Source organism: Equus quagga, chromosome 2, assembly GCF_021613505.1.
Source record: "Equus quagga isolate Etosha38 chromosome 2, UCLA_HA_Equagga_1.0, whole genome shotgun sequence".
Classification (NCBI taxonomy): Eukaryota; Metazoa; Chordata; class Mammalia; order Perissodactyla; family Equidae; genus Equus; species Equus quagga.
The window spans coordinates 91,068,203-91,140,291 of NC_060268.1; positions in this window are offsets into that span (position 1 = coordinate 91,068,203).

Genomic DNA, 72,089 nt, shown 5'->3' on the forward strand with positions numbered 1-72,089 from the left:
CCAGTTCCCGGGTCCGGCTGAGCTGCACGGGCTGTCGGTTGCAGCCCCCGCCCGCAGATGCTCTGGGCTCCTCTCCCAGACCCCAGAGTCGCGAGCGGCCAGGGAGGGTCCGAGAGCCGGGGTCCTGGGGAACAAGGCGCAGGGTGCTGAGAAGCAGCCCTGCCACCCTCCTTGGCCCCCTTGCCAGCTGGGTGTCCCTTCTGGGCAGGGTGGGGAGGGTGGGGGCGCTGGCTTTGGTGGCCTGGAGTAGGGTAGCCCCTGCTGAGTCACTGCTGGCTGGGCTGGGCTGGGCATTGAACGCCGCAGCTGCCCCGTTCCTGGTCCTGTGGGCAGGGGCGAGTGGGGGTTCCCAGGGCGGGGCCCCTGCGCGCCATGCAGAGAACAAGGTCCAGGGCAGCCAGCTGGATTCAAGGAAGAAAATCAAAGTATTGGGAATCAGCGGGCTTCTGGGGAGAGCACCCAGAAGGCAATCGGAACAGGCTTCAGGCAGCATCACTCACAGGAAGTGAGGGGCCTAGAGGGCTTGCACCCCCACAACCCCTAGGTGCACCCACACCCTCACCCTGCTGCATAGACACAGCCACCCTCCCAGATGAGCTCCCCCACAGTAATGCATATCACACCCGCTGTGCACAGTACCCAGCCATTTACCTCTTTACTGACCAGAGGGCAGCCAGGGACAAGGGCCTTCATTTGGCAGAAGAAGGCGCTGGAATTGACAGGGTGGGGCAGAGACATCTGGGAGCCCGCCTGATTCCCAAGGGGATGTCTGTCCCGTTACCAGCTCTTAAAATGTAAGTTCCTTGAGGACAAGGACCTTCCTTGTTTTATTTACTGGTTTGCCAATCCCTTAAACAGCCGGAGAACAGAATGGATACTCTCTACATGTTTATTCAACAAACCTCCCTGACACGTGGTAAATAAGGGCGCAACCTGTCTCCCCTAGAACTTGAGCACCAAAAACACCAGGATGTTCACTGCATCCTCCCCAGGGCCTACGGCAGGGCCAGCCCGCGAGTAGACACCGCACATTTTGGGGGTGATTTAATGAACTCTTTTGCTGCCTGACATCCCATATATGTCCCCAAGAGAAGTTTGGGACAGAAGTGGGGTGCTTGGAACTGACCACTTCCTCTGTACCCCAGAGTTACACTTGCCCCTGCAGACATGTCTCTGGCAGGGCAAATATCAAGGGACTTCCTGGAGCAGAAAGATGAGCGGCTCCTGATCTTAGCTCCAAAGTCAGGAGATGTCTGGGAACAGCAGCTTCTAGGGCAAAGCTGGACTACCTAGGCCCTCCCCAGGCTCCCCACACGGAGCCGGGGCCTGAGCCAGGCCCAGCAGCCCCGTTACTGCAGAAAGCCTGACCCTTCTCCCCATGTCCTGGGGCCCCACCACATCCTGCCATCCTTCTTAGCCAAGCCAGCCCACTCCTGTTAGCTCCCGGCTCCTGCTGTGCCTTCACCACCTCCCACAGTGCCCTTCTCTCCACCTGCTTCTCACCAAGCAGTCTGCGTCACACCTTCCTCTGCCCTGGCTCAGACTCGTTCAGCGTTGGCTTTCAGATCCACCTCTGCACTAATTCGCTCATTTAGTATCAAAAAACTATTGGGCTGTGTCACCTTGCGCATGCTACTTAACTTCTCTGATCCTCCCCTTCCTCTTCTGCGACACGGGGACCAATGATTCCGAGGATCAAATAAGATGCTATACATAGAAACACCTCGTGGACATTGAGCACTGCACAAATGACAGCCACTGGTTCCGGCTAGCCAGGCAGTGGACGCCAGGACCTTTGTACACTCCATCCGCATGTCACACCTGACCCACCTGCAATTATTGACCACCAGGGGATCTCAGAATGAGGGAGACACCAAGGCAACAGCCCCCATCCACACCATGTGTTACATTCTCTCTTCAGAGGGGCAGCTAAGGCGTGGGCGGTAGTCCCAGGCAGATAGGGTTCAGACAGCAGCACCAGCACCTACCAGCTGGAGCCCTGGGTGTATCTGTTCACCTTGCCTCACCCTCCTCACCCGAAACATGTGCTCTGGGACCTCCTCACAGATATTTCCCTTGTGACGTAGTTTTGGAAATGCAATCAGCAAATGTGCATAAGGCGCCTCGCCCAGGGTTTGGCATATAGTAGCTATCCCTTCCCTTCTTTCTCGCTCTCTATTCTTCCTTAGGGGCCCACCCTTTACCAGATGGTTCAGCCCCATATTACGGCGCTCACAAATTCTTCCCTCCCTGCTTGCTAGAAACCAACCTGGCTTCGAGTTCTTTAAACAGCACACATCTCCAGCAGCCCAGAGGCCTGGAGAGGTGATGCCCCAGAGTCCTCAGGCTTGGAGAAGGAGAGACTGCCAGCGTATCTGGGACTCGAAGCAAGAAATCACCACATCGGCTTCAATTTCCTCTGGTGCTGACAATTACTAGGAACAGTGCACACATGCCATTTAAGTAGGTATCAAGAGCAAGTGGAAAACCAAAAAAGAAAAGAATCCGTCTTCTTTGCTGAGACCCCAGTGTGGGAACTGGGGGAAGCGTTCTGTTGGGGGGAGGGGGCATGAGGAGCCCTGCTTGCTCGCCTTCAGAACTAAGAGACAGCTCCCTCCCACAGGCTTTCTGCCACGTCCTCCGCCCCCTCCCCAGCCCACAGCACCAGCTGCACTGCCTGGGAACCGAGGGAACAAAAGCCCAGCCCAGGGAGTTCCGGAATGGGGGTGGGACAGGGAATGAAGGTGGCAGTGGGGGAAGGTGCAAAGCAGCCCCAGGGAGCCCTGGCCGGAGCCCAGGTCAGACCCCCAGAACTGCGGGGTGAAGGTGCAGGGTGGGGAGGAGTGTCCCAGAAACTTGGACTAGACACACACCTGGAAGACACGATGGGCTCATTCAACTGGTGGAAGCCAGATGACCCTCAAAGTCGGGGACACTTGCTCTTCCCCTTGGATGCCCTCCTCCTAGTGCCAAGTTCCAGAACCATCCTGAAGACTCCAAGAAAGAGAGCCCAGGAGCCCCACCCACTGAATGGATGAAAGGACCGTTTCTCACTGTGCCCTGGAGGCTGTGCTTTGTCCACACACGACAAACTCTACGCTTCCCTCTCCCAGGGCTGGGTGGCCTGCCCACCTGAAGGATCTGACCTCTTTCCTGCAGAGCTAATGGTCCCCCCAGGGCTCAGTGCACCCCTGCCCCTCCCTGTGTTTAGATGGAGCAGGGGCCAGCCAGAGGCTGCACCACAGACTAAAAGTGGAGCTTCACCTGGGGCCACAGCAGGCCGGCACCTCCCATCCTGGGGTTCCAGGGATGAAGACGAGCAGAATGATGACAATGATGACTATGATGACAATTGCAACCACGTATTGACTTCTGTGCATAACATTTCTCTATAGTCCATACATGCATGATTTCGTGGAGTCCTCACAAACGCCCTGCTTATAGACGAGGGTCAATCACCTGCCGAAGGTCCCCCATCTGGTATGCGGTATGAGCCGGTTGTAAACCCAACCACTACACCCAGGCTCCGAGCCACTTCTGACATTCAACTGCCCCCTAGTGAGGCAACGGGAAAGGGGAGAGGGACCACCCTGCCCTTTTGCACCCGAACAGCCCTCTGCCTGGGGTTTTCTCCTTATCAAGGGAAGAGGAGGAGGGAGGGAAGTCCCCAGTTGTGATCACCGGGCTGGGTGGGCTGGTGCAGCTTTGTTGGGAGAATGATGAGTGTCAACCTGCCCTCCGGGTGGGTTTCACCTAACACCCAACTACCCCTTCCCAAGAGAAGAGCCCCATCCCGGCTCTCTCCCAGCGAAGGGCAGAATTCTAGAGGTGGGCCCTTGGCACAGCAGCCACACTGAATGTCCTACCCGAGTGTCTGTAATAAACAAATCAATAATTAAGAGAGGATGCACATTAGCCCTTGAACAGGTTCCAGAGAGAGTTTATTTTTGATCTTACACGAGGTGAACAAGTGTGTGCTCGAAGCCTGGGGGAGGCTGTGGGCAGTGACAGAGAGATGGGACGAGGAAGGTGGGCGGGAGTGGACACCCTGTTGTGGCAGGAACCTCCAGCCCGTGGGGGGATCTGTGGGAGCTGGGCTGCGCAGGTGAGCTTGGGGGAGCCAGGTGGCGGGTGGGCGAGCATTCAGAGTGTGCTAGGCATGCACATATGTATGCAGGCGGGGGAGGAAGATGGGGGCCGAGGGCGTGTGGGTGGTTGTGTGCGTAGGGAAGGCATGCTGGGCCAGGGCAAATGAGGCTGCTTAATAAACGGTGTTGGGGCAATCTTCATTCCCTCCTGCCAGATTGGGTTAGAAGCAGTGCTTTTAGTGTATTAGCTCTGTGATACAAAGACTACGAAAGAGAACATTTTAAATATCAGCCCGGCTTCCAGACTCCCACTTTTCTCTCCCTTCCCTGCCTGTAGCCCAGGCAGCCAGGTTACTTTCCCTTCAACTTCCAAGTCTACTGGGAGTTGCCAGTTCTGGGACTTTAGGAAGAAGAAAGAAGATACTAAACTGCCTTTCTATAAGGTCAGTTCATCACGCACCCCACCTCCCCCTACACACATCCCAAAACTAATGACAATAATAATACAGCAGATTTTATAATTATAGAATGCTGACGTTTGAAAGAACCTTAGGGATTAACCAGACCAGTGTTTCTCACATGTCTCCAACTGGACCCTGGAGCACAGAGGAGAGTGGACACCTCCCTACAGGTGGGGGAGAGGGTGGCGGAGGGGGAGGGGGGACGGGTACAGCCAGCATGAAACCTTCTTTGAAGTCCCCCTTATAATTTTGAAACTTATGCGAGTGTGTCATTCTCCTGCATGCGACGTCCACGTATGTTTTGGTATACAGCAATGTTTTAAAATCTCTCCATGGAGTGAAATGGGTGTTCCTGGAGACGCAGGCCAAGTTCGTTATCCCTGTTCCTTCAAAGACCACTTCGTGCAAACTTACCACTTTAAGAGGCACACGTTCAGACCAAACCCTTCCTCCCTATTCCTGCCATTTTATAGGTAGAAAAATTAGGCCCAAGATAAGTAAGTTATGTCCCCAAGGCCACACAGCTAGGTAGGACCAGGGCCAAAGGCTGCTCTTCCAAGGCACCCATTCTGCCAATCAAAAGAACAAACAACAACAAAGATTCTGGCTAGAGCTCTCAGAACCTCCTGTCCCAAACACAGCTGGCCCCTCCTGGACCACATCCCTCTCTCCCCAAATAGAAAGCTACCTTTTTAGCACAACAGCATTTTATGACAGATTTTTATGACATCATCTTTCTAAGCATCTTCCTCTAAGGAACACAAAACTCTCCGATACAACCTCACCCAGGCCTGACGACATTCCCCCAGAATTCAGCAGAGTACAGCAGCTTTTGGGGTTTATTGGATTCCTATCTATCCTGCTTCCTTTCTAAAATGGGATTTGCCATGAAATATGATGACCTCGCCATTGTACAGAGGAGAGTGACGTGGGAACGTGACTTTCTCAAGGTCACGCGATAGATTTGGGGCAGTGAGGTGGACGGGATCTCAAGCTTATGTCATGCAGGCTAAAGAGGTCAGGATTTAGCCACCTGGCCTCACTGAATGATTTTATCAGCTTCCGCTCCAAGGCAGCTACTTTCACAAGCCTGAGCTACCATAGTGTGGGACTGAGCAGGGGCTGGGGTCGAATGGGCAAAGGCTCTGAGCGACTCCTGCTGAGCTCGGGATCACAGGCTTGAAAAGCTTCTAAAAATACCAAGCACATTTCTTGCAGGGGGGCTGATTCAGCTGACCTTTCCTAAGGATGGCCAATTTGCTGACTCCGTGCTGGGGGCCAGTGGGCAGAAAGACCCCCTGTTTCTCTGCAGCTGACTCTTGGGCGGCCGCAGGGCAGGATGGGAATATCCTCCCACTCCCAGCATCCCTCACATCTGAGGGATCCCATGAGAGTGAAAAAGAAGAAACCCTGGACCATCCCAGAGACCACTACTGCTGAGGCCTGGCTCTGGCCTGAACTGATGCCCTCAGACCCAGGGATTGTCCTCCCTGGCTTCAGGGAGCTGGTGCTCTGCAGACAGCCCTGGAGCCTCACTAGGACAGGATGCTGTCCACCCAAGGATGGAAATGAACGCCGACAGCTCCTGATATATGCCCTTGTTATCCTGTAAGGGAGACAGGGAGGCAATTTAAAAGGCCAGCAGCTTCCCAAGAAGCCCAGCAAGGAGCCCCCTCTACCTGGAGCTGCCCACTGGCTCCCTAATCAAAGCAACCTGCCTCTGAAGGGCCAAGAGCCACCCTGAACAGGGAGAGGAAGGAAAGGAGAGCGTTCTGCCAATGCCCATCAGTGCAGGTGCCAGGGGACTCCTACCCACCTGGTGAGGCCTCTCTCATTGTCCAACTTAGCTGCTTAGAGAGGTTAAACCTGAAGGTGGGCAATGAGGAGACCAGGAGCAAACTTGAGTCTGTCTGACCTCAGAGCCCCGCCTCCTAAGCATCTTGGGAGCAGTGGGCTCTAGTGCAGGGAGAGGGGAGGAGTGAGGGGTGCTGCTGTCAGGATAGGGGAAGGTGGAAGGAGGGTGAGGCTAGGTGGAAGAGGGAGGGGAGACAGGCCAGGAGAAGCCTGGAGGAAGAAAGGTGCAGGCAGAGGAGGAGAGAGAGGGTGGCGAGGGGGCCCAGGAGGCCAGTCTGCCCAGGTGGAAGGTGCCAGGTTGAACTTTCTGCTCGTTGGTTCTGGAGAAATGGATTGTCTGGGACAGACATTGCAAGAAGAGACCAGGCCAGCTCCAGCCCCGGCCCCGCCTCATGTTCCGCTGCTCCCAGACAAGCCTGCGTCCTCCAGGCATGGAGGAAAGGACAAGGCTGCTCCCCATGCAGGAGAGGCTGGTCCAGCTCCTCGTTAAAGAATAAAAAGAAAAAGACAGCAAGGGGTGGAAGTCACAGGGTGGCTGACATTTTGTCCAAAGATGCCTGGATTTATGGCTCCCTCTTGCTTTCAAATCATCCATGGATCCCCACTGCCTGCAGGACTCTGTTCCAGGCTCCACCGCCCAGCATCCAGCACTTTCCAGGATCTGGAATCATCCCTTATCAGCCTTGTGGGCCTGCAGACTGCCCTGGTCCCCTGTGCCCGGGCTTCAGCTCACATCGTGCCTCATCTGTCCCCACCGTGACCCATCTCTGCACTTCTGCTCCCCAGATCCCCACAGCCCCTACCTGTCAAAGTCCTGCCTAGCTTTTAAAGCCCTGGACATTCTACCTCCTTGACAAGCCTCTCCCAGTTCTCCTGCTAACCTCTCTGCCCTGTATATTCAGCAGATGCCGGCTCAGCGTCTGTTACAGCATCGATCAGAGCTGTCCTCGGCTCAGAGACAGCCGTGCGTATTCTGCCCCCCTCCCAGAACTCTAGGCTCCTTGAAGCCAGGGTTGTTGTATTTGCACACAGTCCAGTCCCTGTGTCGATCTAAACACATTGAATTAAACCAGAAAATTAAACCAGAAAATGTTTCCTGTCCTTTCCTCCCCCCACCTTCTGCCCCAGCAAAATCTTTCTTGAGGTCCCAGGGACGAAACTTGCAAAGGGAGCAGTGTGGTCTTGGGACAGAGTTTTACGCTGAAGGCAGGTGGGGCTGAGTCCGCTGTCCAGCTCTGTGTGAAGCTGGAGTTCGTGCTGCCACAGGGAGGGCCACAGTGATGTGGGATCTCAAGGTCACTGGGAAACTGGCCTCATGTTCCCGCAGGGCCTCCAGACAACTTGAAAGGAAGTCAGAATATGTGAGAACTGAACCAGTGACCACAATAATTTCCTTGCTCCAGGGAAAGTCGTGTACTGAGCCCAGTGTCAACTTTGCCCATCCCGGAAGAATGGGGTGTTACAAGAGCAAGATCCAGCACCTAGCGGCCACTTGGCCACCAGTGTTTACAGGGGCTACAGAAAGTGGAGGCCGATGTCCTCCTGCTCCTCCTCCTCCTCTCTCCAGCACTGGACAGCCCAAGGCACCGGTTCCCCATATGGGATGAACAGAGGGGAAAAGCAGGCCCATTTCAAGATTCATTAGACGTTCCGGGGGAAAATGAATGGTTGACCAACAAGAAGCGAGAATGAACCCATATCAAGTGAGATATGTGGCCCCCAGCCCCTGCGCTCTGTGGGGATGACAAACAGGGCTGAAGGCAGGGACGGAGCATCAGTCCTCAACATCTGCCCCACACCATCTTCCAGTGAATCATCGGCTGGGGGCCAACAGCAGGACTGGTCACGTGGCAGGGGAAGAGCAGACGGATGGGGACTGCAGCTAAAGTAACCAACATGTCCCACTTTGTCCAGAACTTTCTAGATTTCAACACTGAAAGTCCTGCATCCTAGGAACCCCTCCATCCAGGGCAAGCCAGGCAGGTCGGTCACCCTAATTCCAGCCAAGCAGATGTTGTTGGACCAGGACCCACAGCCTCTGGCTGTAGGTGCCTCATACCACAGTATGAGACGTGGAGAGTGTGGTTCCTGGGGTGCCCCATGTAAAGGATACCACCACCCAGCAAGCGCCCATGCTGAGGCCCAAAAAGGTCGCCCGACTTGTCCAAGATCACAGAGCTTGGATTTGAACCCTGGCATCTTGCTGGGATGGGGGCAGGAGGGGAGCGGGAGCAGCACAAAGCTTCGGGTCTGAGCTGTCCTGCCTCTGGGACCCATGATCATGAGCTCTGCCACTGGCCCTTGTCCTCACCCAGAGACCCAAGAGAATTCAGCACAATTAGCAGTCCCCGGCTCAGCAAATAGCGGGGCACAATCACAGGGCCAGTGGGAGAGGCAAAGCTGGGAGGCCACTGACCTTTACAGCTGTTTCAGGTTATGGCTAAGTGGCCCCAAGGACGCCCCAGGGTACAAAGGGATGGAGAGGGACTTGCTCTCAGTCTCTGCGACCCAGAAGGAAATGCAGGGGCTTCAACTCAACCCCATCCTGGGCTTTCACCCACCCCTCCTGAGGGGACCCAGGGTACTCACCTCCTCCGGAGGGTGCCCAGGGCACATCTGCTCAATGGGCAATCTCAGCACAAGCAGACTCACTCATCACAGCCTCAGGCTCCCCAGGCCTAGCTCTCTCTGTCACAAAGAGCTTGGGGTCCTTCAGCGGTTTCTCCTGTGAACTGGTTTCCAGCCTCCTTGTCCCACTGTTCCCTCGCTGTCTGTGTCAGCACATTGCGTCTTTTAAAAGACAGCTCTGGGGTCAGCCTGGTGGCGCAGTGGTTAAGTTCACACATTCTGCTTTGGCAACCCAGGGGTTGCTGGTTCGGATCCCGGGTGCGGACATGGCACTGCTTGTCAAGTCACACTGTGGCAGGCGTCCCACATATAAAGTAGAGGAGGATGGGCATAGATGTTAGGTCAGGATCAGTCTTCCTCAGCAAAAAGAGGAGGATTGGCAGCAGATGTTGGCTCAGGGCTAATCTTCCTCAGAAAAAGAATAAATAAAAAGAAAAAAAGACAGCTCTGGCCTTTAGTTGGGAGATGTCAATAAAGACTGGAAAGTGACACAGGAAGAGGGAACAGAGGGAGGGTTTCCAAACGAGCTGGTATTAGATGAATCATGTCTCAAGTTCCCAAGGACTGAACAGAACTCTCCAGAGTGGTTGACAGGAGCTCGGATCTTCACTCTGAACATTCTCCAGCATGAGTTCATTCATACGGCACCCGCACCCCACGGCTGACTCAGTGAGAAGCACTGTATCAATGAGAAGCACTAAAGTCTTCATGTGTTCGACTCTGAGCCCATGCCTCCTGCCACCACGTGGCTTTCTGGGCAGAACTTTGCTTTCATTCCTGTTATACCCTCCTCGTTGATGCATCCTTCCATTGTCGTCTGTCCGGAGCTTCGGAGACCCAGCAAATCACCTACCCTTTCCCCATGTCGTGTCAGCCACAGGTCTGCTTGGGCTACTTTAATAGCCTTCAATAACATGGCACATTCTGCAGAGTTTAGTCTCAGCCAGAGAAGAGTAATTGTGTCTGAGGAGCACATGCCCGCCCCAATCACTCCAATGCTGGTTTACTTCCCTGCCGAGACGACGTCCCCCTTCCCACGTGCACTGGCTGCGCAAGCTGAGCCCAGCAGCCCAGGTCCTGTCCAGCAGAGCTCTCAAGGAAGGTCCCCCTTGCTACTTGCTGATTGGTCAGCCCCAGAAGTCCAGCATTTCCCCAGGCTCTGCGCACTGGAGAGCTGAGACCAGAGGCCCAGCACCCCAGGGTCCAGGCTACGTGTCAGTCCTCTCCCTTGTGAATGTGGAGAGGTTTCTCTCCTTCTTAGAGAGACATCCTGGCCCGTTTCAGTTATGCAATAAATGCTCATCAAATGAAGCATATTCAACAGACGTGTGTGAAGTTCTGAGCGAGGCATTGTCTTCCAGAGGGACTTCAAGGCCATCATTCCCATCATTTATTGATTGGGCAATCCCTAAAAACCCTAGGCAGAGGGCCGACCTGTGTTCTTAAAGATCTCTATGGGGGAAAGGCAGCACAGTCTCTGTGCCTCCTCCCCTCAGTCATGTGCTCCCGTAAGGAGCATGGGCTGTGTGCCAGGCCCTAGGCATGCACTGGGGACATGGAGGGGATTAGAAAATGATGGTCTCCTAAGGAAGGGAGCTGAGAAAACAACTCATTCTTGCCGTGTGTGAAGTGCCCCGACCACGTGAAGTAAAGCTTGCTATGAGTGCCCGGAGGAGAGAGAGCCGCCCCCTGCTTGGAGGAGATCTCTGAGCAAAAATGGAGGCAGGATCCTGCATCCCACACAGGTTCTCTTCAAGGCGTTCCCAGTTCCTAGAGGGGAAACCAGCCTGTAAGGCCACAGGGTTTAGTGAAGGGAAATAATCACATTCTCCTAGCCCCGCCCATGTCCCGAATCAGCCCTCAAGTCACAGGGCCTTGCACCCCACCCAAAAGTGCTACTTGGCAGGCAGAGCCCTTTCCTGTAAAGGAGAGCTGCCTGGTGCTCTGTCAAGGCCCCGGCTGGGCCTCGGCTGGGCCTCGGCTGGCATCTAGCACCACCTACTGGCCACAAGGGGAAAAGCAAACGCTGAGCCACTACCTCTCCTTGGAGGGCTCCTGAAGTCACTCCCGGCCTGGCTGTCACACCCCTCACACCCTGATCGTCCCCTCCACCCCATCCTCCACCCAAGGGCAGAAGGCAGCCCTCAAAGGAGACATGGCCACTCTGAAGGAAACAGGAGGCTGCAGACCAGCTGGTGCTGTCAGACCCAGGGACAGTCCATACCAGAAGCATCCAGCAGATGAGACAGGGCAGAGCGGGAGAGGAGCTGGTAAGGGGGGAGAAAAGGGAGAGAGGCAAGTGAGTGAGGGTTCGAACCAGGCAGCGGAGACATGGAAGGTGCTGGAGGGTTACATGGCATCTCCCTGGAGGAAGAAGATTAAGTTCTGGCGATTCTGAGGTCTCAGGAAGAGGTCACATTCCAGCCACTGCAGGCCAGGTGCCAAAAGGTGCCCTCATGCTCAACAACGTCACTTCTCTTGTACTCAGACGCTCTGGGCAGCTCCTCCCAGCCTCCAGCCTCAGGCGGGCGGCACTTGCCCGTGCTGTTCCTGGGACGGCAGCTGGAGTCGGCGGGCACCCCTCCTGGGGCCCAGCTCTGGCTCTTCTTAGTTGAGAAACAGCAGCGAAGACTGGGAGGAGACAAAGGGAGAAGGAACAGGGGTGAAGGTTTCAACACGATCTGATATTAAGTGAATCACAAAGTTCCCTAGGCAAGATTAAATTGCAATTAAGCATCCTTTGGTTTTGAATCACTGGCTTATGGATTTCCGCTTAGAGGGGAGCTTCCTGGGCACTAGCAGAAGCTGACACCCCTGCTGGTCCACGCACCCCCCTCCTCCTGGGGCTCTGAAGAGGGCCCACACCTGTCCGGCTGCCTGTGGAGGAGCATAGGGGCTGCGGGTAAAAGCTCGGGCTTCGGAGTCAGACAGACTAGCCCTGGACCTTGGGCAAAGTCACTTCACCTCTCTGAGCTTTGGGCTTCTCTAAGAAATAACGATGCCACCTCTGAAGACTATTGGTAAGGCAAGCACTACAAACCACTTGGCACAGTCCCTGGAAGATAAGCTCCATACACATTGGCTAGAAGAAAAGGAAAGAAAGACTTTGGCCACTTTGTCGCTGAGCGCCTTGCAGCCCCCGGCTTGGAGTTCTAGGCATGGCTCGCAGCCTCCCCCAGCCAGCTCACAGCCTCCCGTGGGCGAGGGAGGAGAGGCGGGGGTGAGGCCCGTTCTCACGCAGGCAAGATTGCTCCTGGGGTGGGCGAAGCCTGCACACCTCACCCAGAGGGGAGGGCGCTCAGAGAGGGAGCAGAAAAACCCACAGCCCCTCTGTGCTGCATCCATTATTCAGAACCTCCCACAGCCCGGCGCCGGCTATGGGGGTGTGTGAGAAGCAGCCGCCAGGCCAGTTTTGCCTTCTCTGCCTGAGGTGTGGACAGCAACCCAGTGCAGAGCCCCCAGGGTGGGTCGGAGCCGCCTTCCAGAACCCTGGCTCTCCAAAGGCCTGGTAAGGAGGGTGGCAGGCATTCAGAGATGAGCTGGGGCTTCCCAAGGAGCTGGCTCTAGATGGGGGCTTCCCAAACTGCACTGTGCGTAAAACCACCTGGAGGGCTGCTTAAACACAGATTGCCAGGTCCAGTCCCCAGAGATTCTGATCCAGGACGTCTAGGGTGAGGCCCGAGATTCCGCATTACGATAAGTTCCTGCTGCTGCTGATCTCAGGCTAAGTTTAAATTTAAGTCAATTAAAACACAGTTGCTCAGTCCCACTGGTCACATTTCAGGGGCTCAGTAGCCACCCTATTGAACTGCGCAGATATAGAACATTTCCATCAGAGTAGGAGGTGCCATTGAACAGCGCAGCTCTAGAAAGTCTGTCCTGAATGATGGGAACATCAAAGGAGATAAGGACCAGGAGAAAAAGGAGCGTGTGTCTAAAGCCCGGGGAAGTCAAGGTTTTCTGGGAGCTTGAAGAACCCACGGCGGGAAGACAGGCCCCTCAAAGACTCTCCAGAAGGATCAGGGTGTGATTTGGAATGTCAAGTGGTGGCCCCCGCTGCTTGCTGACTGTGATGGAGAAACACGCTGTGCCAGGGGAACACAGCAGAGGCTGGGGGAGTCGATGGAGGCAGGTATCTGCTAAGATCCAAAGGGAGGATGAGCAGGGAACCAGGCCTCTGGTATTTTTTGGCTCAACTATGATCCGCTCGCCCACGGGCCTGTGGGTATCCATGTCACTCGGGATGTGAGCCAGCAGTTGGGTTTTGTTGTGTGGGGCAGGGCGGCCACGGAGGACAGTGTCTGCGCCAGGCAAGGAGGCTGAATAATGTGATGCCTGCTCGAGGAGAAGCATAATCAGAGCTCTGAACAGATGGCCCAGCGAAAGGGGTTAAGTAAAGAGACGGCTGCGAGGAGCCTTGTCACTCGCATTGGAGCGGAGACCCAGGAGGAACAGACTTTCGGTGGGTCCGAAATAGCAAGTGCCAGGGAGGAGCGAAGCCACCTCCCCTGTCCCCCCTCCCCTTGCAGGGCACCCTCCCTCTGCTGGTCTCTCCCAGGGACAGACAGGGGCTTCTGAAAACAGCTCTCCAAGGGAGGGGAGAGGGGCTCCTGTGGGTTCTGCCACGTGTGTCTTTGTCACAGAAAAACGGCACCGTCTTTGAACACAGAGGAACTGGCTTGGGGGGTGGGAGGCTCCAGCTCGGATCTGACTGCGCCCAGACTTCTAGGGCCTCGGATCTCTCTTCCAAACATTCAGACCCTGACCTTACGGCGGCCCTGCTCTTCCCTCTGCTTCCTTCTGTAGGGGCCCTACCAAGCAGACCACCCCCTGCCAGCAAAGCTGCTTGCCTGGAAGCACGGAGACCTGGAACAAAGCGGGGCGCTGGCTGGGTCATTTCGGAGCACACTCAAGTCCCGCTCATCCGTTTTAACCCCTTCATTTCCTCTCCATTTCCAGACTGTGCTCTCTCTACTGTCCGCCTTCTGTCCCTCTTTCTCCTCTCATGTCCTTCCCTCTCCTTCTTCTTTCTTTCTCTGCATCTCAGATCCCTCCCTGGTCCCTAAGGAAGACAAGTCCATTCTCAGGTTCTAGGTCTACTCTGAGCTTCACAAAGCCACCCCACACCCACCTCTCTGCCTCCAGTCCCAGCAGTTCCAGGACCAGACTCCCCTTTCCGCACGTGGCCCCAGGACAGCCCTGCCTGCCTCTCCCGACAGGCCCTTCTCCCTCCCTGGAGCCTCTGTCACCTACTCCAACTTTCAGCCTCCCTGACCACTCCTCCCTGCCAATCCCTGCAACCAGAGTCAATGACTCACTCCAGGTTTCTCTTTTCAGTTTCTCCAAGCTCTTTATCCCTGACCCCATGCTATGTGCCCTCGGACCTTGCTCCTACCATCATTTGCAAGCAATCATATCTTTCCCATTTCTAAAAGCCACTGTTACATTGGATAACATTTTTGGTCTATAAGGAAGGCAGATTTTATGATGCCTTAAAAATAAAAAATTATATTTAGCGTAAGAAGGATTGCAAAAGGCAAAAAGAAATCACCCACCAACTCAAATCTAGCACTTCCCAAGAACTCTGCCTGGCTGGACATCTTTCTGGAATAAGGTGAAAAAACCATCACTGCCTTGGGGTGCTGAGCAGGGAGGCCATCCTGATAGGGAGAGTAAAACCTGACAAGTGTTTCCAAAGTTTCCTTTGAAGATCTGTTTCTTGGTGCAAACTCTAGACCAGAGTTTCACAACCTCAGCCCTATTGACGTCTGGGGCTGGATCATTCTTTGTTGTGGGGGCTGATTGATCATTGCAGGATCTGCAGCAGCCGTGGGCTCCACCACGAGATACCAGTAGCATCCCTCCCAGTTGTGACAATGGAAAATGTCTCCAGACATTGCCGAGTGTCCCCTGGGGGGCAAAGTCACCCCTTGTTGAGAACCACTGACCTGCCAACAGGCATGTTTTCATGTGACAGAGAAGAGACCAGTGGCTCTGGACAACATTGTGAGGCCCTGGGCAAAGGAATATGACTCTCTCAGACTCAAGTGGGGCCACTTCCCAGCTTGGGACCTAATCCATTGGCCTCTCGGCCTCAAGACCAGTGACGATGGCTCATGTACATTGAGCTTCACCATATTCCGGGTATGTAGCTCGAAGTGCATCCATATGTTATGTATTTTTCACCCATCATGTAATCTCACCACACTGGGGTTGGCCGGTGGGGGGACGGAGACCTGGGGAGGCTGAAAAGTTGATTTAGCCCTTAATCTCACCTCCGTGTTTGGGCATCTGTCCCTCATCCCCTTGGTTGCCTCTTTGTGGAGATGAATGAATGCAGATAAGCGCAAAATTCATGCTACAACTCCAGTGTGTGAGATGTTTGTAAACATTAATTCTAACACTCTACAGGATTTCCAATCTTGAGCCCCCTTCGTCCTGGTTGGCAGAAAGGCAATCGTCATCCTTCTTGAGGCTTTCCTGCCCAACATACTCCCTGGGGTTAGGTCAGAGTTTCTGAGTCTTCAGCTGTGCATAGGCAATGTGAGGGATGCAGTCAGCCAACTGTCCACTCAGATTACCACTGAAACATTCACTGTCACTCTCTGTATGGCCCATTCGGTTCTGAGGGCTCATAATCCTTCTGCACAGTGCTTGAGACAAGGACCCATTTTCAAGGCTGCACATAGTCCCATGTGGCAGGCTATATTTTCCAAAGAAGATCACAACAACATTATCTCCCATCCCACTTGTTCTTTCAATATGACTTTGAAACTCCTCCTACAGAGAGGTGGGGGCCTTGTGGCTAAGGCAGAAGTGACATTATATGACCCTAAAGGAAAGTACAGCTCCACCTGGTTCTCTTGGGATGCCTATTCTTGGAACCTAAGCCACCGAGCTGTGAGGAAGCACAAGCAGCCACATAAAGAAGACACATGTGGGTGTCCCAGCTGACAGTCCCAGCTCAGATCACAGTCAAGAGCTGGGAGTAACCGCTAGACATGTTAGTGAAGGAGCCTTCAGATGGTTCCAGCCCCGGCCGCCATGTCACCCCCAGCCTTGGTCTTCCCAGACATCTTGGAGCAGAGACAAGCCCTCCTGATGGGCTCTTTCTGCCTTCCTGACCCACAAAGTCTGTGAGTATAACCAAATGATTGTTTTACAAAACTTGGAGTGGTTGATTATATATCAGTAGTAGGTGGAACATGCGCCAATTCATCAATATGTAGACACACCTGTCTGGGATCTTGCCCCCTTGCTGGGGGCACTGCCAGGGAACAGGGCATGAGTCCCCACTGATGTAGAACTTGCACATCTCTCCCCCTCTCTCTCCTGCTGGTACCTCTTTCCAGGCTAGGGTGGTGGGTCTAGCCTTCCTTTTTGTTTCTCCAAAACACTTTATACACAAGCATCTCATCCTTCTTCCTTTCATCTCTCCATAACTTCTCTAACTTTGCCTAATGGTTTTGGCTTTTGAAGCCCCAAAACCTATGAGATGCACAGACTTTTCATGTGCCCCACCATCTCTCCTGTAGGAGAAGGAGCACAGAGGCAGGGACCTATTTCAAAGGGAGAAAGGAAAGGGAAAAACACCCCCTGAGAGGGGGAAAAAAGTGCACAGATTATTTTTAACAGCTTTATTGAGATGTAATTCACATAGCCTACAATTCATCTGTTTAAAGTACACAATTCAGTGACTTTTAGTGTAGTTACACAGTTGTGCAATCATCACTACGGTCCATTTTAGAACATTTCATCACTACAAAGAGAAACCCCATCATCCCCCAAACCCCCATGCCTCCCAGTGCCTGGCAACCACTAATCTTCCTGTCTCTATAGATTTGCCTATTCTGGACATTTCATACAAATAGAATCACACAATACGTGGTCCTTTGTGACAGCTCTTTTCACTTAGCATAAGGTTTTCGAGGTTCATCTGTGTTGTAGCAGATGCACAGATTAACATCTCAAGGTGTCGTCAACCAGAGGCATCCTTTCAGCTCCCCTTCCCTCTGCTTCAAATCGTGGGGAATGTGTTTTTTTGTGTGTAAAGAGCAGTTCCTGTCATCACGCACACAGTCATTCCACATACGACTTGTGCGGTGGAATCAGCAACCAAACCCCAAATTTGAGGTCCACACTCCAAAGAGAAATGATAATGGAGCTCCCAACAGCACCTCACTCTGCCCTCTTTCCCCATGTGATTAAGGGCCCCGTGGGAATCTTGAATGAACTACTTACTCTGCTGGACCATCCACCCATATGGACCTGCCCTGCCCAGCTACCATGAGCTCACACAGAAGGCAAGGAGCTGGGGAGAAAAACGAGCAGGGGCCAGCCTTGCCCAAGGTCTCCAAAACACAGGGCTGGGGGCAAGGGCTCCAGTCATTAGGACTGCTGGCATGGACGGCTGTGAGCAGGCAGGGTTTAGGACCCAGCGCCGAATAAGAGCGGCTGTGGGGGTTGCCAGTGGAGCGCTTGTGGCTCACCTAAGAAAAGGATGAAGAATGGGCTGGAGAGGAGCGTGACCATCAATGAACCACAAACCCTTTTAGCATCCATTTGCGATGGCTGCTGAACAAACAATTGCAAACACACCAGTCACTAACTGGGGCTTGGGTCTCCTGGGGCAGCCTTGAACTCCAGCCTGAAGCCCCATCCCCAAACAAAGGAGAGAGGATGCGCCCTTGGCAACCCCATCTTGGTCTCTGTACATGGGTCCAGCCATGGAGCACTGCAGCCTCCATCTCCTTGCCTCTCTCCATTAGGGTTCTGGTCCTTGGCAAGGAGGAGCCCCCAACACCTTTAGCTCGGTGAGCAATGCTCTGTGATGAATAGAGATGAGTCGCTGGGCTCTGCTGTCCAGTAATAACTGTTTTGATGTCAGCTTTCAGAATCAGATCCTGTTTACCTAATCCATCCGCTGCTTATGATTCCCTTGTTAGAGGAGGGCGCAGATCTTATGTGTTAAGATTACGCAACACGTTCCACTCCCCCGAAACAAAGGACAGGAGGTTTGGAGAGCCCTTGATTTGGATAAGTAGGAGCAGGGCTGCCTCTCCAACATTCCCCTCCATCCTCCATCCATTCTGTGGGGCGCTGGACCCAAAGGTTCGGTCAACTAGGCTTGGTCTGAGGGTCAAGAGTGGCGTTTGCAATAAGCAAAGCTCCAAGGATCTCATACAGGGATATGAATTCCTCAGGAGGAGCAAAGGATTAGGGTCATCCACCCACCCCCCACCACCCAAGGCCCCCTTTGATCCATGGACCAGCCAGATCATTCCAGCACCTTCCAGACACAGGGGCTGGGGGTGGGGTCTCTCCACATTGCGGGTAAATAGGAAGGCTGGAGACCGAGGGTGCTGAGGGATAGGGGCAGCCTTGCAGGTCCGCCAGCTGACTGGTCACCAGTTGGAGGGAGCACCCTGCTTTACTGAAATGGAAAACTCCCAGTTGGAGGCCAGAACAGAGTAGATGTTCAATACTGTCTCATTTAGTCTGAATCTGTCAACTCTCCAGCACTTTAAGACCCATTGGCAAAAGACGGCAAAAAAGGATGACAATGGGAGGTGTGGGGGACTTTGAGAAAGAGCTTGAAATCAACTGAGTCGTGCTGGAGAGCACCCTCTCCCCAGACTTGGGTCCCCAGTATCATCAACTGGGCAGGCAGAACTGCCAACAAGGCTACAGAGCTCTGAGCACACACCCCCCACCGCCCTGCTGTCCTCCCCTGCCCCCCTGGTGACGTCCGCCTGTTTATTTGCTGAGTCCTGGTTTAACAATGCGCTGTTTTTACGAGTTGTGCTGTAGTTCTTGGTAAAGCACTTTAATCCACTTTAATGCCCCCACTCTGCTCCTCCGTGACAGCCTGGCGGTTACGCTAATGCATCCCTCTCACCTCAGGGTTACTAATGAGGTCAGAGGGAACGCAATATCCCAACTGAATAATTCACTAATCAGATGCTACAGACTCCAGTGGTAAAATTTATTTCTGACACCTAAACGGCAAATGGGTTTGTGGACACACTCATTCTCTGTGCTGCAGAGCTATTTCTGCTAAATGGAGGGCTGCTGTGTTTGCTTAACAAAAGGGCTCTGGTCTGGCCACAAACACATCTCATCAACCAGCCTTGCATCTCTGCAGGGGGATGAGTAGGGGGGGTGGGGACCACCGAGGGTGGAGCGCTGTTTAAAGGGAAAGGGGGGCTGACACCAGATGGGTGCGGCCTTGCAGGCCCCTTTCCCTCTCCTTTTCCTGGCTGGCAGCAGGTGCCCTCCCACCCATTCTTTTGCTGGGGAACATGAAACACCCCAGGTGCCTACTCCCTGTTATGTCTGTCTGGCTTTAGAGCGGTCATTCTGATCAGTTCTTCTTGCAGGCATCTTGCAAACGGATAGAAAGCTCCCCAGGAAAGTGCACACATTCATTATAATTCTGTACTCAGTTTTGGGGGGTTCCCAGCTCCTCTAAAGGCCTCGGCCTCAGGGTAAGACCCTTCCTTGCATTAGGCTCTGCTAGATTATCACCAGAGTCTTTTCCACACTAAGGGGCCCGAGGCAGAGGTCTCTAAGCTCCCTCCCAACTCTGGGATGCTCTGCACCTCAAGCAGAGCCCCCGAGGTCCAGTTCTTCACACACCAGCCCCACCTAGAGAGAGGGGACCCTCAGGGGGACCCTGACTGAGGGAGAAGTTCGCCCCTCAGCCTCTCACATCCCTTCCCGCAGGGGCTGGAAGGACACACATTCATCTTCAGATTCCACCCACAGAGAGCATCCCCCGTCCTCCAGGGATGTGGAGCTGCAGTCTGAACTCCAGCCAGAGTTTCCCCCAGGAACCAGAGCAGCTGCTCTTGTTCTAGAACATTCCAGGCTTCCTTGGATCATACCAGGTTTCTTTTTACCCCTTCAAGTGACCAGTGCCCGGAATATACAAAGTCAACCAGAGTCCCTGTGTTTTGGGTTCAGGGTCTCAGATAAAAAGGAAGATGGGAGCCCTGCCTTCCAGAATCCAGCCTCTCCGATCACCGGCGCAACAACCGAGGGCTCTGTTAATATGCTTTGAACTTCATTGCCAAAAAAAATAATAATATATGCATATGTGTACAAGAGAGATGAACCTGAATATCCCTCAAAAATACAGGCTATAAATCAAAATTATCTTCAATTCTCAAACAGACCCTACAGATCAGACAACCTCTGTCAAGGAATTAAAACCAGAAGCTTTGGGGCTCCCTTTCCTTTCTCAAACCCCTGTACCACTCACCGGGGTCCAGAGCCGCTTTGGGGGCCTCAGGCTCTGACCAGTGGGCTGGGGGAGGGAGCTGACTTGGGCAGGTGCCTGGAGCTCGGCCACAACCTGTCGCCTGCCCTGGGCAGGAATGGAGTGTTCAGGAAGGTCCTGGAGGAGCCTTGGGTGTCAGCAAGAGCTGGAGGATCCGAGAGAGCACAGCCCTCATCTGTGTGTCTTTATTAATCAGCACCCATGCCACCTGAGGCTGGTCATCAGTCCCTACCCCCGAGGCTGCACCAAGGTGCTGGAGAGGGCGACAGCTCGGCAGCTAATGAGGGGCCCTCCCCACAGCAGAGAGGGGAGAGGGAGGGCGTGCATTGCATCCTCAGGGCTGGCAGCTCAGGCGGCCCTAATTGCCTGTCCCCTAGCGCAGCCCCTCCCTGGCTCCTCTCCTTCACCCTGCCCCTCTCTTGCTCTGCAAGAAGCTAAATGGGCCTCTGCTCCGTGCCCCAGGGGCCCAGGAGGGGCATGGTCCCTGGGCTGAGTCCTGTATGCCCCACAGGTCACAGGTCTCCAGTCTGCTTTCTGTAAACAGAGGCAAACGTGGCCGCTCTCCACCAGCCTGTCTGAGCCGCCTCTGGGCTGCAGACTGAAGCAGCTCCCCCGCTTGACCCTTGTTCTGAGGTGTGACCCCAGCTTTGCACTCTGGTTCTAATTTAGGCAGCCTCCTCCTCCCTGGTTCCTGGGAGCCTCGAGCCTGGCACACGATCTGAGTCCTGCATTGCTGATTCAGGCAGATTAACATGCTCGCTCCCGGTTTGGAGCCTGGCTGTGCCGGCAGACTGTGTCACCAGCAGGTCTAGCTGTCGCCAGCAGGTTCCAGCTCTGGCTCCCTGGTGCTGGGCAGAGTACTTTGCCACTGACTTTTCCAGAATCTATCGCTTCACCCTTCCTCCTCTTGGTGCTCAGCCTTGAGCCATGATGCTCTCGTCACCTTCAAATCCAGGAGACTGTGTTGGCCTGACACCCCACGGCTCCCAGTCCCCGGCCTCTTAGAGAAGCAAAGGGAACTGACATTTGCTGAGTCACTTCCACGTGCCAGGCGCTGTGCTAGGGACTTCATCCTTGAGGCAACCCTGGGAAATACTGTCACCATTTTTCCATGACCCCATGCCTCCATGGTAACCCAACAGGAAGGAGGGGAGAACTGTAGTTCAGACCCTCAACTTGGAGGAAGCACTCACCCTAACCGGAAATGGTTACTCTTACCCAGGATGCCACAAGCTTGGGGTCCCAGAGGAGCAGTGTAGGACACTGGAAAGGGAACACACAGGGTCCCAAGCTTCGTGACTCTGTCACTCACTGCTGCACAGACTTGGATGGGTCATTTTACCTTTAAGCCTTGGGGTCTGCCTTATGGGAAAGGCTAGACTAGATGCCCCTCATAGCCCCCTTAAGTTCTATCATTCTATATTGGGACACAGATCCTTTATACAAGGAGGTGATAATGAACATGATCATGACCAAGATGCTAATGATATTAATAATAATAAGTCAAAAAAGTGGCACTCACATTTATTGAGAGCATGTTATATGCCAGGCATTGTGCTGTGTGTTTTACATGGATTATCTTATTTCACCCTCAATCCTATAAGAACCAGCATTGTTCCTATTTTACATATGAGGAATCTGAGGCTCAGAGATGTTCTGGATCTTACCCAGGATCACACAGCTAGATATTGGTGGAGCCAGGAATCACTCCCAGGCAATCTGACTTCAGAAACTGTGCTCTTAGCCACTATTCTAGACCTTTCTCTACTAAGCTGCATAAAAGACTTTGCCAGTCACTGGTCAGGCTGTCTTGAGCCCCAGCGGCAGAGGGCAGGGCATGCTTTTCCAAGGAGTAGTAGATTGAGAGTTATAAATCTGGATTCCACACCCAATGGCTTTGACTTGCTCTATGGCTCAATTTCCATCTCTAAAAGGGGACAAAAGAGTCTTTCTTAAAAGAGCCTGTCTTAATCCAAAGTAGGAGGGATTTTAAAGAGAAGAAACTTGAAAGGAGATTCTATATGGAAAGATTGCCTATAAATGTAAGGTTGGAATTTGGGGTTCTCTCACAATTCCAGATCCTTAGGATGCCCTCACTCCCACTGATCTAGTTTCTCCCTCCAGGTTGTCCAAATGAGGAGACAAGTACAGGAGGATGTTCTCTCTTCTTCACATTGACTCATTTATGTATTTTTTCCATTCATCTTCATTCCATCCATTCATCCACCCATTCATAAACTCCTTTTATCTTTTAACCAGGTTAATTTACTCAGACATTCACATATCCACCCATCTTTATATCCATTCCCATCCACCTACCCACCAACTTATTTATCTGTTCATCCATTCACTCATTCATCTATCTATCCTCTCATCCATTCATCAAACCACACGCCTATCCATTCATTGACTTAGCCATAAATTCATCCATCCTTGCATCCATCCACCCTCTTATTTGTTCATTCAACCGCACACCCATCCATCCAACCTCCGCCTGCTCATTCATCCATCCATTCATCTACTTACCCATCCATCTAACTACCCACCCACCTATCTATCCACTCAGTTATCTCTCCATTCACCCACTTATCTATCTATCCTCTCATCCATTCATCAAATTATACACCTATTCATTCATCTATTTATTAATTTATTCATAAATCCCATCCATCCTTCTATCCACCAATTCACCCTTCCATGCAAATACTCCCCCATCCACCTGCCTACAAATTTCTCTATCAACCCACTCATCCACCCATCCATCAGTCCATCTACCCTTTCATCAATTCTTCCATTCATTCACTCAACACGTTTAGACTACCTGCTATATTCCAGACCCTAAGAGAAAATGGTGAATAAACCACTGATTCTGCTTTGGAAAGGTCAAATTACAATGGATAAGACAGTGACACAAAAATAGGCAACTGCAGTAGGGAATGGTGTGGGCTGGCTAGTGGGAGGCATGGAGAGATGCAGAATTTAGAAGAAGGTCCTCTGTGGGGATCAGAGATCTGCTCCCAGGAGTTCATATCTGGCGTGGGTTTCAAGAGGTGATTAGGAGTTTGGTAGGTGAACAAGAGAAGTCCATCTTAGCAGAGGCAACTGCATGTGGAAAGGCATGAAAACATGAGAGAAAACAAAGCTCTAGGGCAGAAATTCTCAACTAGGGGTGACTGTGCCCTTGAGGGGACATCTGGCAATATCTGGAGACATTTTTGATTGTCACAACTTGGAGGCCAAGGATGTTGCTAAACATCTGTCAATGCACAGAACAGCCCCATTCCAAAACAAAGATTTACCCAGCCCCAAATGTCAATAGTGCCAAGGTTGAAAAACGGAGGAATCTGCTCGAGAAGGACAGTAGATAGTTCAGGATGGTTGGTGTAAAGAAAAGAGGAAGCAGTGAGAGGAAACCCCAGAGAGGCAGGCAGGAGCTAGATCGAAGGCTGCGAACCACATTTATTGAACACTTACTGTCTTGTCAGGTCAGGCTGCTATAACAAATAACCGTAGACTGGGTGGCTTAAACAACGAACATTTAGGGGCCAGCCCCGTGGCCAAGTGGTTAAGTACACACGCTCCAATTTGGTGGCCCAGGGTTTCACCAGTTCAGATCCTACATGCGGACATGGCACCGCTGGTCAGGCCATGCTGAGGTGGCGTCCCACATGGCACAACCAGAGGTACTTACAACTAGAATCTACAACTATGTACTGGGGGGCTTTGGGGAGAAGAAAAAGAAAAAAAAACAGTGAACATTTATTTCCCATCATTCTGGGGGCTGGGAAGTCCACAATCCAGTGCTTGGTGAGGACCCACTTCCCAGTTCATAGATGGCATTTCCTCACTGTGTCCTTACATAGGAGAAGAGGTGAGGGAGTTCTCGGGGTCTCTTTTATAAGGGCACTAATCCCATTCATGCGGGCTCCATCCTCATAATCTAATCTCCTCCCCAATTCCCTCACCTCCTAATTCCATCACATTGGATCACATTGGGGACGACGATTTCAACACACGAATTCGAGGAGCTCACAAGCATTCAGTCCGTAGCACTCCCTCTGTAGTAAGTTTCCTGCTAGGCACTGGGAACACCGCGATAAAATTGGATCTGGATGCTGCTCTCCAGAGCTTTACGGTCTCACTGGAGAAATGACACGTACACATGAGGGGACGGGAACCTCTAGTACCTGAGCCACCACAATGTGTCACTCTCCATTCCAGGATCTTCGTATATGTTATTTCATGGACTTCTTACAATTCCATGAGGTAGATACTTTTATTTCCATGTTTCAGATGAGAAATCTGAGGCTCTGAGTTTTTAAAAAAAAAAACTAGCTCTACATCACCCAGTGAGTGAGTGGTAATGCACCAAAGTCCACACTGCCCAGCTCCACAACTCGAGGTGGCAAATTACTAGCAGAGACCTTGATGGGGAGTGTAGTCCCCAGAGACTTCATGGAGAGAGCATAACTTTACCAGCATCTTGAATGAAGAGGGGAATCAGAGATGCAGGAAGGACACAGGAGGCAGGAGGGCGGAGTAAGTAAAGGCACAGGTGAGCAAGAATGTGGCGGGATCTGGAAACCCCAGGCAGTTGGGGGATTGGAGAATGGAAGAGAGGAGGGGAAGAGTCCTATTGGGTGCCCATTGCAGCAAGCTGCATGGGGCCCTGCAGGTCTAGGGAAGATGCTCATGGCCGTGGGAGCCCAAAGGACACCAATGGCACAGGCATTAGAAATACCCTGTCAACAACCTCCGAGGAGTGAAGAGAGAGAAAAGGAAAGGTTGAGGGGAGTTTTCTGTTTCAAGTCTGAGTTTTGTCTAAAAATATCTGTTCTTGGTCCTCTGAGTATGGACGCATCCTCTGCCTGCCTCCATCAGTTTCCAGGGGGAAGGGGCAGCCCATGCAGATGACCACAGGAGAGCCTGCTGCTATAGGCGGCCCTGGCCAGTCCTGGAGGGGCAGGACTGCTGTCTTTTGGGGTCTCACATTCACCTCTATTAAGAGAGCTGTGCCCCCTCCTTGAATTCCTTCCCATCCGCCATATACATCCTCACAGACACACACACACATACACACACACACACACACACACACGCCAGATCTGAGGGTTTAACGGACACTGCTCATCAGATGAGGGAGACAGTTTGCTGAAGAAAGTCTTCACTGGCCCCACTGTTCGGGGCTGCATCAGGGTGAGAGGCCTAAAGAGAATCAATTTCATCCAAGAAATCCAAAAGGAGACAGAGAAGGGAAGGGGCCGCCTCAGCAGTAGCCAGAGAGACAAGGCCAGGGAGCCACGGCCCAGGCCAGAGAAAATCTTTGCAAATGTTTGCAAAGAATTTCTGACCATGGCAGAGAGACAAGCCAGGGCAGGGAGAGGCCTGGTCTCTGTGGGAGGAGCCCAGTGCTTCAAGGGCAAACAGCCGCCCTTTGCCTCCTAGGGAAACACGTGAAAGAATAGGAAAATCCTGCCCCAGGAGGGCAGTGCCCGCCATGCCAGGCTGCTCCAGGCTCCTCACATCCTCCATTTCTCCTTCCCCTCTTAGCATCTCAGCTCCCCTCCTGGTAGGAAGGGGATGGGAGAAGGTCAGAGACTCTGCCTCTGGAGTGCGACCTCAGGGTTGGGCACCAACCAGGCAAAGAGGAGGTGTGAGGCTGAAACAGGGCATTATCTGCCACCTGTAGAGTCCCCAAGGAGGAAGCAGCTCCCCCAGACCCTGCTACCTTGCTCTAGACTCATAAAGAATCTTCAATCACTAGTCAACTGGGTTCCTTCTCTCTCTGGGTCTGGAGGTCTCTCCCTTCCATCTGCCCCTGCAGAGTACCTGGGCCAGCCATGCTTGGCTGAGCTGTGAGGTCACAGTCAGTGCTACATCCACAAAGGACCATACTGGGGAATTGTGGGTCAGAGGGCAGGAAACAGGGTGTGTATGTGTGCCCCCAGATTGTCAAGCAGCGGGAGTCAACCCTAGCTGGCTCCTTGGGAGAGAGGAAGGCCCTCCGGCAGTCTTCTCTGGCTCTGGGCAGATGGGTTACACACCAGCGTCTTCATCTGGCTGGGTTTGAATAACAAGAGCCTAAAAGTTTGCAGGAGGAGGCCTGAGGACTTGGGCTCAAGGAGTCCTGGGGAAGCAGCTGTCGCTAGCCAGGGCTGTCTTCTCACTGGGGTGAGGGGCGGAACTGCACACCCTGCCCCACAACTGGAGGCAAGGCCTGTCTAGTCCAGCCTGGGGTGGGCACGCCTCAGGGTCACCTATAGTGTTCACAACAATGGAAACCCTTCCAAAAGCAGTGGCCTGCTCTGGGGTACCACCAAGCTGCCCTTCTTTCTTTCATCAAGGATCTGCCACTCTGCCAAGTACTGTTATGTGCATTACACGCACTGCACCCACTAGAACTGGTTCATTCAAGGCAGCAGTGCCTGACACGTACTCAGCACTCAGTAAATATTTCTTGGGGGAATAAATGTTTGCTTTATTTCATCCTTGCAACAACCCTGAAAGGAAGACAGTTTTGTCACCACAATTTGCCAATAAAGAAGCTAAGGCTTGTAGAAGCTAAGGAACTCACACCAGGCCACTTAACTTGTGAGCAGTGGAGCCAGGACTTGCATCCATATCCGTCTCACTCCAGAACTCTCATTCATCCTCATCCAGACACTATATTATCTTTGCATTATAATCAATGAAGCATCATTTCCATCTTGGGAGTTGTAGCATGTTAAACCAGGTACCGCTCAACTATGAATGGAGTGAATTGTCACGGCAGGAACCAGCCAAAGGAGGGGGCCTTGTGGGGAACTGGAAGAGGGGAGGAAGAATGAGGGGGTGGTCTTCAAGGGCTCAAGGCCTTTTCTGTCCAGGCATGGTAGGCAAATGGTTCCACCATGAGAAAGGCCCTTCACCAGTAGCCACAGAAATGCCTCAGTGAGGACACAAGGACTCGGGACCCCTTAGGGTCAGGAACCTGCTTGCATTGTCCAAGAACTGGATCAGGTAGAGCATATGCCACCAGCGCAGATACAGAGCCACCTTCGAATGATGGAATGATCCCCTGTATCTTGATACTGGCAAGGTGAGGGGCTCACTGATGGGCATTCATGATCTGTGACCCCTGCTCCTCCTCCCCCGGCCCAGACCCTCCATGGAATGGCCACTGCTATCATGGAACACCTGGCGAGTTTAGATGTCATGAGCAGGTTTCCTCAGGGCCTGATGCCCTCGGTGACCTCAAGCTCACCCAAGAGGGGCCTGGTGCTGCCACCACAGACCAGCATCTCTAAGGCCCAGCCACCTAGACCTGTTACATTCTCTTTCCCCCACCCCTCCATCTTCCAGCCCAGGCTCTGTGCACCCCAGGGGACATTTTCTTCTGTCCCAAGGGGCTCATGCCAGCCCCTCCAATATTGTGGCCCAAGTGAAATTCCTGGCCCCTCCCCCAGATCAGAGCTGCTCCAGCCACTGCAGAGTACAGGTCAGGCTCTCTCGACCATGGGGAGATCATTATTTTAGAATGTGCCCGCACCTCTGGGAAGTGTCAGTGCACAGAGCAGAGTGAAAATAACAAACCAACACCACCCAATAACAAACGTGGCACATCACGACAGGGACCTGACAAAGGAAGAAAATAACTTGGAAGGGGGAAAACAAGTTGAAGGCTCTGAGTCTGGGTAGGGCAAGGGAGGTGAGCTTGAAGTCTCCAAAGGGTGAGTTCCCCCAAACTAGGGCACTGTCCCTGCGGCCCTGTGCTCGACTCCCCTCCCGTGTCAGGTGACCTGGGCAAGGGAAAGGTGTGGATGCAGAGGGTGGACACTGGAAGTCCCATCTGGAGGGAAAGTCAGTTACGAGCCACACTAGATTCTCTGAAATGGGGTCACCAACCCCAGGGCAAGACAGAGTAGGGGCCAAGGAGAAAGGCCACAATGGGGCAGAGAGACTAGGGGAGAAACAGTGCAGGAGAAGAGGGTGGACACAAGCTTGGAGAAATGCTCTGCCTGGAGTAGCTTCTCTTGCCCATCTCACACAGGCCGTGAATGGGCTTTGAAAGGTGTGTCTGGTGTTGCCCGACGCATCTCTGCTCCCTGTTCTTATAACAGCACTTACATCCCCTTCGGCGACCAACTCCTCCCTCATGCTCAGCCCACGATTTGGTGGGGGAGGGTGTGCTGACTCCATCCTCCAGCTTCAGAGGTGGGCAAATGGCCCAGGCATGGCCAGGGTATTCCATGCCCCCGGCCACATCAATAGCTCACAGATAGGCTTGAGAGTAAATCCTGTCGAGAAAAAGAAACTTGTAACTGACTGCTAGCCAAAAGCTGGATGTAAGCTTGTTGCTACCAAGGGCCGCCATATGGAGAGAGCCTGCCCGAGAGAGAAGAAGACAAATAGAAAAGAAATGAAAGAGTGAGAGAGAAAGAGAGCTGATGGCATTATTTGAACCTCTGGACCCAGCCGTACCCGACATTTCAGTTATAGAATTTGATACATCATATTTGGGTTTAAGCCACTGCAGGTTTGGTTTCTGTCACTTGCAACCCAAAAGGTCTTGATTCATCCAGATACTGCAGGTGCGTTAAAGAGGCTCATGCCAACCAGCTTCCTTATTAGGGAAGCAGAGAAGCCACTGGCCAGACAGAAGCTTTCCCAGAGCATTGCTGGGGCTGATTCCACAGGGCATCCAGCAAGAAGCCAAAGGGGCCAGCAGACTAGGCCACAAGGGAGGCTTCCCTGCGTCATGATCTTGGCTGACACACTTGATGGAAGCCCAGGCCACACACGAGGGCCACAGTCATGAAGCTCGTGTGCGTCCCCTTCCAACATGAGACTCTCTGAGTATTTGGGGTCCAGCATCACGTGGTAGCAGTGGCCTCTCCCCTTTGGTCCATGAGCCAGGAGCACTAGGTGGTAACACCAAGTGCTGATCCTACCCCACTTTGTGTGACTGTGACTTTTGTGCTTAGCTTGTCACCCCATTAAGTTGTGATCTCTCTGTTGTCTGTTTAATGTAATGGGATTAAGAGAAAGTTTTGTTTTGTTTTTTTGGAGAAAAGGATTCCCCTACCACTTTTTAAATTTAAGAACCAGTGGCCTAAAAGTCACTTTCTGGCCATGATCAGTCTTGTCTGGGACAGGGGGTTGACCTACGCATCTGTTTACTAACATGTCTTAGGCCTGCAAATTGGGTTTCTTGACCTTATGGCCCCAGTGTAGGCAACACAGGCCTAGTGTAGGCCAATTTTTTTATTGTGCTAAAATATACACAACATAAAAGTTACCATTTTAACCAATTTAAAATGTACAATTGAGTGGCATGAAGTATGTTCACCTTGTTGTGTAACCATCACTACCATCCATCTGTAGAACTTTTTCATCTTCCCAAACTGTAACTACACCCATTAAACACTAACTCCCCTTACCCTTCTCCCTCTAGTCCCTGGCAACCACCATTCTACTTTCTCTCCCTATGAATTGACTATTCTAGATACCTCATATGAGTGGAATCATTCAGCATGTGTTCTTTCGTGACTGGTTTATCTCACCAAGCATGTCCCACGGGTTTATCTATGAAACATAGCTTTTGAGAAATTTTGTGGGCATTCCTACTAACTGTGGTGCTCCAGGTCTTTGCTGCGATGGCCAACTCACCTGATTTCACACCTGAGGAAGATGATGTTCAGAGAAGGGGATCTGTTTCTTTAAGTATAGGCCCAGCATTTGTAATTCCAGCCAACTTGAATTAATACTCCTGGAACTGAGCTGCTGGTTCCTCATACATTTGCTAACCCTCCCTCTTAAAATCCTTTCCCAATGAGCAACAAGGAATCAGATGATGGCTCCACCCAGAAAACCCCCCAAAACAGAGGAAGGTAGTTCCAGGACCCAAAGAGTAACTTGGCAATCTGCTGATTTGCTTCTCTTTCCTCCCATTTCCAAGCAGCCTCATGAGTTTGGAGCAGAGTGATTTTAGTAGAAGGCACTGCCAGGGTAGGTTTGTGATAACATGCCTCAGTCTCAGAAAATAAAGCCTTATCTGAGTGAATTCAAGGGAGCTTAAAAAGAATTGAGGTTTGTTCCTGCAACTCCCACCAAAAGAATGGGAACCAGACATACTCGTGGATGCACTCACACAGAAATTCCATCAGAGGGCCCTGGGTCCTGCTTCTGAGGCTCTTCCAGGTCAACCATTCTGATGTATTACGTTTTGTTCTGGTCATTCCTGGGTTCTACATGACTTATCACTGCAACTGGGTTTCCATCGTGTCTCAAGTCCCCTGCACTCTGTAGGTCCTTCACCAGTCCCAACTTGGCCTCCCCTTGGACAGTTTTCTAAGATTTGCCCTCTGACCCCATGCACTGCCCTCATCCACCTTTGGATTCCAGGTGCTTCCAGTCCCAGTCCTGAGAACAAACAGGCCAGGGGAGGGAGATGGACATTACACCAGAGAGCCATTTCTCCCACCTGCCTGATCCCAGCCCATGGGAGGACAACAGCAAAACCTGGCACATTCTACTGAATATTCTCATTCCTTTCCCCTAAAGTCTCCCCGACCCAACTCCCACACAAGCCCAGGGAATCCCCACACCCTGTCTCTCATCCCTACAGGAATACCCCTGAGCTTGCTAGGAAGTCAAGCCCGAACTGACAGAGTGTGCCTATGTGTGTCTATTAGGAAATAAATGCAATACCTGACATTTCCTTTAACTTAGGTGAAGTCACCTGGGCCTCATCTAAGGGGCTAGGTTTGACATCGCTAGACATTCTGTGAGTCCTTCGACACTCCCCAGATTGAATGGACGGGTGAGTTTTGCCCCATTGATGGGAGAAACAAGAGTCTTGTTGGAAGTGCTTTAAGAACCTTGTCTTTTCATTATCCAACAAACAGACATGTCCCACCTAATGGAACACCTGGAAAATGAGAGGTAGAAAGAGATCTGGAAGGACCGAGGACCAAAGGCTGATCTTTTAGATTCTTTTATCTTCATTCCACTTCCATAAAATGAAAGTAATACATTCTATCCAAAGTGTTAAGGAATTAAGTGAAATAGTGGATGTAAAAGTGTTTGACAAATTGCCTGACGTGTAGTGGATTCCAAATGTCAGTTTTTCTTTCTTTCCTTCCTTTCCTTCCTTCCTTCTTCCCCTTTTCCTCAAATAAGCAATAATTTATTGAAGGACTAGACTCCTTCAGCATTTTCCTCCCCGCTTACCTCACAACCACCCCGGTCCCACCCCAGGAAGAAACATCATCTGATTGGTCCAGGCATAGAGCAGCAACTGGGCCATGAGCACTGGGTCACTGTGCACAGTGACCACATTCGGCTCTCTCTTCCCTGCAGTTAATGCAGAGGACCCTCTAGGGACCTGGCTGGCCCTCTCTTCGGTGCCTTCCTCTGTTGAGCTGGCCACAGGTAGTAAACACCTAAGACCTGCGTTCACACTTTAAGTCATTCTTTATCATAGAGTCCAGCATCCGCCCAGCTATTAACAAAGTGCTTCTTTACTCCCATTTGGTTCTCTACTCCCACTCAGTATCTTGAAACTCTGTAAAAAGAGGATTGTCAGGTCAAGACATGAGCATTCCTGGGTCTCTGGCAGATATACCATCAAACTTTAACCTAATTTGTGCCACCTTTTACCAATGGAACAACTTCTGCCTGGCCTGGCAGTGGTCCTTGGATGCTTGGAAGAATTCCTTCAGCCTAGACCTTTGCTCAAGCCCAAGTAGACCTGTTCACCTGCCCCAAACAACCTCACCCGGCTAGGACACCTCCAAGTTCACCAGGATTACTTCCATTCATCCTCTGCAGTAGGAACTGAGAGCCGTGTGCAAGGGGCTGACACCCACCCACAAGGAGACAGCCAGCTTGCAACACACAATCCACAATTCCTTCACCCAGAATACTCGTTAGGAGGAAAAGGCACTTCACAGGCTGGAAGGTGAAAAAAAAGAAAGACTCTTGCTAGAGAGACGAGGGGCCTCAGCCTCCAGCCCCAGACCTGCAGACCAGTTCTCTCAACATCTCTTTTAGGTAGGTCAGATTTTGTGGCTAAAAAAATTGATGCTGTCCACATAAATATAGATCATATTGCTTTGCACATATTTATAAATATAAGTGCTGTAGCACCACCACATTGCCTGCGAAGAAAGCGAGCAGGTTGTGATTAGAGGTGAGCTGGCTGCTGATTGTAGGTTAATTAGCTGTGCTAATAAACTGCCTGTGGCTTTACTTAAGAAAAATAACATATTTCATCTTAGGTAGAACAATTACGGTGCATGTAAAATAGGTATTTTTGCCTAACGAGTATTTGAAATGCTTGCTTTGCAAAAAAAAACACACATAGACATACACACACCACTCTTTTCTTTAAAACAAAGAAAAAAATCTCCCCCTCACCTTCCCCCTGATTGGATTGTGGCGAGGATGAACTTCAAAGTGATTCCAGCGGTTTTCCAGTCCAAAAGCTGACCTGCAGCTGATGACCACTGGCAACAGAGCAAGTCTTCGTGAAATCAGAGTTGGATCCCAGTGGGATGTGGGATGAAGAGCAATCCAAGTTGCTAAACAATAGGGCTCAGAAGAAAAACCTTAATTAGCAGTGAGAGGGGTACTTGCGATGGGCATCGCTAGGACTTGGTCAAGGTGTCAATGAGGAAAGAGAGCAATGAAAGAGCAAGGACAACTAGTAGACTGCAGGGGCAGAGGTGGTCAAGGCAGCCGGATGGGGCTACGACTCCAGGTACAATATCAGGGGACGTTTGGATCCAGGGTCTGCATGAACATCTGATCAATAGATGTTAGAGACTTGGGACTGGAAGAGACCCTAAACCTCATCTGATGCTGGGATGGCAGCGACCTTACTACCATGTGAGTTCTCTTGCTCTCCTCCAGCACCCCTTTGCAGATGTGGCTAATGAGTCGCAGCATCCTTTCCTACTGGTGGCAGGCAGCCACTCAGAGTTGATTGGAACTGGTCATCCCCGATCTTTGCCATCCCTGATCTAACTGTGCCTCTTTGCTTTAAGGCAAGAAAAATGAGATCCAAGACAAATTCATATTGTGTTCAGTGTTTTAAGTGACCTTCACAAAAGTCGCTAAGTCTTTCCACCATAAACCACTTCCAGGAGACGTCCGGACATCTGTAGTTCTTGGCTTCATGGAAGCTATCCTCAAGTCAGTCACAATAAACCTTTCAGAATCCAGAAAAATCATCTGCGGGCAGAGAGGGCGATGTTTGTGCCAAGCATCACCTTTGAAGGAAGATACAAGGATACAGGTTGAAGGTGGAAAAGGATCAGCAGAGCCATGAGGTGGCATGCCGGGAACCAACTTTCTCACGGGCTCTGAGCCAGGAGAGATGGTGGCGTTGACTAGGAGGAACGCTGCTCCAGTCAGGGTGTCTCAGCTGCCAGGGCTACCATAAGAAAGGGCCACAGACTGGGTGGCTGAAACAACAGAAAGTTATTTCTCACAGTTCTGGAGGCTGGCAGTTCCACACTGAGGAGTCGGCGGGTTTGGCTTCTCCTGAGCCCTCTCTCGTTGGCTTGCAGATGGCTGCCTTCTCGCTGCGTCCTCACATAGTCTTTCCTCAGGCTGTGCACATCCCTGGTGTCTATCTCTCTCTTAGAAGGACACCAGTACTATTGCATTAGGATCCCACCCTTACGACCTCATTTAACCTTCATTACCTCTGTAAAGGCCCTATCTCCAAATACCACTGCATTGGGGTTAGGGTTTCAGTGTAGGAATTAGGGGGAGACACAATTCAGTCCATAATACAGAGTCATCAGCTCACAGCCCTTAGAGCTGGAGGCATCTCCGAGGGCACCAGCTCCCAGCCCTGCCCAGCGCAGGACTCCCTCTGCAGGACATGGATGAGCTCTTCCAGCCTCTGCCCCAACAGTGACAGGAACTCGGCAGCCGCATGAACACAGGTGCATGGAGGAGGGGCTAGCAACGCTGCCAAATGGTGGTTATCCATCCACCACTGTGGTAGGCAGAGTCATGGCCCCCCAAAGATAGCCACATCCCAATCCCCAGAACTGGTGGGTACGTTAAGTCACATGGCAAAGGGGAACTAAAATTGCAGACAGAATTAAGGTTGCTAATCAGCTAACTTAAAATAAGGAGGTAATCCTGGATTATCTGAGTGTGCCCAGTGTAATCACAGGGGTCCTTACATGGGGAAGAGGAGAGTCAGAGGGAGATGTGACTACGGCAGATGCTGGCTTTGAAGATGGAGGCAGGGGCCAAGAGCCAAGGAACAAGGGTGGCCTCTAGAAGCTGGAAAAGGCTCCAGAAAGGAACGCAGCCCTGCTCACACCTTGCTTCCAGCCCAGTGAGACCCGTGTTGGACTTCTGACCTTCAGAACTGTAAGATGCTAAGTTTGCAGTGTTGTTTGAAGCCACCGAGTTTATACTAATTTGTTACAGCAGCCGTAGGAAACGAACACAAGAAGCTGATGAAGTTCTTCCAAATGCTGACAGAGGAGAAGGGACAACAGGACTGGAAAGAAGCTCACAGAAGGATCAGAAAACAGAGACGGCCAGGCCCCTACATCTTGGGACAGTAGGCCCACTGCTCTCCATTGATAGAGCATTTCAGACACATACTTGCTTTGCGGGTGGACCCTAGCTCAGTGCTGGAGAGAGTAAAGACTCAACACCATTCCTCATGGCTTCATGGAACCCCCTACTGACCCCCTGGGGGGCCTCGGGCCTCATGGGACAGGACTGGCTTACACAGATGTCGCCACAATGACACCATCAGCTCCTTGGGCCAGAGCTCTCAGCCTTGTCTGAGGGCTGGCTACAGAATGAATTCTGGAGTCAAACCTGGGTTCTTAGCAGCTATTTGAAAGGCAAGGCAACCCAGAATTCTGTTTGTCCATACAGACGTTAGCGTCTATAAAAGTCCTGCCGTAGAGCGTTTTCTTCCTGATACGCTGCAGTTCTTGGTGGCAGTTTAACCCTTTGAATGGTGGCCCCCCCTGTAATGTCATTCATCTTCTCTCTGAGCTGTTCCCTTCACCCCCTAGGGCTTTGGCAGACAAGTCAATGGGGTGTGGAGATCTAGGCCCTGCTTTGGCAGGAAGCTTCCCCGGGGAGGGGAGACAGCCAAGGAGGGAAGGAGGACGAGGCCCCTCGGAAGCCAGAGTTTCTGCCAAGCCAGGGAGCCAAGCTGAAGGCACACTGTCCAATCCTGGAGAGCTGGCAGATAATAAGTGCGACCAGTTTTCCCTTGTCTCCCGGAGCCCGGAACCCAGGGACATGTGCAAGGCACGTCTGGGCTTCGGTGTAAAAATAAACCCGGGGCTGTCAAGCCCCAGCATATTAATGACAATTAATGATTCGCTTTAATCCTCCCCAGCTCTCCGTGGGCATCTGTGACATGCTTTGGGCCGGACACCCCTCCCCACTCCCTCCGCCTCCTGCGGATTCCGTCCATATGCTGAGCTGCTCAGGAATGCAGGTCTGGGAGGCGAACTGAACGGGAAGAGAGGCCCACTACAAAACGCCCACCCAAGGGTGGCTGGAGAGGGGCAGCCCATGAGCGATGGGTGGGGGCTCCCTTCTTCCTGCTCTTCCCTGGGACCTGCAGGGCCTGGGCAGCTGGCATCTCCTTACAAGACCCCCTGGGCTGAGAGCGGGGACCAAGAAAACTAGGCCACCAACATGTGCTCCCGAAGGTGGGATTTTGGTGTTTCAGGTGCTCCTGACCCTCAGCTCAGACCCCACTCACAGAGCAGTGCCATTTCACCCCTGCTGCTCAGGACCCCAGGCCCTGTAGGTGAATGCCAGCTGCCCCCAGCCCCAGAAGGACTCCCTCCTCTTTAACCTCTCTTCCGAGATAGAGTTCCCTTTACACAATCCCACAGCACCCTGCATCCCCCACTGCAGCACTCCCCACAGGAGGCGTCTGGTTACCCTGTGTCCCTGCCTTGACCATAGCATGGGGGCTGGGACAACATCTCCGTGTTCCCCATTCGGTCCCAATTGCTTGGCATAGTGCAGGCGTGTTACAGGTGCAAAATAAACACTGGCTGTCTGCCTGGCCAACTGGCCATGTATGGAAAGTGCTTAGAACCGGACCTCACATGGGCCACGTGCCCTGCGAGTGTCAGCTCTTGTTCTTCACGCCAGCGGTTCCATTTCATCCTCCCACCACCCTATGCCTTAGGTGCTATTATTACTCCCATCATTCAGAGGAAGAAAATAAAGTTCCTTACGTTGAAATAACTGATTCCAAGACCCACAGCTCATAGGTGCTAAAGCCAAGAGGCAAACCGGGTTGTGTCTGCCCCATTCCATCAAGGTCACTCCCACAGGGGCGGGGCCCAGTCTCGCCAATCACAGCAGAGCTGGGGTTCAAGTGAAATGTTTGTGGGTGATGATGGTTCACACATTTGACTCATCGATACTTGAGAAACGGGGGCAGAAGGCCTAGCTAGAGGCATGAGGATGTTTGCAACAACTAGCCCTGAGGTCTGGACCCCTCACTGTGGGTTTAGAGGCAGAGAGAGTGTTGCTGAAGCTGAAGTAAAATTATTTGCATTGCTGATCATCTGGCCGGGATTGCTCTGCCAATCTCGGAGTAGGAGCCTGGGTGGCTCCAGCCCAACCCACACGTTTATAACCCACTCACGCCAGAGCAGGAGAGGAAGACTACAGGCTCTGCCAGCTTCTCCCCGGGCTCTAATGAGCTGGAGATAAACTCTGCCTAGATAACACACTGCCTTTCTTGCCAGTTTGGGATTTAAAACCACAAGGAAAAGAAAAGGAAAACTGAATCAAAAAAGCCCCGAAAACCAAGTACCTTGAAGACTTTTCCCCCTTTGAAATCTCGGTAATTGGGCACTTATCTAGGGCGGGAATGTGGGCTTCTCCGAGCCATTACAGAAACACACACAATGAGGAAATTGTTGCCTTTTTAGTCCTGTATGGAACGCCTATTATTCCAACTGAACCCGCACTGGGTTTCCACACGGACAGTCTTTGGTGGCAAAGGAAATCTCTCTCCCCAAGTCCCCAGCCGGCCTTGGTAAAAAGAATCAGGTTGTTGTTATAGACTCAAATTTAACCACCAAATTCTTCCTTTTAAAAGCACAACCTCCCGCACAGGCTGTCCTGTGATGTGATGCAAAACCCCCAATTCGACACTGTTTATGCTTCCATTTCAGGCATCAGCCAGCCAGGAGCATTCAATCCGCTCGCCGCTGTGCTTTCATCTGGCTCAGTGCTGCTGCTGCTGCCGCGTGCTCCACACAGCCTCTCAGCCACCTGTCTTCTCATCTCCTTAGGCCTGGGCGTGGCTCCCCTGGGGACTCAAGCTGAGAAGCACCTTCCACCTTTGCCCTTGCTTGATCCCCCAAGACACAGAATCATGGGACTTCCATCCACGTAGCAACCTCTCTCGCTCTCAGATTGAGGATGCTATTTTAGAAGAAATCAACAGGATCCACCTCTTCCTCTGAGCAAGCAGCACCTTCCTTGAGCTCCTCTTATAGAAAAGGATGGCAGTACATGACAAGCCCCCACTCTCTTGATCCGTCCACAGAACCAAACGGCAGATGTGTCTGAGCAAACACAGACTGGACAACAAGACGTATTTGTTGAGCTCTTAAACCAAAGCCTGCATTAGGGTCTTTAATGACCAACCCCTCTCCCTACTCCCCCTATGCGCACACATGCGCGCACACACACAAACACACACACACACAGCTCTCTCCATTGTCTATGCCAGCACACTGGTCCAGGCCTTCCCCCAGACTATTGCAATCGCCTCCTGTCACATCTTACACCATCCGTCTCTTGCCACTGATCCAGCCCTGCGCACTTTGCAGAGGCTGGTTTATGCCACTGCCTTGCTCAAAACCCCTCAGGGACCCTCCACTGCCCCCAGAATAAAGGTGATCCCTTTAGCCCAGCATTCAAGACCTTTCCTAACCTGGCCCCAGCAAGTCTTTCCAGCTGTAGCTTTCACGGCACCCACACACAGTCTGACCAACTGGTTTCCTCCCACCCCTTGCGCACACACCCACGCTCCTCCAGCCTGTGAGCTTGCTCATTCTACACCCCATGCCTAGATCATCCTCTCCTCCATCTCTACCTGTCAAATCTCACCTCACCTTCAAAGCCCAGCTCAGGTGTCACCTCCTCCACAGAACTGCCCACAGTTAGCATGGTACCTGGCAAAAGCAGGACATTTTCACACCGCCAACTTGACGCAGTCTTTGCAATGCCACTGATTCGGCTCAGCCACGTCCATGTCTAAAATCCCTGAGTCCTAGCTTATCCTAGCTCCATCCCATCCCTGATACTCACCCTGGGAACGAGGGTTGACCAGGGGATGAGGTGTGGGGATGGGATGAAGATGTCCGGTTTAGACATTTCTTAGTTAGAGAATAGTTGGGAGCATAAAGGTTTGGTTTTTCGGTGCATGAAAATCTTTCACTGTTGAGTCAACTGCATCAAATCTCCTGTTCTCTGCCTGCCCCAAGGTAGATCTTCCATATGCTCGTTGAACAAGTGATTGAATAAATGAATGAACGACTCTCCCATAGCTCGTTATAGCTCTTCCCTTCCTTGGTTCACTCTGAGACAACCAGCCTGACTCCCTGCAGCCCCTCCCACCGTGTCTCTCCCCGCTGCTAGAACCCCAGGGATCCTGCTGCCCTCTCGGCCTCTCCGCGCTCAGAGCTGTGGCAAAGGGAAGGGGCCAAAGGCAGCCCTCCTGTTCCCAGTGGCTCCATCAGTGATGAGCCACCCTGTTCCTTGTCTCTGTTCCAGTCGGCTTTTGCCTCAATCCTGAGACCAGGGCCCATCCTTTGTCAAGGTCTCAGACTTGACTCTATTCGCAGTCCTCCACTTCCTCCGTGGTTTGGCTTCTTTCTACCCAGAGGCTAGAATCTCAACACTGAACCTCAGTCACAGGACTAGAAACTCTGCCACCAGAAGTGCAACCTCTCTGATGCCCCTGCCTGGCACTGCCCAATACCCCCAACAGAATGCCTATTACCAGGTACTGTCACTCTCTTCTGCTAGATTACAGTGGCAGAGACTGGATACAAGCTCACCAAACCCATACTCTCTTCCTTCTGGCACACACCTAGACTTCATTCTGGGGAATAGACAGGAGCCAAATGCCTGCCTTCTGACCAGCGGAATGTGGGAGAAAGTGAAGCACTGAGCCTCATCTCCAGATCCAGCCCATAATATTTCTTGTTCAATCTCCCTCTCTCTCTCTCTCTCCCCGTCACTGGATGATTGCACATGAGGATGAGGCTCTAGCGGGCACCATTCAATATAGTAGCCGCTAGCCACATGTGGTTATTTAAATTCAAATTACTTAAAATGAAAGAAAATTAAAAATTCAGTTCTTCAGTGGCACTAACCACATTTTAAGTACTGGATCGCCACAGTGCAGAAATTGAACCTGTTCGTCATTGTAGAAAGCTCTAGGACAGCCCTGCTCGACGGGGCCATGTTGAGCCAAGTCGGGCGCTTGAACACAGGCTTGGAACAGAGTTGGCTGCTCTTCCCAACTGACCTTTACAGGAAACCAATGTGAGTGAACAAGAAATGACCTTTGACTGGGGTAAGCTGCTGAGATTTTGAGATTGTTCAGGACAGCAGTCAGTACACACTAACACCAGCCTCAAGTGTGCCAACACTCTGGGCGCTGTGCCCAGCCTCCCTGGGTGTCATCTGTGCCTCCCTCCCTACCCCAGAGGGTGGGAAAAGCCTCTCTTCTTGACCCTTCCTCACTCCTGCATGGGTCTGTGGCTCTTTGCATCCCTCTCCCAACTTCTGCATTTCCCAAACCCTTTTCCCCATTTTGCCAAATCCATGTGCCACCCATGTTATCACTTACTTAATATCTTTCTTTAAATGAGCTCCTTTTTAATTTAAATAAGTATATTGAATAAGGACATTTTATGTAAATTCTTAAATAGAATATTAGTGTTACTCATTGTATTAGTCAGTGTTCTCCAGAGAAACAGAACCAATATGAAATATATACACATGAGATATATAGATATAGATATAGATATGGAGAGAGGGAGAGAGATGTTATGAGGAATTAGCTCACACAGTTAGGGAGGCTGACGAGTCCCAAGATCTGCAGTTGACAAGCTGGAGAACCAGGAGATCAATGGGATAGTCCCAGGCCAAAAGCCTGTAGGCTCGAGACACTGGAAGAGTTGATGTTTCAGTTCAAATCCAACAGCAGGAAAAAACCCACGTCCCAGCTCAAGGCAGTCAGACAGGAGAAAATTCCCTCTTACTCAAGGGAGGGTCAGCCTTTTTGTTCTCTTCAGGCCTTCAGCTGATTGCATGGGGCGCACCCACACCAGGGATGGCCATCTGCCTTAGTCACTGCACTGATTCAAATGTTCGTCTCATCCAGAAACATCTTCACAGACACACTCAGAATAATGTTTGATCAAATGTGTGGGCACCCTGTGGCCCAGTCAAGTTGACACATAAAATTAACCATCACACTTGTCGCAAATAGAAAATAAATACAATGAAAACCTGATAATATTATTTAATACTATCCAGCTAGTATCCATAGCTGTCTGAGGCTTGCTATTTTTTCTCTATTTAAAGGGAGATTAGCAAGTCTTGGGGAGGCGTTAAAAGGGAGCTGATACCACACTGAGACTTTCACCTTAAAATAATCCTAAGGATTGTACAAGAGTCCAAAAGAAAACACCTTCCCCACTGAGTGAGTCAGCTCTTCAACGCGCGTTCATATCCCACCTCAGGTTATCCCCAGTGCCGCCAGCAGGATCCACACCCACTTGGGTGCCACTAGCCTAGACTACAGACCTCTGAAGGCCAAGACCACATCCTAATGACAGTCACATCTCCCATGGTGCCTCACGTGTAGGAGCCACTTAATAAACAGTAAGTGAGTGAAGACATGGCAGGGAAAATTCTCTGACCTAGTTGGCAGTTTCTGTCACAAGCAGAACATCATGACAAAAGGAAATGGGACTAGGATGTTAAACCACACTAAAGGTTTCGTCTACCAAACAGCTCCCGTGGCACTTTGGGGCGGGGCTGTGTCTAAAGGAATTAAAACATTCAACAGCCCCGGGGGGAGATCAAGACTCACTCTCTGAGGCTCTAAAGTCTGCCCCACGTCATCCAAAACACCAGAGTGTATTTTCACAGAAAGAACATTGAACATTTATATCTAAACACAAATTAAAGCCGCATATATACAAAAACACAGTGTACTAAGAGAGAAGAAAGAGAGCAGGAGAGAGAGAAGGCAAAGAAGAAATAGAAAATGGAGGAAAGAAGAACGCTGAAATCTGCCTGTGGCCCTCCTCAGCGCGAAACTTCCAGTGACTTCCCTCCATAATAGGGACAAGGCCAAGCTCCTTTTTAGATCCACAGAGCTCTGGATCATTTATAGCTAAATTGAGCCCCCTGAGACCACCCAGTGCCTGCAGGTCCCCACAGGAAGAGCTGAGGAAAGCCATTCCCTGGGTTCACTCATGGACCACCCAGGGCCATCTTTAGCTGATGGGACTCCCCGGGCCAGGGGAATTCTTAAGGATGGATTCAGGGAACTGGGAACTATTTTCAAATTTCCAGAAAACCTAATGGGCATCATATATTTTCCTGCAACAAAACCTACTAAATTACCATGGTCCCATAGAGGGGTCCCACACTCACCTTCAGTGCTACATTTCATTTTCCTGCCTGTCTCCCCAAAGGAGTAGGAGCTCCTTGCAACTGGGAAGCATGTATTTGGCTGTTTTCACTTTCTTAAAAAAGATATCCTCAATGCCTGCCACATAATAATCCTTAAAAGATGTCTGAGAATAAGTCAGTGAATGAATGAATGAGACAAATAAAGATGACACTATACTGTTTTAATTACATACTTTGTTATCTATGTCTTTGAGTAATCAAAATGTGAAGGCAAGTCTATGAGTGGTTAAACATAAATTATTTGGACGGAAAATCACTCAAAACAAGTGAAAAAATAATGAAAGGGGTGCCAGGCAACGAAGAGGTTGGGAGCCTTTGACAGCACTCATACACACTTGTCCCCACACACAAAGAGTTAAGACTCTCCCCAAGGAAGCAGAGCCGTGGGGACACAGTCACTTCCAAGCCACCAGCTCCTAAGCCAGTATTTCTCAAAGGGAGGTCTAGAGATCCCCAGGATCAGAATCAATGGGAAATGGGTTAAATGCAGATTCCTAGGCCCTGCCCCAGACCCAGAGAGTCTGAATGTCTGAGACTAGGGCCTGGACTCCATATTCTACGAAGTTCTTTGGGTCATTCTTAAGCACACTCACATTTGAGAACCATCGCCCCAAGGGCTCCTGGGCAAACCTCATTCTGGCCACCTGCTGCCCAGAGCTGGGGACAGGCTCAGAGCAGCTGTCTCGTCCCCGTGCTCCAGCTGTGAGTGCTCATCCCTCACCTGGGACCCATAAACATTGTCCTGGAGAGAAGATGCAGTGAGAACCCGGCATAAATCATGCTCCTCTGCCCCTCTTCCCACCCCTGCCTTCCCTTAAGAAAGGCTCCGGCCCCGGGGACTGCTCACCGGCTATTTCAATAAACTCCAACTGGCCCTTTATCAGATGGTCCAGTCAATTAGAACTTCATCAGGAATCAATTTGTGAGGCCCAGCTGAGATGTAACTATAGATCAGGGCAATGGCAACTGATTATCCCGCTAATGGAATATTCCATTGATTAATTGAGTATTTAAATCTTCAGAGCGAGGCCATGCTTGCTGCCATTGTCGCTGGATGAAAGGGGTATGGAGAGCAGCTCAGGCAAAAAAGAAAGGAATGGTTCGTTCTTCATTTATCAGCTCTCAGCAAAATAACAGGTCTGTCCTGGGTTCTCGGAGAGCAGGAGCATGATAAGGCCTTCAGCACAATGCAGGAACCTCCCACCAGCTGACTGAGCCAATCAGGGGAAGATGGGTTTAAATTCTCCATTTTCTTGCAAGGCTGAATGGCCAGTGTCTCAAAGAAATATCCCTACCAGTGCTTCTCGCATTTCTGGCCACCTAGAGACCTGTCAAAACACAGATGCCTGGGCCTACCCCTCAGTCTGATTCCACAGATCTGGGGTGGGGCCTGAGAATCTGCATTTCTAGCAGGATTCCCCAGTGAAGCTAGGCCCACACTTTGAGTGGCACTTATCTACAATTTATAAACATACATTTTAATACGCGGGGAGCCCCGGGGAGGGGGAGGCAAACATTATCTAAAAGCTACCTGAGTTACGCTAGAGCCTGAAATTTTAAAATGCACATTATCAATGCCACTGCAGCACTGACAACACTTGTAATGCACGTGCATGCCGCATCGATGAAAAGGTGGACATAGCCCATACATTTTACCGGGATCTTCGATTAAGAGTGAAGGTTTCGTTTGGGGCTTACAACCTAGCTTCTCCAGGCCTGGGTTTCCTTGTGCTGATGCTGCCCATTCTCGCATCATCAACAGGCTCAGGGTAAGAAAGCACATAAAGCATTTAACGCATGCTTGGCACATAGTGAAGACGCAAGAGTCGGAAGCTATTACTATTATTACCCTGACACCCAATACCTAAAAAGGTCTCAGAAGTCGGGCTCCCTTTGGGGAAAAGAGAGATGTGATTGCTGTTCATTGAGAAGCAGATGTGTCTGCCTAAGGGATGGGAAGATGCTCCCCACATCTTCTCCGGTCGCTGCCCTGGGTCTTTACTGCGTGACTGTGAAGTTTATGGCCTGCAGAACTTCCAGGGGGCAGAATCACATTTCCCAGAACAGCAGGCAGATTGTGAGGGAAAAGGAAAGAAGAAAGAAATTGGCATTCACTGAGGCCCTACTATATGCTATGCACTTTTTTCATAAGTGATCTCATTTAATCTTTACAAAATCCTCGAGGGGTTGATGTAATTACCCCCATTTTTCTGATGGAGAAACTGAGACCCAGAGAAGGAAAGAGATTAGCTCCAGACAATCAGCTGGTGAGCTGGAATTGGAGCCCAGGTTTGCTTAACCCTAGGGTTTGCGTACTTTCCTCTACACCACACTGCGTCCCAGGTCTGGGTGTCCGTGCAGGTGTAGGTGCAAGTTTTTGGGTGGTGCTACCCTGTTATAAGACACATGACTGTGTGGCGTGTATATACATGCCACACGGGCAGATGCAGGCCGTCCGTATTCAAAGCACACTGCAGTCAGTTATTCTAGTCACTCAGAGTTCAACCTATCCCCCTGAGGACTTCTTAACACCAGGTCTGCTCCTTGCCTGACAAATATGGATTGCTTCCTTGGTCCTTATATTTTCTTTTGAGTGACCTACAAAGCACAAAGAATGACAGCAGTTCTTGAATTATTTCAGTCTATAAAACACTCCAACAGGTGAAAGATCCCATCAGCTCCCTATCGTATGTACAGCTCCTGAAAACGAAAATCATCACCAGAATTCATGGCAAGACTGGCACACCAATGAGTGATGTCTGATTTTCAGAAAATACCAGAGGGCAATTACTCATCCATGCCACAGCAAATTGGAGCCACTGTCATCTTGTAAAACTTAATCCTAAAAGTGAGGCACCCATCAAAACCCGAGGGCCTCTCGTGCGTATGTCTGAGAACCACAAGCTCTGATGCCATCTTTCTCCCAGTGGCTTGAGCTCAAGTCTTAGAAAGTTATAGAGTCTGAGAGGGTAAGACACTTAGACAACTCTGTCTGCCCTCAGCCCCAACTTTCCCAACACACTTTCCCATGTCTTTCTTTCAGCTATTTTGGGGCACCCATGACATGGATCTGTGTATTATTTAGTGTCATATAGGATGCTCTAAACTGGGCATCCAGGACACTGACTCAAGGCAGCCTGTTCCACTAACCAGCTGGTAACCTTAGAAAATGGTCTATCCCTATTTGGGCCTCAGCGTCCTCGGTTCTAATATTCTATGATTCCAAAAGATATTCTCCATTTGGCCGATGGGATTTTAAGCCCTTTGTGGTGAGGGCTCCTGCTCTAGACAAGGATGTTTCCTCAAAGGGTAATTTGAGCCTGAGCAGACAAAGTATGACATAGACATCCTTTGCCTAGCCAGCTTGATGGAAGGCAGGGAGAGCATGAAAAATTCAAAAAGCAAAGATCAGAATTCAGCCAATAGTCTCGGACCACACCCCAGTTAAGCCTTTCAGATTTCCACCATGTCCTGTGTGGGTTCCGAACCCTGCCAACTGCAGGCTCATCCTGGCCAGTTCCTCAGCCAAGAAGAGCCAGCCACACAGCTTATTCAGATCTCTGTTCCGCTCACATGAGAAGGACTTTTAGAGGTGGTATAGACTAAGTAGGCATGGGGTCAGAGTAACTCTCTGGACACTTTCAAGGGGGTAATGCTGTACCCTCTCTGCCCAGCACACTGGCAGTGACCTTGTGCCCTGGTGCCTGGTTCGTGACCACTCCAGTTTTCATCAAGACTGGGATCTAGTCTGACCCTCTAAACTATTTCCTACTAATCCCTGAATCACCAAAAGAAGGTGGTAGAAGAGCTGGAACTAATAGCTAGAGTCCTAACCCACCCACTGCTCCTTTCCCCCCACCATGCAGTTCCCCACACTCATGGTGGTAGATGGGAGGGTGAATATGTATCAGTTCCGATGCTTTTGGCTGCATGTAACAGAACACCCAATACAGATTAATCGAGAAGGGCATTTAATTGCCAAACCTAACAAGTTACAGAACATGAAAGTTCAGAGGTCTATCTAGTGGTTGAACAACGTCATCAAAGAACAAAGCTTTCTTTCCTTCCACTCTTCCATCATTACCAATTTTCTTCAGGCTTGTCTCCTCACGGTCCCAAGATAACTGCTGTGGTTCCAGGCATCATATCCTTACACAACCATATTGCTAGTAAGAAAAAGGCACATTTTATCCTCATGTATCTCTTTTTATCAGGGAGGAAAACATTTCTCAGAAACCTCCCTGCATATTTCCTCTTAGGTCTCATTGGCAAAGACTAGATCTCATTGTCCATACTCTTGATGCAAGGGAGCCTGGGAAAATGAGTATGTGACATTGGCACTTATAGCAGAAGGCTAGCTCTACCAACAAGGAAAGATTTGAGATGCAGAGAGCTCTGTTAGCTAGGCAACCAGCAGTGTCTGCCCCAATCAGTAAGATGGTCATTTGTCTGGGTAGAGTTGAGCCATAAATGTCTTTTAGACACGTGAAATTACTTCTTGTATGAGTTTGGAGTTCTAGGATGGCATAAATATTAGAAAACAAGTTTTGATATGAGATGTGAAAAACCATTCCAGGCACAAAGCTTAACCATACAGCAGGCAGGAACGGCAGACTCACAAAGTGATGGCTATGGCAGCCAAAGCTTGAGTGGTGGCGAGCGTCAGGGCTGCCGTGCCATACAACTCCAGACGACGTCAATCATGTAGGATGGAATGATGGTACACCGAGTACATACATGTGTTGTGAAGAGAATCTAAGAAAAAGAACTTGATCCCCAGAACAATCAGAAGCCTCTGTGGGACCTTCGACACTGCCCCAGGCCTCTGAGCTCTCCCTTCAGATTCTCACCCCTGGAGCGTCTGCTCCCCCATCCTAAGTCTGCCCTCACCCTCACCTCTCTTACCAGGCAGGGGATGAAAATGACCCTGAGTCCAATGGATCAAACCTCATGAATAATCTCTGATGAGCAAGAAGAAACAGTTATTTTTTGCATCCCTTCTCCCTCGCTCCACTCTTCTGCCTTTGGGTCCATTAGGGCATGGGTCACAAATAAGAGAGCCCTAGAGAAGAGCTAAAGACAGATAAATGCAGATCACTGGGATGAAACTGAGGGTGTGGCCTCTCCAGTAAGACCTCTTTTCCATCTCTGAGGCCCAGGTTGGTAAATAACCATCTCTATTCATATCAAGGTGTATAGGAGCCAAAAGAAGAAGCTAAGGGCTTGGCCAGGGAAAGCGAATGGGCCTGTTGGAGAGCCTGCTCTGAGCCATGCATTAGGTGGGTGTTATCTTAAGTAGAGTGATATAGCTAGTAACAATGAACAAGCCCCAGTACAGAGTCTAATAGGGACCACCCTCTGCATGGTTTCCCCATGCAATTGATAGAAAGAGTTCCCTTTCCTTCTCCTTTAAGAAGTGAAAGTGGGTTTTGAAAAGCAGTGTGAGGTCCTGAGTGGTGAGATGGGGTTGTGGGCAGATGGTATGATGTGTGTTTGTGTGTGTGTATGTGTGTGTGTGTGTTTTGTGGCTCAACTGAGAACCAAGCACGGACACCTTGGAGCCATACACAGTGGAGTTTCCATTGTTCCAAGTGCTGTCACCAGAATGACATAGCTGCCCAAGGCAGCTGTAGATCTGACTGGGGTCTGAGCTGAGACTGCAGCCCCTCTTATGTGAGCTTGACTTGGTTCTCTCAGGTTGCCAGCCCTTGGCCCAACCATCCACACTTCTATACACTACCCTGGGCGTGAGCCTACATGAGGTTTTCACAGCCATGGGCCCCTACACAAGCCATCAGCTACATTGGCACAGTGTGTCCGTGGTTCCCATGATCCTCTGATCTCCATGCAGTGGGTCTTACTCCCTCTATTCTACAGAAGAGACATGAAGTGACCCGTCCAAGGCCACACAGCTAATAAGTGGCTGAACTTGGATCTGACGTCTGATCTTTGAGACTTAAAAGCCTTTCCATGGGACGAAGGCCCCATTTTCCCTGGGATGGGGATGGAGGATCGCAGGGCGCCTGAGGGTAATAGAAGACAGCTGCTGTGCCCACATGTGTCTGGTACATTTTTGCAGCGTGAGAAACTCTCTTCTCCCATAGCAACCACTTGGGGTTTTCGGCTGCTAACCCGGTCCTCGCGGGCAATAGCTGTCTAGGCTCAGCAGGACCGCCTTCCCACACCCCACTCCAACCTCTTTGTCTTAATAAACCCTGGATCCCACTCCTTTCTTCCCAGCTTCTCATTTATTTTTCCAAAGAGCGCAATAAGCACAATTGATTTAAAAATAAAAACCTCTGGCTTATGCGCAGAGGCATTATTCGGAAAGGTTAAAAACGATGAGGAGGCATTATTTCCATTAACCTTACTTTGTAACCTTGCGATTGAAACACCGCAAGACCGGGGTGGCCTCCCTTGATGGCGTCCTGTGTAGGCGGTTGTTTCAGGTGGGCAATGAGTATGGCAGCGCCTGGGTGTCCTTGGCTCAGGGCGGACACAAACCACAAAGGACAAAGGCTTGTAAGTCAGCAGAGCTGGAAGAGGCCTGCTGAACCATCTGGTTCAACTCCTTCCTTTGCTACCTGGGGAAAGTGAGGGTAATTCCGTCCAGAAAGGAAAGGAAACCTTGAAAATTTGTAAGTCAGTGTGAGCAAAGAGCTACATGAAAGTCTACAGAAAATTCAATCAGAAAAGGGAACTTGGCCTCCCCTTGGGACGAAGCAAATATTTTCTGTACCGAAATGCCCCACTGGGAATGCAGAGTGCGTCTCCCTCTCTTTCTAGAAAATGAGGTAGTGGAAAGGCTTTCTGGGAGGACTTGGCGAGTGAACCCTGGAAGAGTTTCTAAAGCGGGCGTAGACGTCTTAAAGCAGAGAGAAATCAGCCGTGAGAGGGAGGGCAGAGGTGGACTTTTGTGTTTGGAGGGTCTGAAGAGAGTCCACGGGAAGGGAAGGCCATTAGGTCCTAAGTCCCAGAGATGCCACATGTCTGTCTGCCCCAATCCCAGTGCAGCTGGGCAGATGGAAGGACTCGCCCAGAGATGCCATCCCAGGAGACAACTTTCTTGGGCCTGGAATGTGAATGAGGGTGTGTGGAGTCCCAGGAGATGAAATGCGGGGCCGGGGAGGAGGACCCCCGTGTTATGCTGCAGACAGTAATCCTTTCCTCTAGCAGAGACTCTCCCTGCTCTGGGCTCCCATTGCACTGTTAGTCCTTCTGATGGCACATAAGACTGATTTCTTGTATGAGCTCAAGTTGGTTTTGCACTGCCTTGTCCCTCTCCAAGAGGAGCTCCTTGGGGACAGAGTTCATATCGTATCAATTCTCCATGACTTACACACTCAGCCTCCTCCAGGGTCAGCAGGGAGCAACTGCTTGCCCCAGAAATTGGGCAGCACTTCTGCTTGGCCCAGATTGGCGTGGGAGGTGTTAAGAAGTTCTAACAGATCTCTAACAGGGAGGCTGGGACAATGCCAGGAGGGGTTAACTGGAGGCCAATGGTTCTCTCAAGGTAGCTTCTGCACCAGTAAATTTACCAGAATCCAGGACCTGGTCCTCAAACTGAGAGGCTGAGAAACTTGATGCGTCAACACACTAAGAGTTGATCTGCCATTTGGGAACAACTGACATCAACTCAGTTCTTCACATGAATATATAAACTGGAATCTAATTTATTAATTTACATTGAAAAACATGTAAACATAATGTCCACGCAGACTGGAGTGCCTGCATCTATCTGACTAGAGCGAGCTCTCCGGGTTAAGATCCTTCCCATCGGCATTTAAACGTGCTCAAGCCTCTCTCATCTGAAGAAGAACAACAAAAACAATCTCCTCCCGCACCACCCAGCCTCTCATCTTCCTCCGGTTTCTACCTATCTCCTTCCTCCTTTTCAGAAACAAAGTTCTACAAAGAATTGTTCCTTATTATCTCAGTTTTTTCACTCCCCACTCATTTCTCACTCCATTTCAATATGGCTTCTACCCAGCAATGACATTCAAGATATACAGTTACCAATATGGCCTGGAAACCAATCAACTAACCACAGGGTTCTGGCAGAGTCCCAGGGACCCCCTGCTGCCTGGGCGGTTGACTTTGTTACTGGACCATGGGGAGGTCCGAGGATGAGCCAGGGAAAGAGCCAATACGCGGGGGTGGTGGGGCACCATTTAGGGGATGTGGGTGGTAGCTATTCACCAATCAGTACATAAGTATTTTAATATTCTAACAACTGTCATGGCTGTATCACCAGCTACAAGGTAAATACCAGCCTTGCTCCATCACTCCACATAAATAAGGTCATTGATGACTTCCATGTTGCTAAGTCTGGTAAGGATATTCTTCAGTCTTCATCTTACTTAATGTCTCTACCGTGTCTGACAGTCTTGACCATTCTTTTCTTCTTGAAATGCTCCTTTCTCTTGTCTTCCCTGGCCTCACACTTTCCTGGGGTTCTCCTACAGTTTGGACAGCTCTTTTTCAATCTCCTGTTCTAGCTCATCCTATTCCACCTGGCTATTAAGTTCTGTAATTCCTAAAAGTTCAGTCTTATGCCTTCTCCTCTTTCAATGCTATTCTTTCTCCCTCAGCAATTGGACCAGTGCCTGTATCTTCGATCTCAATTTATACACCAATTAAGCCACATTTTATATCACCAGCCTAGGACTTTCCTCTGAGCCTCAGCTCTAACCACTGCCTCAAAAGTACTTCAGGACAAATATTTACAAAGCACAGCTCTGATCAAGGACTTGTGTCCAGAATATACATTTAAAAACTCTCAAAAACTGATAATAAAAAACCACAACTTTTAAATGGGCAAAAGATTTGAACAAACACTGTAACTAAGAAGATATACAGGTGGCAAGTAAGCACGTGAGAAGATGCTCAACATCATTAGTCATCACGGAAATGCAAAATAAAATCCCTCTACACCTACTGAAATGGCTAAAATAAAAAATACGGATGACACTCAGTGCTGGCAAGAACGTGGAGCAGCTGGAACCCTCAGACATCGCTAGTGGGAATGCAAAATGGTACAGCCATTTGGGAAAAGAGTTCGGCAGTTTCTCCTAAAGTTAAACATACACTTACCACTTGATCCAGAAACCCCACCCTATTTATTATCAGTATTTATTCAAGAGATATAAAAACATATGGTTTACACAGAAACCTATATGTGAACGTTTATTGTGGCTTTAATCATAACTGCCAAATATTTGAAACAAATCAAATGTCCTTCCACTGGTGAATGAAGAAACTGTGGTACACCCACATCATAGAATAATACTAAGCAGTGGACAGGAACCAACTACTGACACACGGGACAGCAGAGGTGAGTTTCAGAAGCACTGTGCTAAATGAAGAAGCCAGACTCAAAAGGCTGCATACTGTATGATTCCATTTAAGTGACATCTGGAAAAGGCAAAACGTTTGTTAAACAACATCAGGAAAAAGCAAAACAGAAAACAGATCAGTTGTTGCCAAGGGTGTTGGAAAGGTGCAGGAGGAAACTCTGGAGTGATGGAAAATGGGGTCAGCAACATAGTTTGCAGGGCCCATTGTAAAATGAAAATGCAGGGCCCTTGTTCAAAAACTGTTAAGAATTTCAAGACAGTGACGGGATGGCATTAAACCAAGCACGAGCCCCTTCTAAGCACAGGGCCTTATGTGACTACACAGGTCACGTGCCCATGAAGCCAGCCCTGGATGGAAACGTTCCATTTACTCCTTGTGGCAGTCCTTATACAGCACCATGCATTTTTCAGAACTCACAGAATCATGCACTAAGAAGGATGAAAGTTACTGTATGTAAACTAAACCTCAGTAAACCTGACAAAAAAACTGAGTCCTGTCACAAGACAACCTCACCCAGATGCAGGCTGAGGGTCATCCTGCAGAAGGAAAGGCCTGTACTCTTCAAACTGCACATGAAGGTCAGGCAAGTACTGAGAGAATGTTCCGGACTGGAGGAGATTGAAACGATGTGGCAATCAAATGCAATGGGTGTTCCCAGATGGGACCTTGGGCCAGAAAGGGAAAAGACCCAGTTGGGATGGTTGGTGCGATCTGAACGGGGTTTGTGGTTTCCTTCCTGACCTGGGGGTTTGCATGGCAGGAATGAAGGAGCATATCTTTGTCCAGGGTAGTGGTTCAGGCACACAAAACAAAGGTGATTAAATGCTAACTACTGGGGCATCTGGGAGAAGGGACACAAGAGTTCTTTGTGCTGTTCCTGCAACTCTTCTTTAAGTTTGAAATTATTTCAAAATTATTTTTTAAGTACTTCAGGGTCAACAGGTCCAAAACCAAACTAACAATTTCTCCCAAACCCCCACCCCTGACCTTCGCCCCTTCCAGTGTCCTTGTAACTCAGGGAATGGCCCCACGTGCAACTGGTTAAGCAAGCCAGAATCTAGAAGGGTCCTCTGATGCTCCCTCTTCTCCTGTGACCCTGCTTACCTTCCAGCTTCTTCTCTCCCCCTACTATCTCACCTCTAGCCAGACCAGCCTCTGCCTGCCCCAGGGGCTGCAAACACATTGTCCTGCCACCAAATGCCACTTCCTCCAGAAAGCCCCAGGACACCCAGGCTAGGTCAGGTCCCGTGCTGTGCAGCCTCACAACGCCCTGCACCTTTCCCTCCTCAGGCATCATCATTCTGCATCTATCCACACGACCCTTCCATCAACACCGGCCTCCACCAGGAGGCTGTACGTCCATGTGGGTAGAGACGGGGTCTGGTTCTGCCCACCACTGTCCCGGGCACATGGAGGAGTTCCATAAATATTTGCTGATGAATGGATGGAGGAGTGAATGGGTTCTGGCACGTCTCTTTGGAGGGCCAAATTCTCATCAGAGAATTGCTCTGGGCGGCTTCATGCCAGGGCCAAGGGGAGTGAACTGCTGTGAGACCAGAAGCTCAGGTAGGCTTCTGTTGGTCTGGTTTCCCCACACGGTTTTCCCTCTTTGAGGCAGTCTGACCTCCTTCTGAGGGACTCTCTTTTTGTAAGTGTGTCAATTTACCCAGGCCCCTAATAGTCAAGCTTGACTTGTCCTGTGACCTCTCATTTTGCCTGTCATTCGCATATATAGGTGTCTTTTGTTAGGGCTTAACTCTTACCAGGCAACTAAATTTCCCCTTACTAACAATTCCTGAGGTATCATATGGCAGAGCAAGACTCATTCTCACGCCACAAGGGCCTGTGGATTCCGAGACCAGCAAAGCCAAGCTCTGTCCACAGTCCCATCATGCACCCCCAGGGCACCCCTTGGGGCAGGGGTAAACATGCCGGTGGTTCCATCCTGGGAAAAGTGGCCCAGGGGCAGAGGCCCTGGGAGTGGACTCAGGGCATCTAGATGGTGAGGTCAAGAAGAGAGTGTGTGTTCCAGTAGGTGTATCCCTCTTGGCCCCGTGGGGAGGGCCTCAGCCAGAGGAAGGCCAGGAGCCTGGGCTGCCAGGTCCAAGGGCAGTAGTGCCATATGACACCCCTGTGCATTACCTAGTGTGGCAGTTTGTGTTGAATGCCAAGGCATTCATGACAGAAGGTGAGTAAGAAGCATAGTGCTAGAGCATCCACATCTTACTAATTGATACTGAACATTGAGGCTTGTCTGAATGAGTGATGAGGTCTGAATATGAAGCATTTTTAAAGAGAGACATAAAAGAATTTTAAAATCATAGGGGCCCAGGTCAACATCCTTCTTTTAAAGGAGAGTAAACTGAGCCCCAGAAAAGCTGAGTAACTCCCCAAAATTGAGCATCTAAGTGACAAAGCCATGACTGGAACCCAGGGCCCATAGCATCACTGGCTGGCACCGAAATACTGCTCCTACACGCTTAATACCTTCAAACACTCTCATGCCGGGGGCAGGGTCATGCAGGGGAGAGGCACGAGTTAACCAGCATAAGGGCACCAGTCCAGGAGTCAGGCTGCCCGGACAAACGCTGCCTCCACCTCTTGAGAGATGTAGGAGCTTGGGGCAAATTACCCCATCACTCTAAATTTGATTTTCTCATCTGTAAAATGGGTCTCATAAGAGGCCCAGATTCACCTGGTTCAATTGTTGGAAGGATTAAAATAAAATCCATGCACAGTAGGTAGCATAGTGTCTGGCATAGAGAGAAAAAAAAGCTAGATACATGTGAGTCACTATGTTTTTTATGACATAAAGAGAACGACATTGACAAGATATTTCTGGTATCCTCAGGCTTTTAGGAATGGAGGTTTCAGCACAGAGCAGGGTTGCCATATCCGTCATTTGTGCAGGAAGAATGCTGGGGTCTCTTGAATCTCAGTACTGTATTTCTAATTTCCTCCCAAAAATCCTGCTGAGGCAATTAATTTATATCATCTCTGTTTTCTCTCTCATTAATATCTTTCCCTCCCCCTAATCAGGCTCTCAAAACTGCTTCATCTATTGTACTAGTCTTTTCAAGGAACACTCTTTCAATTTTATTTATGCTTTCTAATATACTTTAGTTTTAATTTCGTTAATCTTTGCTTTTATCTTTATTAACATTCTTTTCCCATTTTCTTTGGGTTTATTCAGTCGTTCCTTTCCAATTTCTTAAGATGACTACCTAGCATCACTCCTTTTTTGGGGGGAGGGGATCTTCATTAATAGTGAAGGCTTTTAAGGCTATAAATTTTCCTCTGAAAACAGCTTTCACTGTGTCTGATAGATTTGAGGATTTACACCTTCTCTAAAGAAAGATTTCTGAGCATAAGTAAACTTAAGTTCAGGCCTTTAAAGAAGTGATCTCAAATTCAAAATTAATGAGATGCACAGCTGAGGGGGTAATGTTTAACTGCCTGTCCTTAAAGCTTTTCTTCCTTACCCCCCACCCCCACCCCAGCCCAGCCGCCAGTGTCCAGGCCTGCACCCTCTCTCCTTGAACTTGTACACTAACCTCTAAGGGTCTCCCTGCCTCCAGCTCTTTCTCCACAACGTGGCTCCTGTGATCTTTCTAATTCACAAATGTGGTCTCATCGTTGCTCTGCCTAAAGCCGTTCTGGAGCTTTCTCACTACAGGATAGTTTCAGCATGGTGGACACGACCCTGTGTCTGAACTCCCGCTCATCTCCAGCCTCGACCACCTTCACTGCCCACTCACACACCCAGGAAGCGTGTGCTTCCCTGCACCCCCAGCTTGCTCTAGAACTCCATCCCTTTGTTCTGCAGGCTGCCTTTGTCCGCTGCACTCACCACGTCTCCCCTGCCTACCCCTGCTCTGCAACCCTCTCTTCCGGACTGAAGAGCTGCTGGCTTCAGGAAGCTTCCTTAGCATTCTCCCTGTCCCCTGGCAAAGCATCTTTGGTTCCCCCAGCCACAGGATGTTACTCTTCCCTGTCCCTTACCACATTGCATTAAAATAATGTTTGTTTATTTATCCATCACTTTACTGTGGGCCAAAGACGACGTTTTCTTTACCCTGGGTCCCCAGCAACCCCCCCCCCCCCCCCCCCCCCCCCCCCACAGTGTTGAATTTGAACCTGTTTGATGCACATCCCTAAGCCTTTGGGATTTTTCAGCTTGGGCTCTGGAAGGCACACATTCACAAGAGCTGGGAGCAGATGCTGGTCCCCGCCTAACCTCAGCACTGCCTCCACAGCAGTGGAGGATAACAGGTGGTCCCCTCCAGTCTCCACAAACATCTGGCGGTAGAACTCAATGACAGGCAGGCCTGGCGGCCCTTCCACTGGGGCAGATGACGTGGGCTGAGGGGTCTAGTCTTCACTTCCTATTGGGCAAGAACTGGATATGGGGAACCTCACTTAATCCTACAAAGAATTATTCCCATTTGCCATGGCAGGAAATTCAGGCTTGGAGCAGCGGTTCTCAAACTTGAATATGCACACAAACCACCTGGGGACCTCGTTAAAATGCAGACCCTGACTCAGTCAGTCTGGGCTGTGGCCTGAGAGTCCACGTTTCTAACAAGCTTCCAGGGGATGCCGAGGCTGTGGTCCATGGACCTCACTTTGAGTCACTAGGGCTTAAAGAACAGGGTAAGGTGCTTCCCTTCTTGTCATACAACCTCCAGAGCAGGACTGGCAGAACCTTCTGCAGAGATGGAAATGTTTTATAATCTGCACTGTCCAATACAGGGGCCACGTGTAGCTAGTGACTGAGGACCTGAATTTTTTTAATTTTCCTTTTTTCTTGCCAATCTTTTTTTAAATTCTTCTTCTTCCTCCTCCTCCTCCTCCCCCTCCTCCTCCTCTTCTTCTTCTCCCCAAAGCCCCCCAATACATAGTTGTATATTCTAGTTGTGGGTCCTTCTGGTTGTGCTATGTGGGATGCCACCTCAGCATAGCTTGATGAGCAGTGCCATGTCCGCGCCCAGGATCCGAACCGGTGAACCCCTGGGCCGCCAAAGTGGAGCCTGAGAACTTAACCACTCAGCCACGAGGTGGCCCTTATTTCATTTTAATTTACTTAAATTTAAATTTAAATAGCTACATGTGTCTAGTGGTGGCTACCATACCAGGTCAGTGCAGCTCTAGACAAAGCTAAGGGGAGAAAGGGGCTCAAGGACTGGCCCTTCCCCGACAGTGGTCCAGGGTGGAAAGGGTCAGAAGCTCAGCCTGGGAAGCTCCAGCTGGCTGGATTTCAGCCCAGGTCTGGGAACCACCCTGGGCTTCCAGCTAGTAGCTAGGACAAGGTAGGTGCTGAAGCCACCCATCGGAGCAGTGGGAAGGGTACCTGAGTGGTCCCTGGATGAAGGGTGAGGAATGCAGTGGAGGTCACTGGCCAGCATAGCAGGCCGAGGCTGGGGGCAAGACTGTCACTAAACACTTCCTCTGTGCCAGGCACTCTTGCAGGCACAGCACATACTGCTTCATTTTAATCTCCTTAGCAACAATTTTCCCTTTGTACAGATAAGGTACAGAGAGGTTAAGAAACTTGCCTGAGGTTACCCAGCTTGTGAGTGGCATTGCTGGGATTCAAAGCATGGAAGTCTGGCTCCAGAGCCTTTGCTATTGACTGTACGCTAAAATTGACAAGAAGGTGGTCTGTCTGGCTTGGAGATGATTGAATTCAGAAATGTCTAGACCTCTGGCATCCCAAGGTGGACCCTTTCTCAGGGGCCCAGGACTCTTGTGCCATCTGCTCCTGTGGGACGGCAGGTCCTGGTGGAGATCAGTTGCCAGGACTAAGGCTATTATCACCGTCATCGGGGCAGGGAGCCCAAGAGCCAGGGCAAGAGGAGCCTGGGCGAGCCCTCTTCTCCTTGTCCACCACATGGGCCCCAGCCCTTGTTCTGTCAGACATGAGCACACCCCAGCCTCATCGGACTATCTCCAAGTTGCAAAGAGGGTCCCAGAGGAGAAAGGGAGTGGGCCAGCTAAGGTGGTATCCATGGAGTAGAAGATTCCACTTCACGCCAACAAGGCGCACCTCAGGACAAGGGTGAGAGAGTGGCTCCCTTCCTGGCCTGTCTTGGAGCCCACCTCAAGAGTGCTCGGGCAGCTGCCGGCCCTTTAAATGGAGCCAGCTCCCACTGGGCACTCTTAAAGCTCACTTCATTCATGAATTAAGTCCCTGACATCCCATATCTGTATGATCAATATGTTTGTTTATTAGCAGCAGCTGCTGTGTTTTAGCGAAGGCGGTGGGCCCCCGTGAGAGGGCCGCTCGGTAACCACAGAGCAGGACCTGGGACAGGGGGAAGAAAGGCCTCCCGCTGGCCGGTGGGAGCTGGGGCTGGATAGGGTTTCATGGTAATGGTCCTTTAATTGAAATCACTGGTTCAGGAGGACTATGGGGTAGGGAGCTGTGCCGATGGCTCCTGGCTCGGCCCCCCTTCAAGAGGTCCATTAGCCCATGGATGTGCTCCCAGCTGCTGGGCTAGGAGAGCAGCAGCAGTCGGGGGTGAGGCTGTGGTGGGCAGCTCATCAGTGCAGCTGCCATGGACCGTGCTGAGGGGAGCGGGACTTGGGGCTGGGTCCCTCTCAGGATGTGAGACCTGCTGACTTGGCCTCCCTGGCCTCCCTGGCCTGGTCCCAAACCCAAGCTCAGCCCGCTTGGCCCCACCCTGGGTTCATTCTGCCTCAGTGACTCAGGAGCCTCATTCCCAGGCTAACTTATGTTTTTCCAGAAGAGGAAAAGACTCGTCATTTTCCAGCTCTGGTATCTGCTCCATGTGGATGATTCAAGATCCCCGCCTCCTGTCTGTGTGTGGTGCTGGAGGTCCAGGGAGCAATCCTGAAATCACTAATTCGTTCGTTCATTCATGCATTTGGAAAACATTTAATGAACAACTTCTATACAGTGAGAACCATGCTAAGTCCTGGGAACACAAGAAAAAAGAGTCTTGTCCTAGAGAGATTTAAAGTCTTATGGGGGTAAAAACATGCAAACCTTGACAACACAAGAAATTAGCAGCTCTATTGGGAATATGTGTGACATACAGCAGGATCCTAGGAGATCAAACCTCTACGTCAGGAAGATGGAACCCAGGAAGGTGACATTTGATCTGAGGGATCCTGTCCTAAGTTTTTAAATTAGTAAATTTCCAGGCCCACATGGTCTTCCATTTTTTTCAGATGCTCCCTTCCAGTCTGGACTGGCAGGTCTCCTCTACACCCTATAACAGGGACTGTGTGACATGGCCTGGCCGGCTATGCAGTGGTTCTCAATGGGAGGCGATTTGCCCCCAGGAACATTTGGCAATGTCTTGAGGTATTCATGGTTGTGATAAAGGTGGTAGAGGGGAGTACCACTGGCATCTAGTGGGTAAAGGCCAGGGATGTGGCTAAATATCCTACAATGCACAGGAGAGCTCGCCACAACAAAAAAGTATCTAATCCCTTCTTGTCATACAACTAAGCTACATACATCTAATCCCTTCATGTCATACAACATGTCAATAACACCAAGGTTAGAAAACCCTGGGCTATGATGATGTGTTCATATTTTATTCCGAGTGAGATGCAGATACAAGCACCTTCACCATCTCTGCCTTACTTCAGAACTGCCCTCCTTAATCCATCCATCATACCTAATTCCAACACGCAACCAACCCTTCCAATGGTTAGTCTTGTTGCATATTCTACCATTTACATTGTCACCTTGATCTTTGGGATTTGACATTGAGTACCATTTTCTATGACAAGATTCTGCCTATTTCCACGTCAACCCCCAAATCCTCTAACCTTGGGCGTTCCCTCCTGAAAGGTACTCCCCCTGGGCTCACCCACTTCCCCAAACATGCACTCACTACTACCTCCACTCCCAACCTCGCTTTCCTGCCTCCACCCCATATCCAGCTTGAAGTGTGGACACATGGCTAAGACCACTATTCCCCAACTCTCTCCCTAGAATCCCATCCTCCCAAAGGTCTCACTTCAGCCCTACGACTCACTTAGGCTTGAACACAGGTGGTCCTAGAACACAGAAAAGCTCAAGTGAACAAGTATAACTGACCTATAACCCTACATTTGCCAGCACGTGGCTTAGGCTGTTGAGCCAAAGATATGCGTGGACCCAAAAGTTCTGAGTCACTTTCAGTATGTAGCTCGTTAAGATGTCATGATGTCAAAGATTCTGAGAGATTCCACCCTCCTGATTCTTTCTGTGCAGGATGCTCAATAGAGAATCTCAAGTTATCAACCTACTGTCCATTGGCCAACTTCTAGGAGGTTATAGAAAAGGTCAGTTGTTGCCCTTGAACTTTCTAAAGCAAAGATGACAAATAGCCGTCTCCAATAAATCGATAGTAGCTGCCTGGAGCAATGGGTTGGGAAGGATTCTGGGGCTGTGGGGCTGTGGGAACCAAGGAGAGTCCTTGGGGAGAGAGCATCTGGGGTTCTCAACATTTCCTCCTCCATTCTTTAAGATAATTCAGCTTCAATCCCACATCCTCACCCCTGTTCCAATTAGGCAGCTGGCGCTAAGTCATTCCTATTACAAAAATTCTAGAACCTTAACTATTTGAAGCCAAAGTTCAGGAAGAAAGAGAGTCAAGATCAAATTAGCAATGTTTTCAAATACAAAGAAGTGAGGGGAATGGAGGCCATGTACCAGATGCTTGCCATTCTTGCATCTAAATGGAAAATGAATTCTCATACATTCCTCATGTAGTATTACCATTAGGACAGTGACTACAGTTTACGGTCAATGTGTGGGTCTTCATGGGAGATGCAAACAAGTACTGAGATGGATTACATTCTAAATGAAGTTGACAACACATTCTTGTTGGTTTTCACCCATGGACACGTGCACAAAATCTGTTTGGTGATATAATTAGAAGACAAAACCGTCTTCAATCTGCAAATATCAATGAGCCACTCATTGGAGAGGTACCAAATGTGTGACTTTGTTTCCCTGAATGTCACTATGCATAGACCTTACAATATCCCAATAAGCAGGGATTTTGAAAGTCCCCAAGAATTGAATCAACCACTTACCCAATGTTTGAATACACTCTCCAACGTTTCTGCCAAGTTGCCCTAGCTTTTGTCTGAACAAATCCATGGATGAGGACTCACAGCCTTCTGGCCAGTGCAGTCCATTTGGAGTGGGCTCAGCCAGAAGCTCTGGCTGGTTAAACATCTTCCTTAATGGGAACAAAATCTATAGACCTATACTTTCCATCCTTCAGCCTCACATCTCCCCCTTGAGGACTCTCAGAACAGTCCAGTCCTCTCTCAGACATTCCTTCAGCCATCTCATGATAGGATCCTATAGCCCTGGGATTGGCCATCTACAGCTCTGGGGCCAAATCTGGCCTTCCACCTGTTTCTGTAAATAAAGTTTTATTGAAACACAGCCACACCCATTCATTTACATATTGTCTCTGATGCTTTCACACTTCAGCAGCAGAGCTGAGTAGTTGTGACAGAGACCAAATGACCTGGAAAACCTAAAATATTTACTCTCTGGCCCTTCACAGAAAAAATCTGCCAATTGCTGCTATAAGACCACAACTTTTTCAGCGCTGTGCTGACAAGCCACCTCTTGCTGGTACTCATCATGGGGCATGGTTTTGAATCTTTTCACCCTGATCACTCTCCTGTTAACAGCTCCCATTAATTTATGTTCATTTTTTTAAAGATCAACCCCAGAACTGTGCACCTGCAGGAGCTGGATAAGACTCGTCTCCTTGCTTTTTCTTTTTTTTTTTTTTTTTTTTTTTTTATTTTTTCCTTTTTCTCCCCAAAGCCCCCCGGTACATAGTTGTGCATTCTTCGTTGTGGGTTCCTCTAGTTGTGGCATGTGGGACGCTGCCTCAGCGTGGTCTGACGAGCAGTGCCATGTCCGCGCCCAGGATTCGAACCGACGAAACACCGGGCCGCCTGCAGCGGAGCGCGCGAACTTAACCACTCGGCCACGGGGCCAGCCCCATCTCCTTGCTTTTTCTTAATAGTGAGCCTGTCCTTCTGGAAGATTGCATTTGCCTCCTCATGGTCAACAGTCACTGCTGACATCTGAGGTCTTCCCTGTTGACAACAAAATCGCACCACCATTACTAACATTTACTGAGCTCTTGCTATAAACCAGGCCAGTGGTAAGTATTCATTTTATATCATTGCTTTGATTGTTTCCATCCAACTAGCTACAAGGGAGATCCAACCATTATCCCCATTTTACAAATGAGGAAATTGAGGGCTCACAACAGTTAAGTAAATACCCAAGGTCACACATTCTCAAGTGACACGGCTAGATTTCAAACTCAGGTTCTGCTCACTCCCTAATTCCTTTTATAACAGCTTTCTCCTTCCCAGGTGCTAGGGCTTCATTGGGTTATATTTGGTTATGGTTTCCAGAAAAGTAAAACTTGACTTTAATTTGACAATTTGGCTCACTTGCGTTTATTCATTCAACCATTTATTTATTCAACTAATAGTCGATCGAGCAACCACATGTGCCAGGCCTTGTTGTAGGTGCTTAGATAATGGCAGTGAACAAAGTGGAAAAAAGTCACTGCCTTCATGGAGCTCACCTTCCAGCGGGGTGAGGGAGAGGGGAAGAGGCATAAATAAATAAGGAAAAGATGTATCAGAAAGTAGTAAGTGCTATAAAGAAAAAATAATAAAGCAAGGAAGGAATAGCTTGCTGGAGTGGGCAGGGTTACAATTTTAAGTAGGTAGTCAGAATAGCCTTGCTGGCAAGGGAACCTGTAGGAGGTGGAGGACTGAGCCACATGGGCACCTGGAGGAAGAGCCTTCCAAGCCGAGAAAGAGCAGGTGCAAAGACCCTAGGGCAGGAGTGTAGCTAGCACGGTCAAGAAGTAGCAGAGAGACCAGTGATGGAGCAGAAGGACCAAGGTGATAGTAGTAGGAGGTGAAGTCAGTGCCATAGATTGAATGTTCGTGCCCTCCCAAAATTCATAGCTACATCCCAATGCCCAGTGTGATGGTATTTGGGGGTGGGGCCTCTGGGAGGTGATTGGGTCATGAGGGGAAATGCTCATGAATGGGATAGTGCACTTATAAAACAGATGAAGGATGTGGCACATGAGAGAAGGAGTAGAGTCCAGGACGCCACCAAGATCTCTGGCCTGGGCAACTGGAAGGATGGAGTTGCCCTTAACTGCGATGGGAGAAGACTGCGAGGGACAGGTCTGGAGGGGATGATCGTGAGTTAAGTTTGGACACATTAAGTCTGGGATGCCAATGAAACACCCAAGTAGAGGCACTGAGTAGCCAGTTGGCTATGAGAAGGAGGTTCAAGGAGGATCTCTTTGTTCATTCAGCCCTTCATTTATTCACAGCTGTCTACTGAGTGCCTGTTTCAGGTCAGCAAGTTGTAAAGCCATCAAAATGTTTCTGGACAAAAAAATAAACCTGTATTTCGATCAATACCAAATGGCACGGCCTACTATCTTAGACTATTAACAGCCATCGTTCCTGCATCAGCAGCACCAGCACGCCCTCTACACAGACACACAGACACACAGGCGCGCAAACCACAGAAGGCTGGAGCCTCCGCAGAGGAAATCTGGGGGGAAGAGAAAGGGAAAAGATAAGGCAGATGCACCCTGGATGGAGGCAGAGCTCAGCGCCTCTCCCCTCCTGTGCCTGACACTTTGCTCCTGCATCTCCCAAAACTCCCCAGCCACCCCCACATCCCCTCGCTCATCTGGCCTGGCCACCTCCTCCAAGAGCGATGACCCCGCAGGCACCACGGGCCAAGGAAGGTGTATGGTCTCCTTCTAGAACTGCAGCGAGGGAAGATCCCTCTGATCTTAGATGACATCCTTTTTTTTTTTTCTTTTCCAGCTTAATTATGGCTTCTAGCAGAAAGGGAAGAGCTGGTGCAGAAATCTACACGCTGAACTCACTGGCACAAATGTTCCAGAAAGACAGACCTAGGGAGCCTTTGCTCTTGGACTTCGGCTGGGAGATGGAGACTTTTAATTAGAACTCGTTATTAATGGGAAATGCTGCAAATTAAAACGAGGCCTCCTCCCCCTCCCTCCCTCCTCCCCACTATATTTATCTCTGATCTCAATTAGAAAGTTCAGGGACTCGCTGCTGAATAGAATTTGTGGAGATGAAAGCTACTGGAGACACCAGGAGGAGGGTGAAGACGTGGGAGTGGAGGGTGGGGGTGGAAACTGGAGAGGGAAGGCAGGAGGCTGAGCCAGGGCCGAGTTGGGGGGGGCTCCCAGGACCACAGTCAGGCCCCGAGCTCCAAAACAGGTCCTGGAACTGCCCCCAGAAAGTCCTCCTCAGCTTTTCCTGCCTCTTACACTGGTGACAAATGCCTCCTCTCCTCCGAGAGGGAATAACTAGTCACCGACACACAGATGAGACATCAGAGGTGGCCACGCTCTGAAAGGGACCATGTGCAGCAAGAGCCGGGCCAGCTTCAGTTTTGATCGGTTTATACATTTTCAAAAAATTTTTGGATGGAAAATGATTTTCCCAGTTGCTAAGATAACGCATGCTGGTGATTTTATAAGTTCACATATTAAAGATAAGGTTAAAGTAGAAAAGAATAAAGTAAAAATCATTCGAAATCTCACCGCCTAAACAGATCTGCCCTGTTGGTAGTTTTGGTGAGCGTCCTGCGTCCTTGCCATCTCTCTCTCTCTTTCACGGTTTTATTTCTTGGGGATAATGCTATATATATCAAATGTCCCGAGGCACACTTCTCCCTCAACAAAATATATTTCGAGACATCTTTCTATATCAATCAACATAAATCTATGTCATAATTTGTAATGGTTATGTGGCATTCCATTATGTGGCTGTACCATAATTGATGGAACCAGGCCCACCTTAGTGGTCATTTAGGTTGTTTCCAGCCCATTCTTATAAACACCACTGTGCCTTCCCCTTTTTTTTTTTTACTATATTCATAAACATATTTCTTATTGGGGAATAATGGACATATTGGTTTCAGGTGTACTATATAATGATTCGATATTTGCATATACTGCAAAATAATCCCCACAAGTCTAGTTACCATCAGTCACCATACAATCTTACAAATTTTTCTTCTCGTGATGAGAACTTTTAAGATTTACTCTCTTGGCAACTTTCAAATACACACTACAGTATTATTGACTCTAGTATACATGCCATACATTACAGCCCCATGACTTGATATCTTGCTACTTGTGACAACGTGGATGGACCTCAAGGGTATGATGCTAAGGGAAATAACTCAGACAGAGAAAGACAAACGCTCTATGATTCATTTATATGTGGCATCTAAGGAACGAAACAAACAAAACAAAACTCAAAGATGCAGAGAACAGAATGATGGTTATCAGAGCGGAGGGAGGTTGAGGGGGTGGGCAAACTGGGTGAAGGGGTCAGGAGGTACAAACGGCCAGTTATGAAATAAAGAAGGCTTCCGTTTTGTAGAGCTGAGCTGGGACTGGCCCACGTTGCTCCCTCCATCCGTCCACCACACGGGTCTTCCCAGGGTCCAACAGCTCCACCTACGGGCTGGAAGACCCCAGAGCAATAGCATCTTCTCACGGCCTCTGCTCAGAGTTGGAGCTGGAGTGTAGCCTCCAGCCCTAACACTCTGCCTAGTGGCCTAGAACCGTGGACAGTCACATTCCCGGAGGATTTATAACAAGCAAACCTCATGTTATGGGTTAAACCCTTAGGAGGACCTTCAGAAGGACAGGAGCCCAGGCTCTGCACACTCGCTACGGTTCCCTGATTATTCGATCCAACTGTGAGATGACATTTGGAAGTATGAGCACGACAATCCAATTTCACCCAAAGAGAGGGAGAGACAGAGACAGAGAGCTCGTGTCGGCCAGCCCAGGAGCGAATCCTGATGCCTCCCACCCTGGTTGTAGGACAGAGGCCAACTGACTTGGCCTCTCTGAGCCTCACTTCCTTCATTCCAATATGGTAGGAATGATCCCACCCTTGTAGGTTTGTTGGAGAATTAGAAATAATACATTGAGATGCTCACACACGGTCAGCAGTGGTAGCTATAATTATCATTATTGTGAGTATTGTTTACAATAGCAAAATAACACAGTATTAGTAACAAATTTCACTCCATCCTGCCTTCTGCTGGTCTGACCGGGAGTATGTACAAGACACGGGCTCAGGCACAAATCTATCTGTAGGCAACTCTCCCCGGAAGCAGGTCTTTAGAGAGGCACGCAGTGGCCGTGGAGAGTGAAAGAAGTCTTCCTGGAGGAGGCGGCACAGGGGAAAGAATGAAAGGACCGTGCAGCACAGTGAGGGGAATTTCGGAACCGGGTGGGAAGGGACCTAAAGGTCATGAGGTCCAGCCCCTGCTTCCATCCTTAAGTGGAAACCCCCTCCTCACATGTCTGCTTGCCCAGCTCCAGGGACCAGCCCCGCCACACCTGTAAGGCCACGCTTTGCCTCCACCAACAGCTCAGAGCTGGAAAACGCCCCTGCTCAAAGCTGAGGAGGCTCTAGCACAGGCTCTCTGGACCGTCCAGACGACGAGACGCAGACCTCAGAGAGGAGAGAGGCTGCAGCCACAGACAGGGTCAGCACCCACGGTCATGGGCGGCCCTGGCTGTCATCTGCCAAGAGCAAGGACGGGTCCCAATGCCCAGATGACCTCTTGGCTACACCAGCCTTGTGGCCCATATTTCATACACGTGTTGTCCAGGATCTGTGTTTCCATTCCAGGCCGAGGTCCAGCTACTGGGGAGGACCTCAGAGCACCCCCATGACAACCAGTGTGCTGGTGCTGAGGGCAGAGCGACCATGGGCAAGGGGTCTTCTCTCCATTACACACTGCTGTCCCCATCCATATTCATGCCTCTGCTGTAGACTAGAACCATCTAACTGGGTCCCATAGTCGTCCTCTTTCCACTGCAAGCCCTTCCCCTCACCACTGCCAGATTATTCTATTGCAGCTGCTCCCCAGCTCTAAAACCATCCATAGCTCCCTACTGCCTGCACAATGAGGTTCACACGCATCGACCTAGCATGTGGAACTCTCCATTATCTGACCCCAGCTCTCCCACTAGCTCTCCCTCCTCTCCAGACACACAGAAATGTCCAATGTCTCCCATACGTGTCCCCCATCTTCCCACCTTCCTGTCTTTGCTCAAATAATGCCCTCTCTTAGCAATGGCTCTCCTCCAGATCTCCACATGTCCAAACTCTGTCCCTCCTCCAAGGTGACACCTTTGCTCATCAGCCATTCAGAAGTGACCCCTCTCCCCTCTGGCTTTCATTTGTATCTTTTGCATGGAAATTAGCATTTTACTCTTTTCATAATTATTAATGATTATAGAGCATGAGCCTGGTAGACTCATCCCCGAGGACAGGGACGATGGCATTCATGTGTCTGAACACCATGACAATGATTACTAGTTGACGGATGTTCGGGACACACCTCTGGGTCTTAGGTCACCCTCTGACACTCACTGACTGTGTCCTCAACTGAGTCACAATCAAAAGCCTCAGTTTTCTCGTCTGTAGAATGGGGCTAATAATACCTTGCCAGGGTTATTCGTCCATCACCAGACTAACAAATAGGACCCTACTCTCCACAGCAAAGTCAGCGATGAATGAGGCACCCAAGAGAGCGACCTCCAGGTGAGGTGCATGGAACGGGGAACGGAACGGAAAGAACAGACGTGAGGTTGGCTCTGCTCCTCCCCTGGAATCTGGGCAAAGTCCACCGCTTTCCCAAAGCTGGAGTTCTGGGAGGTGGGGCGGGGGCTCACTGGGAGGCTGGAAACTTCACTTTACCTCCCTTCTGGAGATCCCCAACCCTCTGCCCATCCCTCAGAAAGATGCTGGACCCCGTCTCCACTGCCGGAAGCCCCGTCCTGGTCCCCTACCTCTCCCCTTGAATCCCCCTCCTCTATCCCTCCCCACCCAGGGTCCCAGGCCTCGCCTGCCCCCTGCTGGGGGACTTGGGCTCCTGAGAAGCTTAATGCATCACCCAAGGTGCTCACTTTCCCAGCCAAGCAGCCCAGGCTCCAAAATTACCCCTTGTCTGCTAATTGCTCGCTGCTATCTCTCCCTCTCTGTAGGACTATCACTGCCAGCAATTAGCACAAAGATCCTTCCTCACTCTAGTTAAGATCCCGGGTGCAGTTAAACGCTCCCAGATCCCAATTAAATGATTTCAAATGCAATTCATTCCGGCTCATTAAATAATTCCTGGGCTGGCTTTCCTTCTATGACCACCTTAGAAATCTCTTTTTCCAGAGAAGAGGAAAACACCGAGGGCGGCTTGATAACAGGAGACCATCCGGTCTGGGACGGGGAAGCGGAAGGATTTCTGCCTGGCCTCTCCAGCATCGTATTTTGCATTTCACTCCCTCCCTCGGGTTCCCACCCCGCTCCCCCTCCAGCTCTCTGCCTCCATCCTTTTCTCTCGGAAATGACTTCACCTGACAGCTATGGATTTAGAGCTTTTTTGCCAATTACTTATGCCCAGTGAGAAAATAGGTTTTTAATGTCTGTCCTTGTTCCGCCCAGCCTGGCTCCCTCACCGTGAAGTGAGCCCTCGGCCCCTCTCCCCGAGCAGACTGCGCTCCTTGCCAAAGGCTCTGTTCCCTGGGGAGGCATCCACGCTACACAGCAGGATGGACCAGCCTGTGCGTTCGGCTTCCCTGGGCAGCCCAATTCAACGCTCATTCATTCATTCATCTTTCATTACTAAGATTTACTGAGGATTTACTATACGCCAGGTATCGGGTGAGCATTTTACACGTATTAATTTACTAAATCCTTAAAACAATCCCATAAGATAGATGCTCTTATTAACGCAGTTTTACAGAGAGAAAGATTAAGGCTCCTGAGAAGCTTAATGCATCACCCCAAATCAATCAACTCGTAAATGCCTCAGTTAGGGCTGGGACTCAGGTGCTGGTTTTCCCACACAGGCGTGGCCACCCGGTGCACAGCCCGTGCTTGGTGCTCCCACCTGTGCAGGGCCCTGGCACACCTGGGGATGCCTGAGCAGGCCGAGGTCCCTGCCACCCACAACCCACATTCTTCCTGGGGAGACAAACCCTTCAACTATTTTTCTATAACACAGCACTTGGTCTGGTGAGGGCTGTGATGGAAGTTTGTGCGAAGTGCTGAGGGAACTCAGGCAGCAGAGCCATCCATCCTGCCTGGGGAAAGAGGAGGTTGGTTGGGAAGGACTACAAGAGGAGGCAACCTGCCACCCAGGCCTTGAAAGCTAAGAAAGAAATCAGATGAAGGAGGGCAGTGAAGGGCATTCCTTGGAGAGGGAACAGCATGAAGAAAAGCTCAGAAGCTTGAAAAGGGCTGGCATGATTAAGCAGCACCATCCCAGGGGAGACACAAACCAAGTGTGGTGGGGCATTTGTTGCATAAATATTCCTGTAAGGCAGTGGGGTTCTCACCTGGGGGTGACTCGTCCCCCTACCTTCCCCTGCCCCAGTAGACTTTGGGCGATGTCTGGAGGCATGTGGGGTTGTCACAACTAGGTGGGGAGGTGCTACTGGCATCTAGTGGGTGGAAGCTAGGGAGGCTGCTAAACATCCTCTAACATGCAGGACAGCCCCCACCACAAGGAATACACACCCCTCTGATCTCAATGGAGCCGAGTGGAGAAATCCTGGTCCAGAGGAGTGATGGTACCAAGGTACCCAGAGCAAAGTGAAATCAGTTCTGATTGAAGAAATCAGAAAAGGCCCATGGAGAAGGGGTATCTGAGCATCTCTTAAAATGAGTAGAGTGGACAAGTAGGGATGGAGGACATTCCCACCAGGGAGAGAGCAGGCGCAGGCCCCGGGAGGCGGTGGTGAGGGGCATGTTCAAGGAGCTGTCTGCTTTGGCCGTTTGCAGGGTTCGTAAGGAGCAGGCAAGAGGAAAGGGCTGGAAAAGTAGTTTCAGGTTAAATCTTCATGAACCTTGAAGCAACTGAGAATGATTCAACAAGACAAGGGGGAGCCGTGGAAGGTCTCCAGGCATCAGGAGCCAGGAGATACACTTGAACTCAGGCAACGGCGGGTAGAGGCTGGAGGAAGGGTGACCAGAGAGGAGGCCGTTTCGATGTTCCTAGCAGGAGTTTCTGGCATCCTGAGCTTTGCAAAGTGGCAGCCACATGGGGAGGAGAGGACAGTACCACGAGACTATGCAAGGGAGAGGAGGCTTGGGAACTGCAAGGGCCTGGACACTGACTGCACGCCTAGGAGGATGGAGAAGGAGAGGAGAGGAGGGCTGCGGAGGAATCCCCATCTCAGGGGAGCAATGAGCGATGCAGGCCACCAAATGGTAGGAGCGGAGGGCACTCAGAGGAAGGCTTCCTGCTCACCGTGACCCAGCGCCTCTGGGAGAAAGCCAGGAGGTGGCAACCCCGGGCACTTTGCTCATCTGCAGTCCCAAGGGGAGCGCAAAGCAGGGGCCAAGGAGGCTGCACTGGGAAGGCCTGCTGGAAGGGCCTGGACGGCATCACCTTGGCAGAGGAAGGCACAGTCTGAGCACTCGGGTCTGCTTGTTGACGGTGCTGATGGGGACGGTAACAACAGCAGCAGTTAACTCGTGTGGGGAAGTCACCCCCTGCGGGGCCCATCGCAGAACACATCCATCGCACAAGACTGAGCCACAGCTGAGCCTCACTTTACCCAGCAGACACTTCCCTGGGAGACACACAAACCAAGCTCCTGGGAATTAATTTAAAATTGAAATGGAATTCGATATTTTAATTCGTTAAAACAAGCATGCATTACTTTTGTAATTAAAAATATAAGAAATTTTTTAAAAATGGAAACCAAGATCTATGCACAAATATACTCACTAAAGTATTTTCTAGAATAGCAATGTGTTTGCCACCAGTAGACCACCAACTACGTCCAGGCATTACACTGGGTGTGTTTTACGTGAAAACAAACAACTATTTGCTTTAAAAAAAAAAAAGGAGAGTTTTCTTTTAATGGACTGGTATACAGTAGGACTGCAATAAAATGTGTTGAATGAATTCTTTAATTCACCCCAGTTAGGACTGAAGGGCATCTGACTGGGACAGGCCTCAGGTCGGAGTAAGAAACAGCAGACATGAAGGCATGCAGATCATGCAGGGCTCGTCTGAAATAAGCAGACTGGCAACGGGGGTGGGCTGGAGCTGTGCAGCCCCTCCTGCCCCAGATCAGGTCCTGGGAGCAGGGGGAGCGAGTCTACGGCAGGGAAGCAACGCCCCAGCAGGGAGGCAGGAAGGGGGACCCTGAGAAGGGGAAAGCTTTCGGGGAGCCAGGAGGGCTGTGTTGAAGGCAGGCTGTAGAACTCACTGATGGCCCTGAAACTAGGAGCCTCAAGGTCTCAGTGACGTACAACACCGAGCACATCTTCGTCTTCAGAGGGTCGGCTAGGGACGGCTCTGCTCCACATGCCTCTCATCCGCCTCCTGGGAGCGGTGAGCTACCCAGCCAGGCTTTTCTCAAGGCAACGACATAAGCTCGAGAGGGCAAGACCAACTCCACAAGGCATTCCAAGCTCCTTCTTGCATCAGGTCTGCTAATGTCCACCTGGCCAAAGCAGGTCATATGGCTGAGCCAAAGGCAAGGAGCAGGGAAATATACTCACCCTTCTGTGGAAGGGATTACCAAGCCTCCTAGCAAAGGGCCTGGGTATACACAGGGGTAAGAATTGAGGGCAATAATCACCACACAGCCTCAGCCCAGAACCTATTTGCAATTTCCTATTCTCACGCACCAAATGTGCTCAAAGCGAGCCCTGTAATAAACTAGGAGTGGCTCTTTGTGGTGGATGAATGCGCTCCCCTGAGATTCTAAATGAGAGTCACGAAAGAGAAGAGGGTGCAGGGAGGGTGCTGGCCTGTGAATCGGAAGCCTGGGTCTTTCCAGGATTCTTGGCGCTCAGCCTGTTGAGCTGCAGCTTCAGGTGACGCTGACCTAACCTTAACCTTCACGTCGACCCTTTGACACTGTCGATCACCTTTGTCCTCGTGAAACTGTTTTCCCTCTTTCCAGAACATCATTCTCTCAGTGTTTTCATTCTGCTCCGATACCCTCACCCCGAGCAGTTCCTTCTCAGTTTCCTTTAAGGCTTCCCCTCCACCACCTGCCCCTGAAATACTGGTGTCCCCCAAAGGCCAACTTAGACTTCATTTCTCACCCTACGCCAAGGATGAGCTTCAGAGCACCCACAGACTCCAAGAAAAGTATGTAAACTAGTTAAACTCTTCTCTCTGTAGATTTCTGAATTGGGGGTTCATGGGTTTCTTAAGATCCATGCAGGGGTCCATGACTGCCAGTAGGTTACCAACCCTGCTCTGCTCACTTCCAGGTCGGTTCTCACCTTCCCTCAGGCCTTGAACGTCACCCCCACGCTGATGACTCTGAATCTTTACCTCCACAAAAACCTCTCACCTCTCTGCACCCAACCACCCACTTAGTCCCAAGGGCAGCTCAAACAAGTCCATGACAGAGGTCCACATAGAGCTCGTTAGCACTCTCCTCATGGATTTCCAGACTCAGTGATGGCATCACATTGCCCTGTCCTCTAGGCAAACTTCACAGAGTTGTGTCTGCTCTCTGCCTTGCCTTCCAGTTATTCCTTAAATCCATACCTTCCCCTCCATCCCAACTATCCGGCCTCAGTGGGAGCCCCCACACCTCTCATCTG